This window comes from Lissotriton vulgaris, chromosome 3_1 (assembly GCF_964263255.1).
Source record: "Lissotriton vulgaris chromosome 3_1, aLisVul1.2, whole genome shotgun sequence".
Taxonomy (NCBI): Eukaryota; Metazoa; Chordata; class Amphibia; order Caudata; family Salamandridae; genus Lissotriton; species Lissotriton vulgaris.
Genome location: NC_141689.1, coordinates 48,715,201 through 48,787,289, shown reverse-complemented (window position 1 = coordinate 48,787,289; position 72,089 = coordinate 48,715,201).

Here is a 72,089-nt window from a genome sequence, read left to right as displayed (position 1 = left end):
TAGGGGATTTTAACGTCCACAGCGAAATTGCTACCTGCGTGGAGGCTCAGACTCTATTAACTGATCTGGGCACACTGGGGCTTAACAAGATAAATCAGGGGCCCACACACTTAGCAGGTCACACATTGGACCTAGTGTTGTGCAACTCAACTGCCATAAAATGTTTGCCCCCCATCCAAGTGGAATGGACTGACCATTCCATTATTGGATTTTACACTCGCACCAACTATAAACCAAAGGGTATTCAGAGAGTTATGGCAGACATTAGGAGGCCCTGGAATAAATTAACACCAGAGGGTTTTAGGGGCAAATACACTGAACCCAATTGGGACGAATGTGGGGACAATGTTGCCACTGCACTATGTAAACTCAATGAAGCAGTGACAGTGACTATAAACCACGTTGTACCTCTCAGAACATTCAAACCCCGGCCTGCTCCCAAACAAGAAGTTTGGTTCACTGACGACCTCAGACAACTAAAGCTAACTACGAGGAAGTTAGAAAAACAATGGAGGGTCACACACAAGGCTGAGGATAAGGAGAGCCACAGGATCTCTCTAAAAAGCTATCACAAAGCCATTCGGGCTGCTCAGAAACATCATATAGCAGCCCAATTATCAGCAGCCGGTAAAAACGTAAAAGTTCTATACCAAGTCTTACAAACCTTCATCAAGCCCATTGCTTGTGAGACTGGGGAGGTAGAATCCCAGGAACTTTGTGATAATATCTCCCAGTTCTTCATTAGAAAAATCGAGGGCATATATGATAAGATACTAGCCTCCAAGAACAACACTAACAACATGGTCACTGTTGACCGTATGGCTCAGTCACCCATTGGTGCAGTAGAGAACTGTGTTAGTAAGCTTGTAGAATTCCCTCCCATATCAATGGAGGAGACAACTGCCTTAATCACTCAAATAAAGAGCGGGTGCCCCTCAGATATTATCCCGGCACGTATCATGCCACTACTGACTAGTGATCTGGGTGCTGGAATTCGGCACATAGTTAATTTGTCCCTGAGTACAGGGGAAGTCCCCCCGGACTAGAAGCGTGCTCTGGTGAGACCACTGCGAAAAAACATTACCATCACTTGGACCGAATTGACAAACTTGAGACCTATCTCACTCCTCCCTCTCCTAGGGAAGCTTACTGAGAAGTTTGTCAACCGGCACCTGTCAAAATACATCGAAAGTGCTGGGGGGCTAGACCCCTCCCAGTCTGGGTTAAGGCCTAGGCATAGCACTGAGACCGCCTTGCTGTCCGTCGCTGACGATCTTCATATGCTACAGGATAAAGGTTACTCTGTTATCTTGGTGCTTTTAGATCTGTCAGCGGCGTTTGACACTGTGTCACATGACATCATGACCTCCAGACTAGTTGACATTGGTCTGGGAGGCAAGGCGCTGGCCTGGCTAAGGAGCTTTTTCACTAAACGTACCCAAAGGGTCATTCTGGGTCCATATCGGTCGGAGGAGGTGTAGATCTCTAAGGGGGTGCCACAGGGCTCCTGTCTGAGCCCCACGTTATTTAACATCTATGTGGCCCCCCTATCTAACATCATGAGATCCCACGGGTTCATCCCGGTATCGTACGCGGACGATACTCAACTCCTCTTTCCGTTTAAAACGATGACACCTGAGGTACGTAACTCCTTTGCCCGGGGGATGAAAGAAGTGGCCCACTGGATGGCAGCAAACTTCCTGCTGTGTAACGTCTCCAAGACTGAGGTGATGCTCTTCGGGGAAGCTAAACGCCTGTGGACTCCTGACTGGTGACTGGTGTCACATGAAGACAGCATATTTCAATAAAAGGTGAACACTATATGTATAGGAAAAAGCCGACACAGCACAGATCATTCATGCATGGTAGACAAATCCAAAGCAATTAGCAAAGGGTTACCATCAAATTGACTCAATGATAAGACATATCATTTGGCCAAACCCAGGTGCATATCAGGCTAGTCCCCTGATCATTGGGACATCAAACACCGCACCATTTGTTGCTGGTTAAGGATTTGGTCCACCAACATAAACGAACCGTCAGTGATGGCTGATCTTTGATGGTAAAGTAAACAACAGTGCAACAGAAAATATATAGTGACTTTAAAATAGGATGGAGTGTCCTCCTACTAATAACTTTATTCTGTGGACGAACCACACTTCCTAATTTAAAACCTAGAACAGTGCAAGAGAGACAGTCAACAAATATCTGTCTAGTAACGGGCCAACATGTTTCTGCCTATCGGGTATTTAATCCCATGGCATTCGTCAGGGCCTCTGTTCTTTCAATAGTTGCACTACTAGTAGCGAAACAGAAGAAACACCACCACCACCAAAGTGGAAAAAGTAAAATAGTAAAAATGGTTGAATACGGTACAACCTGTAACAACCGAAGACATTAACCCTCCATGTCAATTGGGGAATACGAATTCCATGGAGGAAAATGTATAATCGTTAATTGTGAATTTGCTGTGTCAGTTACCTATACAATGTGTTTTACCAAAAATAATTGAAAAAAATTAATATGTTCATGCTCACCCTTAATGGTAGGAAAATGGACCTCACCTCACCTGGACCTTGCTCAGGTTGTACGAGGCCCGCACTACATAAATATAAGAAGTAAAACAGAAATAGAGCACCATAAAGCGTAATTGTAAAGCCTTTTGAAATGCCCAACATCATTCCTGTAGAACAGATCCCCTTATATCTAAAGGTCAACATGTGAGGCGACTCTAGCCCTCAAACTATGTGTGCCCAGCCTCAAAGAATCCAAGATGTACCTTCTAACACAAATATGTACTCATACAGGTTAATTACCTATTCCTAGTGGGACTAGTAGTGAGCTACAAACTCTATCATCAACATTCATTATGGCTATGTTTACCATACTTAGATTCATGTGACTCTTAACCAGTATGATCAGCTATAGACTCACCTATCCGTCGGTACCTCAAGCTCCCGTTTGAGTCTTGGGGGAGGCACTGACTTGTGGATGGTCTCTTCTTTAGCAGTTTCTCAGGGGGTTGTCCGTGTGGTAACCCTCTGCCTCAGTGTTCAGAATTTCGACCTTCCAGCACAGTTTTATTAATCCCCAGGACTTATCTCTGCTTCTTTAGTGGCAAATAACCCAGGAGCAATGTTATTAACCCAGTTTTTAGTAAAGTCTAAAGCGCACTACTCAGCGCTCGAAATCGCGCGAGAACTCGCGCTCAGTACTACTGTGTGAGGTCATTTCCTCCATATTTGTAGTTCGTTTATTTGTAGTTGCCATGAGTGATAGAAGGCGCCTTAGGTATTGCGATCATTCGCCCGGCATTACTCTGTATTCCTAGTAATGCAAGCGATCTTATCTAGAAAACAAGAGTGGAGCGCTCGGCATTGTGTTTGATTTGAAATGTGAGATCACACGCGTTGGGGGCATCGGGTTCTAAAGTACAGAGCGCTCTGTATTGTACTAATAGTCTCTCGAGATCTTATACGCTCAGAACTACACAATGATATCATATCGCCCATTGCAGTAGTTCCCTTACTATAGCGATTACGGCAGCTAAAATATATGGCTCAGAGTTTGTCAAATAAAGTATCTGAATAGCCTATATTTATCTCGAGAGTAAAACGTATTTTTAGGTTTAGGTGTAATCGATGTTCTATGCCTATCAACAAAAAAGCTGTAGGTATTATTGGATAAAGTCATGTGTATCTACAATAATAGTTCTCGCTTACAGTGTATACCAAGTGCCACAGGCTAACAGTAAATGGAAGAACTACCTCTTACCCATATTAATGGTACAAAGACCACTACACCTGAGGTACACAAACACTAATTTTGATATAGAAGGTCATGTATATAAGGTGTGTATTAATCGTGATGGTGCATGCCACAGCAACGCTTTGCGATATTAAAACATGTGCCAACCTGCATATATAGTTATATTCGTTGAAGTATAACATCCATATTTGATGTTGGAATATATATCTAAGTTCATGTGAAGCGGGGGGCTTAACCTGAATTATTGCTGGAGTACGCTAAACCCAAAGAAGGATCCCTATAACAGCATCCAGGGAATATCATCATTCAATCCACAATTATCTGTCTGGAGCTTGTAAATCCATTTTTGTTCCTTTAAGAAAAGGTAATTCGACACATCACTTATATATCCAGGTATATAAGGCTTCTCAAGGACAGTCCATTGGAAGTCAGTTTCATGATCTTGTTTCTCCAAGAAATGTCTTGTGAGTTTCGTATGGGACTTCTTGCAGCGAAAAGAGCTCTTATGCTCTAACATTCTTGTGCGAACTTTACGAGTTGTCATGCCCACATATCGAATGAAGCAAATACATGTCAGCATGTAGATTACATTATTGCTATTTCAATTGCTGAAATTGCACTGCACCCAAGGTCTGTTTGTACCTATGTCTATCTCACTAGTGTGTTTTGTCTGTGGACAAACGAGCAGGTGCCACAAGGGTGGTGCCCCACCACAGGAGGGAGATTCCATAGGGTTTCACCAATTTTCTTAATGGTTTCTTTGGGGCGTGTATGTACAAGCCGGTCTCGAATGTTACTGGCCCGTTTGAACGCAAATAGGGGCTGCGCTATCTTATCCTTACTATGATTGAGAAGGCGCCAGTGTCTTTTCTGGATACTATTACTCCTGGTGTTGAAAGTACTCACAAATGTGAGTCTTTCTAGCGGTGGTTTGGGAGTGGGAGGTTCAAGGAGGGCTTCTCGGTTGTTATTCATTGCTCTTTTCCTTGACCTCTTGATTAACGAGTTTGGGTAGTGTCTCTCCTTCAGTTGCTTGCAAAGGTTTCTTGCATGTACATCAAAGTCCTCCTTACTTGAGCAGTTCCTCCGAACTCGTAGGCATAGGGACTTAGGGTGATAGCTCTCGTAAAGGAGCAGAGAGTTTCGTGCCATGGGTTTCCTATAAAGCTCACTCTGCAAGCCTGCAGGTGTAGCGTAGATAGACAAATCCAAGAAAGCAATCCTTTCTTTGTGCGCCTCCATCGTGACTTTAAGATACTGGTTTCTGCTGTTCAACCACAGATGGAATTCTTTGACCAAATCTAAAGTGCCTCTCCACACCACCAACACGTCGTCGATATAACGCTTCAACCACCTAATCGAGGTGTGGAAGGGGTTGGTGGGAGTCAGTATGTGTTGTTGCTCGAACTGATGTACGTATAGGTTCTCCAGGCTCGGCGCGAAAACGCTGCCCATACTTGTACCAGATATCTGGAGAAAGATTTTGTCCTCATATTTGAAATAGTTCATTTTCATGGCCTAGGTGGCTAAAGCCATTATGAACGGTACTGGTGTAATAGTCTCACAGATATTATCCCTCAGGATGGATGTTACAACTTCTAAAGTCTCATCCTGAGGGATAGAGGTGTACAAAGATTCTACATCGAAAGAGACCAAGAGGTCTCTTTCGGTATCAAAATCTATTTCAGGAAGGACATGTAGCACATCTTTGGTGTCCTGCAAGTAGGTAGGCATTTGTTGTACAATGGGCCACAGGAAGACATCTACAAAGGTGGAAAGCAGCTCCAGTGCAGACCCTATTCCTGAAATGATGGGCCTACCAGGCGGAGGCCTATGTGGTTTGTGCACCTTAGGTAAAAGGTAGAAATAAGGTGTTACAGGATGTTTAGCAACTAGAAAAGCAGCCTCATTCTGGGTGATCCAGCCCTCCGAGAGGGCCTCTTCAACAATGTCCCTTATCTGTTTGATAACTTCATCAGTGGGGTCTTTGGGCAGAGGAGAGTATGCCTGTCTATTATTCCGCTGTCTAAAACACTCTGCCTGATAATCAGTAGTGTTGAGAATAACTATAGAGTCGCCCTTATCCGCGGGCTTTATAGTTATTGACTGATCCTCAGAGAGTGATTTCAGTGTTGCCTGTTTCAGTTTGGTGAGATTGTTGAACGACCTCACTTTTATACTCCAAAGTGTAGCAACATCATCCGCAACAGCGTTCTCGAAAGCCAAAACCTGTGGCGGAACCGTGTGTGCAGATGGTTGGAATTTGGATTTGACTTTAAGACCCGTGTTAGTGTCTTTATTCTGAGATTCTTCATTGCTCTTATCCTTAAAGAGATAGTGAAGTCTAAGCTTTCTAAAGAATTGGCTTAGTTCACATTGAAAAGTGAATGGATCTCCATGGTTGGTCATAACAAATCCTAAACCCTTGTTCAATACTTGTTCTTAAAGGAGACTCAATATGATTAACTACGAGAGATGATTCCCCGACGAGCCTGCTTTCTGATTCTTGGCTGTTTGGCTCCGCCTGCCTGCTTGGGGACCTGTCTGATCTTCCCATTGGACCCCTGTGTGTTGTGCCGGTCGCCTTTTGCCTCTGGGACGGCGTGGGCCAAACCCTAAAAAATTTAGCGAATTGTAAGCATTAGGAAATCTCTTGGAAATTGGGGGGAGGTGATGGGGGGTATGCCTGATGTTGGTTGGGTGGAAATCCCCAAGGTGTAGGTGGCCACCACTGCTGGTATTGATTCATGTGTTGGTTGGCATATGAATGAGGTCTGTTGCCCCTACCACTCCCTCGTGGTGGAAAAGTAGGTGTGCCAGTATTGGTATTGTCTGAATCGCTACCATCAGAGCCCGAACTAGAATAGTTCGCCCCAAAGCGTCTACCATTATTCCTATACTCCGGTGGTGTGTAAGTGTCACTCGTGTAAGGGTACACCCGTTCGTGCCTCCATTTAGACAAATCTTTTTTAAATTTGTCTAATTTAGCTTGTAAGATGGTGTCCTTAAACTCACAGGAGTTTTTGTTAGATTCATCCTGCTGCTTCTTGAACGGAATTGGTGTTACAGTTGTTCTAATAGCTGCTTCCAGAACCTGTATCTCAACTAAGATGGTATCAGCTATTCTTTTGGCTGTGCTAATAATCAGTATTAGCCAGTCCCTAGTGCATCTCCATGCTATAAGGGACCAATCTTTCAAAAAGATCTTATCTTGCAAGAAAAGTCGAGGAGCATTGGAGACCACTAGCCCTGGCGGGGCACAACTAGCCCTGAGATATTCAGCCAATGGTTATGCCATGGACCAAATTCCGGGCATGCGATTTTTTTAGGACCAAAACGTTGGCCCACTCGTCTCCTGTGCTAGTGGTAGCTGTGGAAGGTGTATCCAATATGCTTGGCATACTGTCCAGTATGGATTTATATATAGAGTCATCATAAGCAATCCCACTAATTTCGGCCATGATAGTTATTAAATGTGTTATAATGATATCTGGGATACCAAGACCAAGTCACCACACCATTCGGGGCCAAAGTCTCACACTGTTGTGAAACAGTTCTAAGAGACGTAACTCTCCTACTATTCGAGAAACCTTAAAAGAAAACTTTGATATCCTTACTAAGAATGTATCTGCGTCTATTGATAGATGGCATCCCCTTTTTCTTTCCTGATGGGGTTGCATGGATTCTATTAAGATGATGCTTTCTCCACTAATTCTCTACCTTTTGTCTTTGATCAGAGTGCATATCCGGGGTTTTTACCTTCAAAAAATTTATTTTTTGTTAAATAAATTTCTTTGGAAAAATAAAATTCCTAGAATAGCTCTTAACGCTCTTAACCCCTTCCATGAGGCACAGTTGAGCTGTGCTGATGACGAGCTGAGCTCGTCATAAAAAAAGGAGAATAGCAATTTTCAGCACAGGGGAAAAATAACCACAGCAGCGATGTGGTTAAGTCTAATAAAAACTCCGGTGGTCTCAAAATTCCTGATTTTAAAACTTATCATTATGCCTTCTCTCAGACAATCCTCTCGTTGGCTTTTTTCTGACCAATGTGTTCATCCTCCTATTTGGTTAAATATTGGAAAATACTTTATAGCTGCTTTTCATTTTAATGAATCCCTTACTTTTACTAACACTATTTCTTCTTTTTCACTTTCAAGTTATCTCCCATACTCGCAAAATATTAATACCATTTCTTCTATCCTCATATCTTTCATAGTCCTCGTTAGACCAGCAACCTATTTGGCATAATCACCTATTACGTATCAAGGGTCGTATTATTTATTGGAAATCTTGGAGACTCAAATGTTTACTTTGGATTTCACAATTAGTATTCAATAATACTCCGCTACCCTTTCCAGATCTTCAACTCAAATACTCTTTACCCTCTTCATGGAGATCTCAATACTACTCACTCCTTCCACCTCTTTTACAGTATCTTCTTTCCTTACCACCTACTGCTAATATTCCAGCCAGATGAACTAAACTTTTTCCTTTACTGTCTATGAACCCCTCAGCCTCCTCTTTATATAGTAATGTGTTTTTCTCTTCTGATAGGACTAAAGGGAAGGCTAAGAATTTTGGTCTATCGCATTTTGGGATAAATTATGGTTAAAAATTCATAAAACCCTGAGAGCAGCAAACACTTCTCAGACTCTTTACTTTCTTTGCAAACACCTTTTTCTAACCCCCTCTAAGTTAGCCTCTTTTCCTGCAGATTATTCTTCATCCTGTAGGTCATGCAAAGTCACTTCAGCTGATTTAAAACATTTACTCTTTAAATGCCCTTCCCTATCCCATTTGTGGTTTCAAGTTGGGTCCCAAATTAATAAAATGTTCAATACTCAAATCTCTTTTTCATTATCTTCCATCTTTTTGGGCTCCTTATCACGCTCCTGGCCACAACCAATTCCTAATCCTTCATTAATTGACTTGTTATTAGCTATAGCCTTTCATTTAATAATTTTCAATTGGAAACAAGCCGACAAAGTTACCTTCAGAGCTTGGTGGAACGCTAGTTGTTTTCACCATAGACTGGACACAAGCAATGTTTCTCCTGTATCCTTATCCATTAAAAGAGATCTTTTATGGCTTCCTTTATCCACCTACCTAACTGATATAGCTACTTCCGACACTATAGTTAATACTCCAGATGAAGCCAGAAAACCTCCATAAAGCTTTTGTTGTCTTTTTTTAACTTTGTTCTAGATGTATATTTTGATATTGCTCCTTTTTTCCTTTCAGTATTGGATTTTATATATTTATGATTACAGCATATTTACTAGCGTTCCTATTTCATGAATTAGAGATTCAGGTTCTCCCAATACTTTTACTCTTACTGTTGTTTCAAATAATATTGTAATAGGTTTCTTGTTTTTCCTCCCCTCTCCCCCTTTCCTTCTCCTTCTTTTTATCTCTAAGTAGATTTTTGTTTGTTTGACTTTGCATTTATAGTACTCTTATATTGTGATTTCTCCTATATACCATTATTTCCTCTGTATGCATCCGTATTTTTTTCAATAAACTTTAAACTTTAAAAATGAAATATATTATCAAGAAAACAACAATGCTCATTGTTTTTATGAATCCAATACTAAGTTACTTTTTAAACACATTTTTGGACCCAAAGTAAAAAATCTATTTGAGCACTACAGATTTAAAGATTTTGGCCAAAGGGGAATTGAGTTTTGGGGAATTCAAATAAGCTACATGATTTTAGCAAGACACTACAAAAGAAAATACATACTGCTGTCGCTGTGTCTTAAGTGTTTGTTAATCTACCTGAACATATAAGTTAGGTAGACAAAAGTACCTTGTGCTAAACCTATCTGTGTGCACATGTATGTCAACATTCTTTACCATACATTCATAACCATTCAAGGAGGATTTTAGGGTTGAGGGGTGGGTAGAGGTAAAGAGAGGTACGAGTGATATTAAGATTTAGTTCTGGGTAGAGACTAAAGGAGAGTTAAAGGACGATTTAAGGGGTTGTGGTGGGTAGAGGAAAAGAGAGGTTAAGGTGATTCTATGGTTTTGGAGTGGTTAGAGGTAAAGTTGGAATTGGAATTGGAAGGCTCTTATATAGCGCATGGCTACTCGGAAGCATCCCAGCGCTTTAGGGAAAGGGAGGAATGAGTGATTTTAAGGTTTCGAGGATGAGTAGATATAAACTGAGGTAATGCTGATTTTCTGCTTCAGGGGTGGTGTACATGAAATGGGACGTATGGGTGATTTTTAGGGTTTAGGGTAAAATAAAAGCACAGGGAGTTAAGGATAATTATAAGGTCTGTGGTGGGCACATGTAAAGCAATCTGAGGGTGATTTGAGGGTATAGAGAGTAAGTAGAGGTGAAGAGAGATGAGTGTAAAACTATGGTTCAGTGAGGCTTTATGTAAAGGGTAGTAAGGGCGATTGTAAGGTTTAGGGGGAAAGATACTTGGAGGGGAACTCCTAACCTATGTATATGCTTGAAAGTAAACAACCCTCCAAGAATGAATCAACACACACAACACCAAACAACAGCACAGAACTCTTTGCCATCATCAAGCAGTTCATTTGGCCCAACAGCGAGACCACATACACCTGCCTCACGAGACCTCTGCAACAAAGTCAGCCCCTTATTCCACCACAAGATCAGGTAGATCTACCACAGCTTCACCACCCAAGATCCTCTCAAAACCCCTAACACCACTGCATGCAACAACGCCGTACCCAAACAGATCCTGTTCAACTGGACTCACCACAGACAACATGCTCAATACCATGAAAAGCATTCGTTCATTGTGGCGCCCCCGTGGACCCTTGCCCATATCACATCTCCCATCAATCAGCCCCCATCATCGCCCCCGAACTATGCCACACCATCAACTGCTCCATAAAGACATCCACCTATTCCAATGACTGGAAACAATCCAATATTAACCCCTTGCTGAAGACCAATTTGCCGACCGACAGACCTCAAGAAATTCAGACCCATCTCCCTGCTCTCCTTCCCAGCCAAGGTCATCGAGAAGGCCATCAACAGCCAACTCTCTGAGTTCATCAAAGGAAACCACGTCTAGGGCATCTCCCAATCCAGATTCCGAAGCAACCACAGCACTGAGACCGCACTCCTCACCGCCACCAATGACATCTGCTCCTTCCTCGACCAAGGTAAAACAATAGCCCTCATACTACTGGACCTCACCAAGGAACCCACAGCCACCATATTTAACATCCACAGCAGAATTAAGGTTATTGCCACCTGGATGAAAGATAGCTGCCTCAAATTCAACTCCAACAAGACCATTTTACTCATTCTGGGACTCACCCCCTCAGCTTGGGTTGACTCCTGGTGGCCCGCCACACTCAGAACCCACCCTACCCCACAGACTAGTCATGGAAAATCAGCATCATACTGGACTCCTTTCTCACAATGAGCCGTCTGATCAATGCCATATCCTCATCTTGCCTCCACACGTGGCTCCACCAGCAGACTCAACTACGGCAATGCATGCTATGCCGACGTCACCCAGAAACACAACAGGAAACTACAGAACGTTCAAAATACTGCAGCCAGACTCGTCCTCAACACACCCCGCTGCAGAAACACCACTGAACACCTTTGTGATCTCTACTGGCTTTCACTCAAAAACAAGATAAGATAACTTTTAAGCTCCTCATACATGCCTACAAAGCTCTCCATGATGCAGGACCTGCATATCTTAACCACCACCTCTTCTTCCACGTCCCCACCAGGCACCTTCGCTCCACCCAACTGGCCCTGGATACCATTCCACAGATCCACAAGACCAAATCTAAAAGAATATCCTTCTCCCATCTCACTGCCAAAACCTGGAGCACCCTGCTTCTCCACCTCAGGCAATCCCCGTCGCTGACTCAATTCAGGAAAGATCTCAAGAACTGGCTCTTTGACTGAACTCCCACGCCAGAGGAATCAGCAGCCACTCCCCACTCAGCGCCTTGGGGCCCTCACGGTTGAGTATTTACTTTATATAAGCCCCTTATTGATTGATTGATTGACAGAGAGTAACAAAACCACCGAAATACACTAGTTGCAGCTTTCTATACCTTACTCATGCCATGCACAATGTTGTTATCAATGATGTAATTTCAGATATCATTAGTGATGGTAAATACAGTAATTGAACATGCCACTGTGCCTTCCTAGGCCGGGCCGCCCCCACGCTCCTCCTACTGCTGCTGCCAGTTTATGCCTCCTGTTGTGAATTTCCGCCGCTGCTGGCGACCCAGCCGCCGCTGAGCCGCCCGCACTCGTGTTCCCGCTTTTCCCGCCGCTGCCTCCCTGCGGCCCTGCCCCTGCCAGCCGATTGGGCACCCCGCTCCCGCCACCCAGCGAACCCTCCCTCCCGGCTCCCTTCTTATGACGCCTCTCCGCACTTGCAGCGTTCACGCACAGCGGGTGCGCCGATTGTGCGCCAAAGGCAAGCCCGTCCGCGCCTGGAGCGCGCCCAGCGCCAGGACCCCTGGCCCCCGCAGAGGCCATCCCACCCGCCGGACCTACGACGCCGCAACACTCAACGCACTCAACGCCGGCCGAACCCCCGGATGCTACTGAGCTGACCCAAGACGCACCCACGGACCCTTCTGCTGCCGATCCTGCAACTTCTCCTGCATCCAAACCTGCACCGCACCCGCCAAGACGATCACCAGCAGTAACCTCCTGAAGTGCATCCTGCTCAACACCCGCTCCATCCACAGACACGCCGTGGAACTCTGGAACCACCTCGACACCGCATCCCCAGACGTCGCCTTCCTGACAGAAACCTGGATGAACGCCTCCTCAGCGCCCGACATCGCCATCGCCATTCCGGACGGATACAAGATCACTCGGAAGGACCGCGTTAACAAAACTGGAGGAGGCATCGCCATCGTCCACAAGAACACCATCCGCATCACGACCAACTCCGACGACACCCTCACGGCGGCCGAGCATCTTCACTTCCAGATCCACACAGACCCCAAGACCACCCTCAGAGGCACCCTCATCTACAGACCCCCAGGACCCCGCACACAATTCAGCGACTTCATCAGCCCGCACGCCCTCCCCTCCGCCAACTACATCCTCCTCGGGGACCTCAACTTCCACCTGGAGAACAACAACGACCGCAACACCACCACCCTGCTGGACAACCTCGCCAACCTCGGACTCAAGCAACTGGTCAACACCCCCACCCACTACGCCGGCCACACGCTTGATCCAGTCTTCTCATCCAGAAAGCACATCACCTTCAGCCACTTCACAGGACTTAACTGGACTGACCACAGCTGCGTACACTTCAGCTTCAAAAGAACCCCGACCCACCACCACCCGCAACAGGTATCCCACAGAAGCTGGAGCAAGATCACCGCCGAACAGCTCACCACCTCCCTCAGTCAGAACCCTCCCGCCAGCACAACGGACCCCACCGAAGCAGCACGCAACCTCACGAAGTGGCTGACCGACTGCGCCGATGACCTCGCGCCACTGAAGAACTCTACCAGCAGACCCAGAAGCAAAAAAGCCTCCTAGTTCACCGACGAACTCAAGGACTCCAAGAAAAACTGCTGCACCCTCGAGAAAGCCTGGCTCTTTGACCAGACCACAGACAACATGACCGCCCTCAAACACGCCACCCGCAAACACCACCAGCTTATCCGCACTACCAAGAAGAAATCCCTGAAGGAACGACTGGACAACAACGCCCACGACAGCAAGGAACTCTTCAGCATCATCAAGGAGTTCTCCAACCCCAGCACCAGCAACAACGACATCACTCCCTCACAAGACCTCTGCGACTCCCTCGCATCGTTCTTCCACCGCAAGATCGCCGACATCCACAACAGCTTTGGCGCACCTTCGACGCACCCAACCACCGAACCAACAACTCCCACCACCACCCTCCGCTCCTGGACCACGGTGACCACCGAAGACACAGCCCGCACGATGAACACCATCCACTCCGGATCTCCTACCGACCCCTGCCCCCACCACGTCTTCAACAAGGCCAAATCCATCATCGCACCCCAACTACGGCACATCATTAATGCCTCCTTCAACACCGCCACCTTCCCGGAGAGCTGGAAGCCCGCCGAGCTCAGCGCCCTACTGAAGAAACCAACAGCAGACCCCACCGACCTCAAGAACTTTCGCCCAATCTCGCTCCTTCCCTTTCCTGCCAAAGTCATCGAGAAGACCGTCAACAGACAGCTTGCAGCCTTCCTCAAGACGAACGGATCCCTCGACCCCTCGCAATCTGGTTTTCGAGCCAACCACAGCACCAAGACCGCCCTCATCGCAGCCACCGACGACATCAGAACCCTGCTCGACAACGGGGAAACAGCGGCCCTCATCCTCCTGGACTTCTCTGCAGCCTTCGACACCGTCTGTCACCGCACCCTAGCTCAACGCCTCAGCAACATCGGCATCCAGAGAAGGCACTGGAGTGGATCATCTCATTCCTCACTGGAAGAACACAGAGAGTCCGCCTCCCCCCGTTTCGATCCGAGGCCACCGAAGTCATCTGCGGCGTCCCGCAAGGATCATCACTCAGCCCCACCCTCTTCAACATCTACATGAGACCTCTTGCAGCCATCGCACGCCAGCACAACCTCAACATCATCTCCTACGCCAACGACACCCAACTGATCCTCTCCCTCACCAGAGACCCTGCCACCGCCAGAACTAACCTACACGAAGGGATGAAAGACGGCGCCGAATGGATGAAGAACAGCTGCCTGAAACTGAACTCAGACAAGACGGAAGTCCTCGTCCTGGGACCATCGCCCTCCACCTGGGATGACTCCTGGTGGCCCCCCCACCCTGGGCGCCACCCCCAAGCCAACAGACCACGCACGCAACCTGGGCTTCATCCTGGACTCCTCCCTCTCGATGACCAGACAAGTCAACGCCGTCTCCTCATCATGCTTCAACACCCTACGCATGCTCCGCAAGATCTTCTGATGGATCCCGACCGACACCAGGAAGACGGTCACCCAAGCACTCGTCACCAGCCGTCTGGATTACGGAAACGCCCTCTACGCCGGAACCACAGCCAAGCTACAGAAAAGACTCCAATGCATCCAGAACGCCTCCGCCCGACTCATCCTGAACATCCCCTGATGCAGCCACATCTCCGGCCACCTGATGGACCTGCACTGGCTCCCCGTCAGCAAGAGGATCACGTTCAGGCTCCTCACCCACGCACACAAATCTCCCCACGACCTGGGCCCCAAGTACCTCAACGACCGCCTGACCTTCTACATGCCCACCCGCCAGCTACGATCAACAAGCCTCGCCCTCGCTGCCGTACCTTGCATCCGAAGAGCCACCGCTGGTGGCTGATCCTTCTCCTACCTGGCGGCCAAGACATGGAACTCTCTCCCCACCCATCTTTGGCTGACCCAGGACCATCTCGCCTTCAGGAGACAACTCAAGACCTAGCTGTTCGAGCAATAGCAGTCCCCTTCCCCCAAGCACCTTGAGACCCTGCCGGGTGAGTAGCGCGCTATACAAGTTCTATGATTGATTGATTGATTGATGAATGATGTAATATGTGTGGGTAAAAGCAGTAGATGGTGAGGGGGCGAGTTATAGTTAATTTGGGGCACACAATACTGATACCACCAGATACTGTTCCGGTCTAAGATGTTGATTATGGCTCTGCATCATTAGTGTGTTTACAAAATACTCTCGTTAAAAAGCTCTTCATTGAAGACCTTCAGTGTTCATATCTTTTTGAAATACCTGAATGCAGAAGATAACCTACTAACACAGCTTCTGGGTCTCTTTATTGGTTATTCAAAATGAAACTAAAACTGAGACTGAGAAGCTTTTCTTCTTGGATGCCCTGAAGAAGATCGGATTGGGGTGAAATACGTTGGCTTTATTGGCAATTTATCAAACAACATGAAATAAAGGACCTAATTTATAAAAGATAACCTCTTGTCTCATTTGTGCCTGTCTGGCAATTGTGCCTTTACCCTATTATAAGCTGTTCTTGTTGCCTCTCAGATCTTTTTGTCTGGTGCTTAATTATTTGTGTTTCTAGCTGGTGGTGAACCATATCTTGAGGTGGGCAACTTTGAACTTGATACGAGTTTTGAATACTACAGCTACAAGTTATTGTGCGACAATTGGGTCCCTTAGCCACCTTTGTTTGTTTGATTTCTACAAGTTATAGTAACTTGCGATATCTATACCAGATACATTTCAGTGTTTTTTTTAGGTAACAATTTGATTTTGTAACACTTATTTTAGCCCAACTATTAAGATTCTTTGACATTTGTTACTTATGACTTTTAATTTAACTTCAAAAGTGCTCAAATACCCATGAGTGCTGAGAATCTAAAAAAAATACTGAAGACAAAATGATCGGCGGGTTGAGCAAGTTAAAAAGATAAAGAAAACAGCCTGGATTTCAGCTGTTTACAAAAGCTAAGCAGATTCAATTGTTTTTTTGGGTGTAGTGGCAATTTGTTCGACAGCTAACAGGTGATATAGACAAAACTGCAGCCACCCCAGGAGACTTTGTTTAATCCTAAGGACAGAAACTGAGGAAGATGCAGCTGATCTCAGATTAGAATTTGGTTGGTACTACTTGATCTTCCTTGCAAGATATTTGGGTTTAGTACAATACAAGGCCTTGAAGGCTAGACAGATGGCTTTGAAAGCCATCCTTTTCTTTACAGGAAGCCAGTAGAGTTCCATTAGAACACTTGACACTGACTTATGTGTAGAGAGTTTCTTTAAGACCCACATGGCTGCATTGTGCAGTGGCTGCAGCTTTTTGAATGTTAATTGCTGAATGCCCATATAGAGGGCAACATAGCAATCAATCCTTGATAAAAACAACTCCTGGTTTTTGGAGCTGAAATGGAATGAAAAGAAAAACCTTCCTTAGGAGCCTGAGCAGTAGAAAGCAAGATTATGTCAGTTTGTTAACCTGCTCTTTAAAGGCTAGATCGGCCTAAAAAATTACTCAAATTTTTCTTACTTTCGGGACAGGATTTGGAGGGGAGCCCAAGACTTCTGTACCACCATGAGTGAACACAGAATTTGGACTCCTTTCCAAAATTGAAAACCTCCATTTTTTCACAATTTAATTTCAAACAATCGGCAGCCATTCATTTGTTGAATCTGTCTGCGACTTCCTCCACCTTATTTGGGATTGATACCATGATTTGGGTATTATCAGCATAGGCCACTGTTGCAAAACCGTAATAATGGATCAGCTTTGCCAGTGGTGCTACATAAATGTTAAAAAGCATAGGGCTAAGCCATGACTCATGGGGAACCCCACAAGGGAGTGAGTAGGATTTAAAAAATTCCCCAGTTTTTGGGAATTTTAATGTGATTCTGGATACCTATCCATAACTTTCACACTAACTTTTGCTGTTCAGTGCATTTCTGAGTCAGTGTAAGTATATAAACGGCAGGCCTATTGGTTTGCTCAAATGGAGGCTATATCCTTACATAAGACAAACCCATTGGCTTTGTGAGGGAATTCTTGCAATGTCTGTCATTAAACATCTAAATAAAAGATTGTAGTCACATGACATTAAACGTCTGTTGGAGTTTTTCTTTCAGATCCTTCTCCAGCCTCTTTTTTTACTCCTCAGGCTAGAGCAGCTTTTCTCTGTGCTCCCACCTGGTAGAAGCAATCCTCTGTTCTCTGTTCACCACAGCACAAGGAAAGGGATGCAGTTCACATCCCACCCAGTGGAGGCCTTGCTCCTCCCACCAGGTGGAGGCAATCTTCCCTGCCATCGCTCTGCTGTTCCGATAACTACAGTGTATTATGAGAAGGGGTCCGGGACACTGTTATGATTTTGGTCACATGGGTTGGGGTACCATGCCCCCTCCCAATATAAAATACTGGCAAGCCCTAGGGGATTAGTTCCTCAGGCACAAAACAGCTCAAGGAGGGGGTCCAATGGGGCGTGGCTTAGCCAGCTGCAAGATGGCTGCACTCTGAGTGCTCTGCCGGCCTAGACCAATATCTGACAAAATCCTGCATGCATCGTTGCAGCTGCATGACTGCTCCATGCCATCCTGTCTCTCTTTGCTTGAGTGCATGGATTGATCCTACTCTGAGCCTTCGCAGGTGCTGCTTCATCGAGTTATGCAGCTGGGATCTGATGCCATGAGGGGGCCTATCCGTTGGCGAGTGACTGGCGCCCCGTGCTGAGGAGTTGCGGCGCCGCTGAGTTCCCAACTCACCGCCTGGGCTTCTCAGGGCCCTGATCGCCTCCTCAGAACCAGCCTGCTGACCCGCTGCTCTCACCCTGGTGAGTCTCTTGGCTGCGGGTATTTTTTGCAGCGGGAGTTGGTGGCTTCTCCTTGGTTGGGTGTGTGTTCTCACCGCTCGCACCCACCACCTTCCCTTCCCTCCACAGAAGACCCGCGACGCGGGCGGCTTGCCCTCCGCGATTCCACGCTGCTCCTGCCCCCGCGAATGTTCGCTACAGTCAGCACTCTTGGCCTCTTGTGTTGGGGCACTGAACTTATCCTGCCTGCATTTCTCCTCCCCAGGGCAGTGGCACACGCCTCAAGACCTCACCACCTCCTGCCACGCAGCAGGAGCTCAAGGGCCTCTTCCTCACGTGGCCCTTGCCTGAAGATCTCCTAGCTGACTGGGGCCCTGCGCTGCACCGGCTCTCACTGCAGCTGCTCGGTTACACCCTCTGGGACAGCCTCACGTCAATTGTTGCCCTGCTTGGCCCCTCATGCTGGGAGCTGCGCTGGTGACCTGCTGCGGCGGACGTTGTGTGCATTTCGCCCTCAGTCATGACACAGACTATCTATCTATCAAAAGTGCAATTATCTGAAAGTGAATTGACAGTGTTAAAGAAAGGTCTAAACTTTTGTCCTATGATGATGATTTACCTCTGTTCATATTGATTTGTACAAATTTGTAAGAAGACTTAAACTAAAAAAGTTTTTTGATTCAAATAAAAAACTAAAAGAAACAACTATATACAATGTCAATGAGAGTGGTAAAACTATAAAGGACATAATGAATGTTCACATGTTGCTTGGTATGGATGATGACATAGAACATTCACCAACTGTTAATGACATCATGTCAGATTTGTATATTGAGAGTAACATCTACACTGATAGTGGTCTGAGAGTAAAATCAACATTTCTGCCAGTTACAACGGCAGATACATTGATTGACTGCTTTTATAAAACAGTCACCCATGAACTCTACAAATTGGAGGATAAGGTCTTGGGGACACGACTAGGAAGGAGGGATAACCTGATTAAAACTGAGAGAGAGGCGTTAAAACAGCTAAAATCAAAAAGTGATGTTGGGATAAAGGAAGCTGATAAGGGCGGTAACATCGTCCTGCTAAACATTGCGGATTACATTGGAGAAATTGACCGTCAATTATCAGATCCAAAATCTTACACGAAGATAACTCATAATCCTATGGTAACAGTCAATTCCAATCTTGAGAGAATTCTTAAGTATTGGCATAGTGCAGGACTGCTATCTGATTTGGAACTCAAATACTTGTTTATTCCCAATCCTAGAGCAGCCTATATATATGTCCTGCCAAAGAATCCACAAATGCATTACAGCCCCTCCGGGTAGACCGATCATTTCGGGAATTGGAGGACCTACTGAAAGGGTGTCGGAATATATATACATCACACTGCAACCTATTGTACACAACATCCCCTCCTTCATAGAAGATACTAAAGATCTTCTATGTAAGCTTGACGACCTAATATGGTCATCAGAGTTCATGTTGGTAACACTTGACGTATGCTCTCTGTATACGAGTATACCGATTGAGAAAGGAATGGCTGCCCTCACCTATTATTTATTGAAGAGAGATGCTACTCTCTATGAACACACTGTGAATATTATTCAACTCACGGGATTTGCCCTAAACAACAACTTCTTTAAGCACCAAGAAAGTTGGTATCAGCAACACTCTGGTATAGCGATGGGTGCAACATTTTCCACGTCGTTTGCCAATATCTATAAGGGGTTTTTTGAAGACCAACTTATTTGGAAGAAGGGTCCATCAGAGCTGACTAATCAAATTATATACTGGTGTCGATTTATAGATGACATCTTTATGATTTGGGGTGGGGATGAGACACAACTAGTTACCTTTCTTATGTATTTAAACAGCAATGACTATAATCTCAGCTTCACCTCGGAATCAAGCAAGGATAGCATTGCCTTCCTAGATGTAACCTTATTTATTGCAAATGACAAATTGGAATCCAAACTCTTTAGGAAGTCCTTCATGCCACCAGTGCGCATCCAGCCTCCCAAATGGGGAAATGACAAGGCTGAGGCGCAACTGCAGCACTGAAGAACATTTTGCCCTGAAAATCAAGACCCTTAAGAAGAGGTTCCTGACTAGAGCCTATGATGAGACTCTCCTTGATGGAGCATATGACAAAATACGGAAAATATCGAGGGAAGATACACTGAAGCGCAGATGTAAGGGGCCTAAGAAACAAAAAACTGATAAGATTGCCTTTATAGCACAGTACAATGCCAATAGCTCACAAATATTTGGTACTCTGAAAAAACAATGGCATCTACTTAAAATGGATCAGGATCTGGAAAAATATCTCACACAACAGCCACGCATTGTCTACACAAAAGGTAAAACCCTGAGGAACATTTTAAGGCCATCTATGGTAAGGAATCCTACATCGCAAAGCATTAAGACATGGCTACCCAATAAGCCATGTGGCTTTTACAAATGTACACAGTGCAACATGTGTCAGTTTGCGGCAGACAAGAAAAAGTCTTTTTGTTATAACACCAAACAAACCTTTCAAATTAATGACTTTATCAACTGCAACTCCAAATTTGTTGTATACTGCATAATTTGCCAGTGTCAACTTATTTATGTCGGAAGCACCATTAGGCCCCTTAAAGAAAGGATACAGGAGTATGTTAGGGCGATCAGGAACAACAATGCTATTTACCCTCTTGCTATAAATTATAACAGGGAACATACTGAGACGGAAGTGCTCAAACTACAGTTCCATGTGATTGACATGATTAAATCAAATCCCAGAGGAGGTGACAATGTGGCTGCGTCACGAAAGCTAGAAGCTAGATGGCTCAATAAACTCAGGACGGTTGATCTAGGACTTAACACGGGTAGGGAGTTACACGTGTTTCTCAAAGATTAACTTATGGTACATTCAAGGATTGGATCGGATTGGGTATGCCCTAGTAAATGGCTCAATTGTATCCAAACAGAGTTGCTTCTAGCATATAAGAGCGCACCTGTTTAGGGTTTGGGTATGTTAAGTTATGTTAAAAATATTTATACCGCGCTCAGTGACCAAACGGTTTCATGGCGCTCACAGACAGCTGCGGGGGGACAGTGCAGCGAAGTTACTCATAGGCTGATTGGAAGAAATGAGTTTTGAGTAATTTACAAAAGCAAACATAGCTGGGGCAAAGTCTGAGGGAAATCGGGAGGGAATTCCACAGTGCGGGGGCCAGGAGAGAAAAACACAGGCCTCCATGATCCTGTAATGCGAATTCTTAGCATTACACCCACATTCAAATTTGGAGCGATTCACCATTTGAGTAGACTGTTTGTATTGTGTCGTGCAGCCAATATCTAGCACGTGAGAAGTGTATTTGTGATCGATTTTGGGCTCTTATTTTATTTAGGAATTGTACATTGGCGGATACAGGCTAGACGATATAATCAAAGATGGCCGCCATAAGTGGTTGACCTATCTGGAACAAGTGCCTTTAGCATGCTATATTATATACAGGCTTCTTCACGCTAAAGCACTGTAATACTCGGCTCAATTTATATAATATTGAGCACTAAGTGTGCTTGCGATATGGCACATATTTATGCATATGTTTTTTCGGACAAACTTTTTCATGGCGCATGTTAGTATGGGTACTTTCTTAGCACGCTGATGCATTCTGGGATAATGCGTATTGTCTTTATCCCACCAAATTTCACTTGCTTAAGGGCATTATGACTAATTTCTACTTTTTTACCATTATCGTGATCACAACCGTATGAATCATAACTCCATTACAAAATGGCCGCCACGTTTGTTAGGACGGTGTGATCTATCTAAGTCTGCAATGGCTATGCTAAGGAGGGGCGGTGCCATTCAAGCCCTTTAAATATGGGCGCGAGGGTCGTGGCCAAACGCTAGACGGCTCCTGTTGGTGTTTGGTGTTTGGTGGTCGGCACTTTTGTGTCAGATTTAAGGTGAGTGTTGAACAGAGAACAATGCATTTGATGCGATGTTATACCGAAGTATTGAACGCTCATACAATGGTATTGAAGACGATTATGGTGATTGTATTCCTTATCTTATAAGCGGACTATGAGGGTGCTTTGCGGTTAGGAGTCTAAAGCCTACTAAGCGATAGACAACGCGAGATTTGTTTGGGGGATAACGTTATAACAAATTCCTCAATGGTGTATGTAAGGATTGTTGTATAGGGAAGAGTTTTTACATATACTTAATTACATGCTGCTTTAGCCACTATTGTTCATTTCCCTTTATCTCTAGACTTATCAGGGTCTTCTGCGTTCAACATACAGGGGGATGCCCACTGGTTACAGCGTGTTTTATACACGGTAAGTCTGATCCCCATACTCCGTCTCCTCTTTCTTAATGACATTAGAGATGTTTAGTGCCATGACAATATGTTTTTTCTTTTTTTGCCCATATAGGCCAGATTATACTGCACCATTACTCTATTGAAGGGCATTCCTATATTAGTAAGATGCCGTGCTAAGCCGCGGTAAGTCTGGCTTTTTCAAGTGTGTGTTTTTATCTTCCATTTTTTGTGGATATGTTTATGACCTATTGGGTATGTTCGTCATATGTCCCCTGCATTTATAATTAGTATATGAAGGTATACATGGATATGGTAAACACACTGGAAATTCATTAAATCTGCAGTGTGTTTCCACTATCTATATATGCATTACTTGAGATTACATTACAGCACTTAGGTTTTTGGCTATGTGATTTTTGTTCTCATGTTAGCTTTTTATCTGCAGTGCTCTATACATAAAACTATTTGAAGATATTATTTCTTTCTGATGTACGCATTATCTTCAACTTACTCGCAGTGTGAGTGACTTATTTGAAGGCCCTGTACATGTGGAGTGGTGTGGCTCACTGGTTAGAGGTGGCAGACCCGGAAGCAGAGGACGGCCCGTGACCAGGGTTTAATTCCCGACGCGGTAGGGTCGTGAACCAGGGTCAGCGGACTCGATAATTCTCGCCTTGGTGACTTTTCTAACCAGGGATCACACTCGGCAACTCTGGGCATTAGCTTGCCTCATCTCCACAACGGCCCCCCACAAACACCGGGGATGCCTCGTTTCACCTTGGGGATACAAAGGAGGGAACATCTCACAGGGAAAGCCAGGACGGGTTCCCAGGCGGTCTATAGCGCCAGGACGCCTCCGGGTAGCAGTGCGCTTTACAAGACACACTCATTATATTACATTACATGTGCCTTTACTCTATTAATCAGACAACTGGTTTCTTTATATAACTATCTATACTTGTTTTCGTTCATTGTATGTTTTTTTGTTATTTTCTTTTGGAATGCTATATTGCTGAGTTTTGCACTATCACCTAAATCTTCTTACTACCCTTTGATACTTGACGCCGAAGTAGTAGGCCATTTTTATTCTACCACAGTAATTTCTGGTGAGTGGTGATTGACGGACCTACATTTTCTGGGTCTTGCCGATATGAAGTTTATGAGAATGTTTCATTTACTGTCTCTCCTTTAGATACCTCATTATTAAAGATCATTAGAAGTGGTATCCCTGTTGGATCACTCCTCTCTTATATCACTCTTCTTGAGAGGTGAGTAGGTGGATTTACCACGTGGTTTGGATTATATTTATTAGGACTAGGCCTGGTATTTAGATCAAGTAGTGACTTGTACTGGTGTATGCAATGTTTGCTGCTGATTAAACTGAGACCTTAATGTCGTTGCTTATAGACATCTTTGTAATCTAGGTCGGCCGTTGATAGTTGTTGTTCCCCCTTTCAGGAATGCTAGGTGTTAATCAAGCTATCACCATCAAGCTTTGAGGGGTGAAATTTACTTGGATACAGGACCATTCGGAGGGGCTGGCCTACTACATATTACCACAAGACGTGCCTATAATTTCTGGTAGGTCTTTTGTTATGTATTTGGGTTTTATCTTTAACAACCCAGTTTGTTGTTCAATCCATGACAACAATGTGTTATGGATCAAGAAGCAAGTTTTTTATAGGCTATTTTTACGGTGTATACCTACCTTGAAAGGGACACTAGTGACACCAATGTTGTCAATTATAAAAACCACATTTTAACAACTGCAACCAGTAGTTATCTCCTTTACACTACGGTTGCGATTTCGCTATGGTCCGTCCATGTCTCCCAGCATTCGACTGTATGTATTATCTTTGTAGGATGGCAAAATGGTTATTTATGATTACAGCGATGTTTACATTTCTGATTATTAATGAATCTATATAGGTATACTCAAATGATTGTTAAAACTTATCAACTGCTATCCAGTTTCAGCATAATTTTTATGCACAGTTGATACTTTTAAACCTGTATGCATTGTATTGTTTTTATGTAGCATTGTAGTGTTTTTCCTCTAGCTATGCTAATGAACTATGTACAAGATTTTTTATTTACATATGAAACTCTAATAAAGAATTTAAAGAATACGATTTGGTCTGGATCTCTGAATCATTGGGCGTATCCGACTGCAAGACGGTTATCATATGGCTGTTGGATTCGATCGTTTCTAAGGAAGGATCAGGGATTACCTAGAATTTACTATATCTCTAACTTCAGTTGGTGTGCTAACTTAGCCTGTTTCTAGTTTAGTATGATATGCACCTTGTGTGCTTAACACCCCTGGTGGTGAGTGTGTATCAGGCTACATAAGCACCCTTTATTTGTTGGTGAAAATCCAAGACAAGCTTATTGACTACACGTGTACTTTTGTAATTTTGAGACTTATTACTGTATGTGCGGACGTTTCTCCTTGTATGAGGGGAACCCTTCCACCGACCTCTTTTTAGAATGACACAGACTCCCACCATTATAAAATAGCCCCTGCCCACCCCTGGGGCCTTGGACTGTGCCTGATATCCTGCCGGCCCTGCGTTTGGCAGCCTGATTCTTCTTGACTGCCTCTCTCCTTTTCCAATTCTCCACCACAGGGACGCCCTTGGGCTCTAGTGTAGCAGCACTGGTCTCACCCTGTTGGCATTTCTCCTCCCCGAACCAGCGGCACACGCCTCAGGACCTTACCAACTCCGGCCGCACATTCAGCGCTCCCTGGCCTTTCACTCACATCGCCCTGGACTGAAGATCTCCTTGCCGCCCTGGGGACTTGAGTCGCAACTGCAGGAGACACAGTCAATGGAGGCCCTGTGGTGGAGGATTGGAAAAGGAGGGAGGCCAGTCGACAAGAATCAGGTCGCCAAAAGCTGCCAGTTATCCTGCTGGCCCTGCATTTGGCGACTTGCCTCCCTCCTTTTCCAATCCTACACCATGGGGCCTCAATTGACTGTGTCTCCTGCAGTTGCGATTGTTCTCTTCTCCGTTTGGACGGCCCCTGCCCATGTTTTTGTGTCAGAGCACGGGGAAAGCTGATCCCAAACAACCAAAACTTGCCTTTGACCAGCGCCGCCAAACACAGCAGGATTGGGCAGTCACTGAGGTGGGCGAGCCCACCACCCATGTGGACACCTACCCAGCCAGGGAAGACGACTTTGAGACCATCATGTTAAATGTTAAATCAGTGGTTACTGGTATTGCCACCCAACTGAATCAACTCTCGGCCAGGCTGGACACAGTAAAGGCCTGGGTCGACTCACATGATACGGCTCAGACTGAAGCGAGAATCTGACGCTGAGGACGTTGCGGCACGGTACCATCCTAAGCTCCTTCACACGGACAAGATTCTCGAGCTTATCAAACACAAAAACGAGGATTTGGAGGCACGCTCTCATCGGAGTAACCTCCACATCCACGGGGTGCCTGAATCAACAAACATCGCCAAAAACGAGGACTTAGTGGAACAACTCATCTGTGAGCCTTTTGGGGAGATCCTGTCCCCCTTCTTCGTCGTTGAAAGTACCCACCACTCGCTGGGCCCTCAAACAGCCCCTGGACTACCGGGCCAGCCCTTCATCGCCAAGCTGCTGAATTTTAGAGACTGTGACTCAATCCTTCACGTGGGCCAGGAGAAGGGGGAAACCCACCCCCAAGGGAGCTCTCTGACTTTTTTTTTCGACTTCATGATGGCGGTGCAGGACGCCCGCCGCGAATTCCTACCTGCCAAGCGAATTCTTCAGAAGCATGACATCTCCTACTCCCTGGCATACCCTGCTAAGCTGCGCGTTCAACAGGCTCCAAAATGCAAATCTTCACGGAACCGCAGGCTGCCCCCGCCTTTGCGAAGAAACTCAACGGGGCCCAGCGATCTTCCCCTCCCAGGGCCCAGTCTGGAAGTGCTGGTGACCTGAGTGTGAAAATTACTGACTTTTGCCTCCTGCTTTTGACTTACTGACTAATTTGCCTACGAATGTTGGGCGGCCCCCAGTGCCTGCCCTCTCATCTGTTTCATTTTCTGCATGTGCCTTTTCCCTCTATTGGTGTGCCTCTGCTCCCTGTTGACTGGGCTCAGGGGTCTGCTAGAAGACACGGGGTTCCCACGGCTCCCGGGGGTCAGTTGTTTCCTCCTCATGTCTTTATTTTTTGCAGGTTCCCCGCTATACCATTTTCTACTTGCCCATTGTACCCACACACCTTGGCTGTCCTGGATGCCCCCCTGATTTTGACCAATGTCCGCACCTTTTTAGCTCAGCCACCCTGTTTCCTTGGCAGGGGTGTACGCCGGGCGACACCATGCCTCCTTGGGATAATTCCCGTCCTAGTTTCTGATTTCCCCCTTCCCTGTTGTGGGTTCCTGAGGTGGGTGAGTTTGTTTTCATAGGCTGATTGGGGGTTGGTGTGAGTGGTGGGGGGTTTGGGTTATTGGGACTGATGCCTCCTAATGAGGCTTTTGTTTTAATCTTGCCTTTGGCTTCTTCCTACACTACAACTGTTGTTATACTGCGCTTCTTGTGTGCCTTATTGCACTGCTAAACCCAGCCGCACAAGGTTCTCCCTGAACTTTCCGCCTTCCTCGTCATTCACTTCTCTGGCAGGGCGCTATGACAGATACCGTGCTCTGGACCTGGAACGTCCGCGGTCTTAACAACCACCGTAAAGCTCACCTGGTCCATGTCCACCTCACCCGGCATATGGTAGACATTTGTTTCATACAGGAGACCCATCTGTTGCCTGCCACCTCTTCCAGACTTCTCACCAGGCACTGGGGCAAAATACACTCCTCCTTTTACTCTAACTATTCCAGTGGGGTGTCTATCCTGCTGCATAGAGGGCTTCCATGACAAACCTCCCAGGCAATCACTGACCCTGAAGGGCGCTTTGTCGTCCTGCACAGCACCCTACTGGCCCAACTATTGACTTTGGCTGCGCCATACGGTCCCAACAATGAGGACCTGTATTTCTTTGCACGGGTTTTGCACCACATCTCCTCACTGGGCCCCGCTGCGCTTCTTTTGGAGGGTGGCTTTAACGTTACACTGTAGACCACGCTAGATCAGTCCGGACCAAACTCTGCCCATCCTCTCGCAACTTCATTATTACGCTCTATTCCCGCCGATAACTAACTGTATGACATGTGGCAACACACTCGCCCTGAGGCACCTGAAGGCACTTGCATGACAGGCTCCCATGGCTGCTGGTCCTGCTTGGACCTCTGAATTACTACCCCGGATGCGTTTGTGCGGCTCACCTCTGTTCAGCATATGGTGCGCACCCTCTCAGATCACGCTCCTGGACGCCTTTGTCTGCACCTCCCTCACTCCCCACATCATGCATTCTCCTGGCGTCTTCCCCCTAATGCTCTGCGGGACTCAGTCTTTTGCGATGAGAAACAGACTGGAATTACAAATTATTTTGAACTTAACAAGGGTACTGTTGATTCCCCTTCCATGCTTTGGGAAGGATTCAAGGCCATGATTCATTTGGAATGCATTTCCATTTCCTTGATGAGTTCTTCTCCAAAGAAGAAATTCTTGCTGCTATTAACGGTCTGCCCAGTGATAAGGCCCCCGGCTCGGATGGCCTGCTAGCATCCTTTTATAAGGCCTTTGCGCCCCTACTGGTCGCGCACGTAGCTGCCATGTATAATGAATCCTTTGAGGCTGGTCAGTTTCACTCCTCGCTCCACGAGGCATTACTAGCACTACTTCTAAAACCAGACAAACCCCCGGAGCTCTGCGACTCATATCATCCCCTCTCTTTAATCTATACGGATAACAAGATCTTTGTCAAACTACTCGCCTCCCGCCTTCTTCCCCTCATGCCACTCATCGCTCGCCTGGACCAGTTCGGCTTCATTCCGGGTCGCACAGCAAACCCATAATTTCCAGACCATCTTCTCCATCCTTCATCAAATTAATCCTGCACTCTCTGCAGTGGCCGCCCTGCTGGATGCAACTATAGCCTTTGACACTCTCGAGTGGCCGTTTCTCTTTTATCTCCTCCCTCGCTTATGCTTTATCCTGGTCTTCTTGCGTAAAGTACAACTGCTTTACACCGTTCCCACTGCCCGTCTCTGGATCAATGGCCAAATTTCGGAGCCTATTTCCATTGCGCGAGGTACTAGCAAGGGCTGTCCACTGTCACCAGCATCACCATAGAGCCCCTCACCTCTAGGCTCTGACAGCATCAAACCCAGAGGGGTCTTGGGTTCGCGGGTCGTGCTTGTCGCTCAATGTATGCGTACAACGTTACACTCTATGTCCGCAACCCTCAGGAGAATCTCAGTCCTTTGGTCAGCGAGGTGATACGGTTCTGGGGCTACTCCGGAATCCAGGTCAACTGGAGTAAGTCTGTTCTTTTCACCCTCACTGATGCCACGGTCCCCTTTACTCAGGACTACACTTTTGTGTGGGCGTCGGGTTTGACTAGGTACTAAAGTATTTGGCTTAGTAGGGATGTAGACAAACTTTGGAGGGCCAACTTTGGCCGCGCTGTGGACTGGATTAAATCCAAAATTCCCCTCTGGCGAAGGTTACCCCTGTCACTGGAGGGTGGCATAGCCATCGCCAAGATAGTGGTGCTCCCAATTTTTTTAAATTTATTTGTCAATATTCCAAACCCTATCACTGCCCACTTTTTTCACAGATTAGGCTCACTGCTCATCACTCTGGTCTGGGCGGGTCTACAGCCCAGAATCACTTATAATATCCTCACCGTCCCGATATAACTGGGTGGTCTTGGTGCCCCTGATTTAAAATCTGTTGATTCCAGTCCAATGGACACTCTGCTCTACTATTAACTAAGGGATAATTTGCAGGGAGTTTCACCCCATGTGTCCCCAGCCTTCCCCGTCGATGGCCACTCTTAACTTCCTTTACACAACCCCCTCCCGTGAAATCTGGTCACCAAGATTTATGCCCTTGCGGCACCTCCCATCTTCACAGATCAGGCGCGGGTGGTGTGGGGTGAAGTCATGGGTATAGATCTCTTCCAGAGAGCACTGGCTTCACCGTTGCAATCAGACTAAACAATTATCCCCAAATTACCGCCTGTGCCTCATTCAATTTAAGTATTTGCCTAGGCTTTACCGAACCCCTGCTCAGCTGCACAAAATGGGCCTTATCCCCAGCAACAGATGTCTGTGATGTTCTGCTCCAGCGGCGGAATTCTCTCACCTTGCCTGGTTGTGCCCTCAGATCTCAGCATACTGGTGTGAGGTGTGTTCTGCAATCTCTGAGATCACCTTGTCGCCGGTCCAGCCTGAACCTCTGCTTTGCCTTCTAGGCTTCGGGAAATTCTGCCCTGATGCTACACGCCGCCTGACTGTAATGCTCTTGTTCTTGTGCGGCATAGGGTCTCCATGAGCTGGGGTCATAGGCCTGCACCCAAGGTTGACACTTGGTTTGAGGATGCTTCCCGTTGTCAGACTCTCTTGTCCAAATGCTGGGATCTAATGCCGGCCAAGTCGGGCCCAATTGACATATGGGGTTCACTTGTATCTTACCTCTCATTTCGGAACTCTCTGCATCCTGCGATCTCTCCCGCGCTCCCGGACGGTGATCCACTTGAGGCAGCTGCTGGTGATGGCCAGTGAGGTGCCTTCTCCCCATGTACTCATCCCTCTGATTCCCTAGCTCCTCTCCCACACTTGTTAGGCCTCTCCCCTAGTCTTTTATTCCCCCTGTGCCGCCTCCACATTTTCTTCTCCATATCAATAAAATGCTTTTTGTGCCGGAGGTAACCTCTGTTGCATAATGCTGAGTGGGGTCTCCCCCCCTGTTTGGAGTCCCTCTGCTGGTATTATGGGCCATATTATCAAGGGGGTTTATCTCCACTTTTTTGGCTTTAAAAGCCAAGAAAGCGGAGATAAAATTTTCTCCCTATTACCAAGCTGTCGCTAACACCAGTTAGCAACAGCTAGTAGGAGATAGCGACCATCTTGGGCCCCACTTTGCATGTCAGTGATATTTATCACTAATGAGATGCAAAGTGGGCGTGCCAAGATGTTAGAGACTGAAAACAGTCGCTAACATCGCTATCTCCTATTACCAACTTTTGGAGATATTCGCGCTAAGCGGGAATATCTCCAAAAGCTAACACCTGCCCTGAGCAGTTCTTAGCCATGTTATCCAATGGGAGGTGGATAACATGGCTAAGAGCATTTGCTCGATAATGCATGAATATCGCTGACTTTTCAGCGATATTCATGCATTTCGGCCGTTTTTTATCGCATTTGCGATAAACCTTGTTAATAGCAAGGTTTATCTGCGATAAAAATCGCCGATGTGCGGCGATAATTTTTGTCTCTAAACAAGTTAGAGACAAAAATTATCGCTAGTTGTTGGTAATATGCCCCATACTGTCTTGATAAAGTGCAATTTTGTAACCCTACTGGCCAAATTTGTTTAATAAAGGTTGTTGGAGAAAAAAAAGGAGCGGGTCCCATACCCCCTCCACAGCCAAAAAGAGGAGTGTCCTAGACCATAGCGTAACCACGGCCAAAATAGGCTCTAGGGGCCACATGCCCGCTCCCCTTTAATTGATGATGCCTCCCAGGGGATTGGGTCTCCGGGGCCATGCAATGCCCGGGAGGTGCATGCTTCCTTCCTCCAATAGAATAATGTACAGATCCCCTAGCCCTGGCCAAATGGGGAGGTGTGGGTTAAAAATTAAATATGCTTGTCCATTGTTTTTGTTTTTTTACTGGACTCCAGCTTTACTGTTCCATTAAACAAGGTCATTTTTTGTCCCAGGGCAGGTACTTAGTTTCAAAGTCCTAAAATGGCTGCTGCAACATATGTGCTGATCTGTGGCAGGCAATCAGATGGTAAAATATGCATAAAAGTTGAACTTTAAATCCTCTTAAACTATTGAACTGATTTAAACCAAAAAGCACATTTTCTGGATCGTGATCTAGCTTTCTGCCAAATGTATTGTAATTCCATTCAGCCATTTTTGCGGTGTCGCTGTTTTGTGAATCCCTCATCCCCATTTTCTTGGCACCTGCTTGACAAAACTTTCAAGGAAGAAGCTAAGGTGGATGAGCCATTTTGGGAACTTTTGTGAAAGATTAATCAAATGGCACCAACTTTATTAGCAAACCTAAAAAATCATATTGCATGGAAATACGGTGCTAACTATAACTATGCAGCATGTTTGTATATTTATGTGTTTGCATTTGCAAATCACACTATTATTGGTGAGGGATTCCAGGTGCTGAGCCTGGTCTATGGTAAGTTGAGCAATTAAAAATTCAGGTCTTCACTTTCCTGCAGGATTCATAAAGAGAGGAGGAGACTTTGATGAAGAGTAGGAGGCTGTCCCATGATTTTGGAATGATGTAAGAAAATATCCATCCTACTGATCTAGTTCTGGGTGCGAGTGGGATATGTGTGATTATGGGTCTCACAGAGAGGAAGACGGATGAATGTTTGTGGGTATGAGAAGTTGGAAATTGGAAAATGTGTGTATCAGGAGCAGTTGGAGCTCCCTGAGGTGTGCTGCACTGTGAGGTCTATGTGGGAGGTTGAGGATGAGTCTGGTTGCTGACTTCTGAAGGTTTGAACTCTTCCAGTGAGGTGCTTGGTGATCCTAGCATAGAGGGTATTCCGAAACTCCAATTTGCTAGTGATTATGGAATGGGTCTTCCCCAAGCAAGATAGCTTTGTTTTTCTATTGCTGCTCTGTGTGTAGTTTTTGAACTTGCACTTTGAGAAAAATGAGCTAAGTCTTTAATATTATGAACTTAATTTTAACTATGTACTGTTTGCTTCTGGGGGAACCTCTATCACAATGTGACTATGAGTATTTTTTATCTGTTTTTATCTTTCATAAATTGAATTTGCTTATAGTTGCATGTGCACTTTTATACTCTTTCCCACTTGGTTTGGGGATATGAGGTTTTCTGGTGCCATGGCTGCCCTTTTTTGATAGTCAGTGGTCCAGCTACTTTGTATCAGAGGCGGGGACCCGCAAATGAGCTGATGCTCAAAAGGAAACTTGTGGCATGGACGAGTGCAGTGGGTATGCTGCTAATGTTCCAACGGCAAGCCTGTCCACTTCCTCTCTGCTGCCATGCTGCTGGTTTTAATAAAAGACAGCTCGGCTCTCCCACTTATTGCGCAGCAGAATTTAAGACATCTGGTAAGAAGTGTGAGAGGAAGGGCCTATGTGCCAATATGGGCCTATCAAGTAACTTCCGGAATAATTTTAAGATTCAGGGGGTCTCATAAATTAAAGGTCTTTTAAGACTATTTTTTTTACTGAAACTTGTTTAAAAGAGTGTTCTAACCCAGACATAGAGATTATGATTCCATTGGGTTACGCTAAACCCCATGTGTATAGGGAGGGAGGGAGGTGTAGGGGCATATCTGGTGTTTTCCGCAATATCTTTAATTGCAGAGGTTCCATATTGATAAGCCAGAAAAAGCAGAAAGTCTGGATTTTTGCTTGAAGATCTACAGCAATAATATTTTTCTGGCATCCTACTGGATCGCCCTCCCGGACCTTGATCACAGTTTATGGCTACCATAGAGAGGGATAAATCCCTCATTGGCTTCAATACTCTAATTACACCAATTTAGGCCATATCAATTGCCACAATAATGATGTAAAGAATGGTGCTGGTAGGATACTTGTTGACTATTTAACTTCCCTTATTCTCACTCAATTGATGACCATCTTGATACATCGAGCCGTCCTTATGTTGAACTTAGTCTTCACCAACTAGCAGTCTCTTAGGGATGGTATCGCAGAAGCACAGCTATGGTTTGGTCACAAGTTTATTATGATAACTCTTGTATCAAAATCTCACAGAATTAGGAGTAGGGCTTCTGGAAGGACAAATCTCATGCACTGATGAATAAGCAAATTACAGGATGCTATTTTCACTCAGCAGCTCTTTTGTTCTTCCCCCCTTTTACCATATTGGATATCTTTAATCACTGGCTCACTGAGGCCATTAATGACCAGTTACCTTCGAGTGTCAACATTCGGAAGTGTCAAGAGGCTGGAAGGGCAACGTATTCTCAAGCAGACAGACACTTTTTCAAAATTGCCTTGAAAAATATCATTGATCCATTAAAATAGCCAAGAGACTGTACTTTGGTGCAAAGAAAAATTCTTGTGTTATTTTCTAAATTTTGGGAGATTTCCTTGAGCCCAAAGTTTGCTCTGATGATCTTGATTAATCGCACAAACTTTGTGATAAACTAACTGATTTTTTTTTAATCATGAGATTATGACCATTCTTGCTGGTCCCAGTCCCTCTTACATGCCGATAGTGATGTCTGGCAGAAGTTAATTTGACTTCCCCATGGAGTCCCCTATCATAGAAGTTATGTCAAATCACAGTGGAGCAGTTCATGCTGAGTATTACATCAGGATCGTTTTTAGACCCTTGTCCTTAGTTCTAAAAAAAGGTATTGAGATTATAATTTGATCCTGAACTCTATACATAATCCATCACTTCTCTTGCTTCATATACCAGATAAATGGGAGCTAGCTCTTGCAAGTCATTGCTAAAGAACTCCAATGTTGATACAAAGATTGTGTCTAATTACAGACCTATTTCTTTACCGGTCAATTTCCAACTTGTTGATTTTTGAGACACACAAAACATTCTTTGTCATTTTCAGACTGATTTTGGAACTAGCAGTTATGAGAATACTGTGTGTCCTGTTCATATGTAGATATCTAGGTCTGGCAGGAGGTCAGTGGAGCAAGAGCCCTCACACACTCCAAGAGGTGTCATGCTTCATCATCAGGTAGCTCCTCATTGAGCCGGTGCTGCAATGCCCAACCAGGACTTTGGGGGGTGCTTTACCGGAGATCTTTTCTTTGTTGCCAATGTGTGTTGTATAAATGAATGATAGAATGGGCTAAGGTGAAGTGTGTTAAAAATTGGCTAAAGGGATCCAAACAGAAAATATGTTTTAATAGTAGGATCCCTTTGTCAAGGATAAAGAAGTGGTTTGAGCATGGAATATATATAATAGTCTATTTAGATGTAATGAATCTGAGTAAACAAGTTCAACATGTTTCATGCCTGTTACAGTCCGTACCAAATCATGGCATTACTTCAGGACCAAGAAGGCCTTATTCCACTCTTCACGTGGATGGGTAAATAAAGAGTGTGTGCCCATGCCCTGTGTGTTTAAAATACATTCAACTTATGCCCAATACACTTTACATATACATTCAGAACATCTCCTGGAAGATAGACCCAGAAATTCAGGAAGCAACTGCACAATCGGACTAAACAAGGAGTATACTGGAGAGCAACATTGTATCTAGTTGCAGACCTATTTCTTTACTTTCAACATCAGCAAAAATATTGGATGGTTTTAGACCTAGGAAGTGTACAGAATCTGCACTTTAGAGGTTCTTGAATGCTTTTAATAGGTAGTTGAAAAAATGTAATGCTGTGCCGTTTGCTTAGCCGTCAGCTGCCTGACACTTGCCTGTTTTTGCCGTCTGCTGCCACCGGAGGTGCTCCGCTCCTGGAGCAATCGACGAGGGATTTCCGCCTGCGGGGACCGGGACGGGACTGCGAGACCCAGCATCCACAGCGCATTGAAGACCACAGCGCAGCTGGTGTCTCTTCCCGCCCCCAGCACTCCCGCAGGCATAAAGCGGCTCGCGGACCCTGCTCACCGGGTGCCGTTTGCTTAGCCGTCAGCTGCCTGACACTTGCCTGTTTTTGCCGTCTGCTGCCACCGGAGGTGCTCCGCTCCTGGAGCAATCGACGAGGGATTTCCGCCTGCGGGGACCGGGACGGGACTGCGAGACCCAGCATCCACAGCGCATTGAAGACCACAGCGCAGCTGGTGTCTCTTCCCGCCCCCAGCACTCCCGCAGGCATAAAGCGGCTCGCGGACCCTGCTCACCGGGTGCCGTTTGCTTAGCCGTCAGCTGCCTGACACTTGCCTGTTTTTGCCGTCTGCTGCCACCGGAGGTGCTCCGCTCCTGGAGCAATCGACGAGGGATTTCCGCCTGCGGGGACCGGGACGGGACTGCGAGACCCAGCATCCACAGCGCATTGAAGACCACAGCGCAGCTGGTGTCTCTTCCCGCCCCCAGCACTCCCGCAGGCATAAAGCGGCTCGCGGACCCTGCTCACCGGGTGCCGTTTGCTTAGCCGTCAGCTGCCTGACACTTGCCTGTTTTTGCCGTCTGCTGCCACCGGAGGTGCTCCACTCCTGGAGCAATCGACGAGGGATTTCCGCCTGCGGGGACCGGGACGGGACTGCGAGACCCAGCATCCACAGCCCATTGAAGACCACAGCGCAGCTGGTGTCTCTTCCCGCCCCCAGCACTCCCGCACGCATAAAGCGGCTCGTGGACCCTGCTCACCGGGTGCCGTTTGCTTAGCCGTCAGCTGCCTTACACTTGCCTGTTTTTGCCGTCTGCTGCCACCGGAGGTGCTCCGCTCCTGGAGCAATCGACGAGGGATTTCCGCCTGCGGGGACCGGGACGGGACTGCGAGACCCAGCATCCACAGCGCATTGAAGACCACAGCGCAGCTGGTGTCTCTTCGCGCCCCCAGCACTCCCGCAGGCATAAAGCGGCTCGCGGACCCTGCTCACCGGGTGCCGTTTGCTTAGCCGTCAGCTGCCTGACACTTGCCTGTTTTTGCCGTCTGCTGCCACCGGAGGTGCTCCGCTCCTGGAGCAATCGACGAGGGATTTCCGCCTGCGGGGACCGGGACGGGACTGCGAGACCCAGCATCCACAGCGCATTGAAGACCACAGCGCAGCTGGTGTCTCTTCCCGCCCCCAGCACTCCCGCAGGCATAAAGCGGCTCGCGGACCCTGCTCACCGGGTGCCGTTTGCTTAGCCGTCAGCTGTCTGACACTTGTCTGTTTTTGCCGTCTGCTGCCACCGGAGGTGCGTCGCTCCTGGAGCAATCGACGAGGGATTTCCGCCTGCGGGGACCGGGACGGGACTGCGAGACCTAGCATCCACAGCGCATTGAAGACCACAGCGCAGCTGGTGTCTCTTTCCGCCCCCAGCACTCCCGCAGGCATAAAGCGGCTCGCGGACCCTGCTCACCGGGTGCCGTTTGCTTAGCCGACAGCTGCCTGACACTTGCCTGTTTTTGCCATCTGCTGCCACCGGAGGTGCTCCGCTCCTGGAGCAATCGACGAGGGATTTCCGCCTGCGGGGACCGGGACGGGACTGCGAGACCCAGCATCCACAGCGCATTGAAGACCACAGCGCATCTGGTGTCTCTTCCCGCCCCCAGCACTCCCGCAGGCATAAAGCGGCTCGCGGACCCTGCTCACCAGGTGCCGTTTGCTTAGCCGTCAGCTGCCTGACACTTGCCTGTTTTTGCCGTCTGCTGCCACCGGAGGTGCTCCGCTCCTGGAGCAATCGACGAGGGATTTCCGCCTGCGGGGACCGGGACGGGACTGCGAGACCCAGCATCCAAAGCGCATTGAAGACCACAGCGCAGCTGGTGTCTCTTCCCGCCCCCAGCACTCCCGCAGGCATAAAGCGGCTCGCGGACCCTGCTCACCGGGTGCCGTTTGCTTAGCCGATAGCTGCCTGACACTTGCCTGTTTTTGCCGTCTGCTGCCACCGGAGGTGCTCCGCTCCTGGAGCAATCGACGAGGGATTTCCACCTGCGGGGACCGGACGGGACTGCGAGACCCAGCATCCACAGCGCATTGAAGACCACAGCGCAGCTGGTGTCTCTTCCCGCCCCCAGCACTCCCGCAGGCATAAAGCGGCTCGTGGACACTGCTCACCGGGTGCCGTTTGCTTAGCCGTCAGCTGCCTGACACTTGCCTGTTTTTGCCGTCTGCTGCCACCGGAGGTGCTCCGCTCCTGGAGCAATCGACGAGGGATTTCCGCCTGCGGGGACCGGGACGGGACTGCGAGACCCAGCATCCACAGCGCATTGAAGACCACAGCGCAGCTGGTGTCTCTTCCCGCCCCCAGCACTCCCGCAGGCATAAAGCGGCTCGCGGACCCTGCTCACCGGGTGCCGTTTGCTTAGCCGTCAGCTGCCTGACACTTGCCTGTTTTTGCCGTCTGCTGCCACCGGAGGTGCTCCGCTCCTGGAGCAATCGACGAGGGATTTCCGCCTGCGGGGACCGGGACGGGACTGCGAGACCCAGCATCCACAGCGCATTGAAGACCACAGCGCAGCTGGTGTCTCTTCCCGCCCCCAGCACTCCCGCAGGCATAAAGCGGCTCGCGGACCCTGCTCACCGGGTGCCGTTTGCTTAGCCGTCAGCTGTCTGACACTTGCCTGTTTTTGCCGTCTGCTGCCACCGGAGGTGCTCCGCTCCTGGAGCAATCGACGAGGGATTTCCGCCTGCGGGGACCGGGACGGGACTGCGAGACCCAGCATCCACAGCGCATTGAAGACCACAGCGCAGCTGGTGTCTCTTCCCGCCCCCAGCACTCCCGCAGGCATAAAGCGGCTCACGGACCCTGCTCACCGGGTGCCGTTTGCTTAGCCGTCAGCTGCCTGACACTTGCTTGTTTTTGCCGTCTGCTGCCACCGGAGGTGCTCCGCTCCTGGAGCAATCGACGAGGGATTTCCGCCTGCGGGGACCGGGACGGGACTGCGAGACCCAGCATCCACAGCGCATTGAAGACCACAGCGCAGCTGGTGTCTCTTCCCGCCCCCAGCACTCCCGCAGGCATAAAGCGGCTCGCGGACCCTGCTCACCGGGTGCCGTTTGCTTAGCCGTCAGCTGCCTGGCACTTGCCTGTTTTTGCCGTCTGCTGCCACCGGAGGTGCTCCGCTCCTGGAGCAATCGACGAGGGATTTCCGCCTGCGGGGACCGGGACGGGACTGCGAGACCCAGCATTCACAGCGCATTGAAGACCACAGCGCAGCTGGTGTCTCTTCCCGCCCCCAGCACTCCCGCAGGCATAAAGCGGCTCGCGGACCCTGCTCACCGGGTGCCGTTTGCTTAGCCGTCAGCTGCCTGACACTTGCCTGTTTTTGCCGTCTGCTGCCACCGGAGGTGCTCCGCTCCTGGAGCAATCGACGAGGGATTTCCGCCTGCGGGGACCGGACGGGACTGCGAGACCCAGCATCCACAGCGCATTGAAGACCACAGCGCAGCTGGTGTCTCTTCCCGCCCCCAGCACTCCGGCAGGCATAAAGCGGCTCGTGGACCCTGCTCACCGGGTGCCGTTTGCTTAGCCGTCAGCTGCCTGACACTTGCCTGTTTTTGCCGTCTGCTGCCACCGGAGGTGCTCCGCTCCTGGAGCAATCGACGAGGGATTTCCGCCTGCGGGGACCGGGACGGGACTGCGAGACTGAGCATCCACAGCGCATTGAAGACCACAGCGCAGCTGGTGTCTCTTCCCGCCCCCAGCTCTCCCGCAGGCATAAAGCGGCTCGCGGACCCTGCTCACCGGGTGCCGTTTGCTTAGCCGTCAGCTGCCTGACACTTGCCTGTTTTTGCCGTCTGCTGCCACCGGAGGTGCTCCGCTCCTGGAGCAATCGACGAGTGATTTCCGCCTGCGGGGACCGGGACGGGACTGCGAGACCCAGCATCCACAGCGCATTGAAGACCACAGCGCAGCTGGTGTCTCTTCCCGCCCCCAGCACTCCCGCAGGCATAAAGCGGCTCGCGGACCCTGCTCACCGGGTGCCGTTTGCTTAGCCGTCAGCTGTCTGACACTTGCCTGTTTTTGCCGTCTGCTGCCACCGGAGGTGCTCCGCTCCTGGAGCAATCGACAAGGGATTTCCGCCTGCGGGGACCGGGACGGGACTGTGAGACCCAGCATCCACAGCGCATTGAAGACCACAGCGCAGCTGGTGTCTCTTCCCGCCCCTAGCACTCCCGCAGGCATAAAGCGGCTCGCGGACCCTGCTCACCGGGTGCCGTTTGCTTAGCCGTCAGCTGCCTGACACTTGCCTGTTTTTGCCGTCTGCTGCCACCGGAGGTGCTCCGCTCCTGGAGCAATCGACGAGGGATTTCCGCCTGCGGGGACCGGGACGGGACTGCGAGACCCAGCATCCACAGCGCATTGAAGACCACAGCGCAGCTGGTGTCTCTTCCCGCCCCCAACACTCCCTACTTAACCCCGCCTTCCCCGCGGACCGCGGGACGCGCGCACGGGACGCAAACCGGGGCGAAGACCGGGCAAAGAGCGGGCCGTTTGAGGCCGTGGGGAGACCGGGCCGGGCTCTCCCTCTAAGCCCCAATTCCCTGAGTATTTCTACTTCCTCCTCCTGCATTCCAATCAGATCATCCCCTCCAAACTATTCCAAGAAAAATGAATACCAGGAGTAACAAACTAAAGAAATTAAAAAAGAGAGGCATCGGAGAACAGCTTCCAGGCCCAATGGATGACTTTTTGGCCAAGGCTAACACCTTTATCGACCAAAGCATCAGCCTGATAGAGGGAAGAGTATCTACAGATCTCGCGATCGCGAGGCAATCCTCTATGGGACCATTGGCCACAGCAAGAACTCCAGAGGTGGAAAACGCCCTAGCCGATCCACCACAAGGCAATAAGAGGCTTAGCCTGCCGAACAACGTAGATCTCTCAGCCTCTCAACTATCCCTCTCACTTACCAACTCAGACTTAGAAAAAACACCTGAATTTCTACACGAGCAAACGCCAGAAGAAGTAAGACAGGCAAGAGGGAGGAGGGAGGGGGCTGTAAAGAAAAGGAAGGATAAGGGGAAAGCAGATCTAGTTAACGGGATCGAAATAGCTGAGACAACTGATCTAATTACGCCCCCCAACTTGGCTTGCTCGTCACCTAGAGCGGCGGACCCTACTAATCATCAGGTTCTAGTACACCATTCTTCCCCTAATAACAATATAAATCCTACGGTCATAGGTTCACCCGTTATCATCTCCCACAGCAATGAATCAGATTCTCTTGATCTAGTAAACAAAATTACCTCAGTATTAAAAACTCTATTTCAACCTCTTGAAATGAGATTAATAAATATAGAAACCCAAATGCTAAAAATCACTAAATCCCTACAACATAACCTAACTTCTGAACCCCCAAAAAAGGGAACAAATAATCAATCTGCACCCCCCCTACAAAGTAAAAAAGTTACACAAACCCGTCCTGTAACAAAACCAAAACCTGCTGCAAAAGACTCTGTAGTAGGCAAACCACCCTCGGTAACAATAGTACCAACTACTAACGCTGACACACTTCCAAAAGCCACTGCTACTAACACAACAAAAGTAAACACGCCAGCCCCAAAAACACCAGCTGTTACCAACCCTCCCCAGAGCAAACCAAACCCCACAGTTAATAAAGGCACCACTAGAGGAGCTAACGATGGTAGAACTTACATGCATTTACCACCTGAAGCATCACCATACGTGGTCGTAATGACGGGTGTACCAGAATTAACAGGGGAGGCAACAGAGCCTAACTGGTCCCTAAAAAATAAGGTCCAATATTGGCTAAACACGAACCGCCCTTCTCCCCCTAACTGGACAACTAGGATAGCAACAGTCAGTAGGACCCCTTGGGTGGGACACACTAAAAAACTAATACAGGGTGACTGTATTGTCATCACTTACGAGGACCCCAAGGTTGTCGAGTACATATGCTCCTGGGAACAACATAATCCAAGTGGGGGAATAGACACAAAGAGTCTTTCCTTCTTTTATCCTAAAAAGCATTATAACAGCCACTTTAATGAACAAGACAATTTGTGGCGTAAAGCAGTTCCACAGCCCTGGGACTTTACTAATGCTAGACCCAAATCCCCCCACAGCAGAACGGACTAGACCCCTCATGGTGGTCGGCCGACCCAAATTACTATCAACAGGAAGCCCCATGGCAGGTAATGGGTCCTCGCAACAGAAGAAGAGAATGGGAACAATGGGGTGCCCCACCACAGCGGCCCTTTAGACCTAGATATGGAGAAACACTGTGCTGGGAAAACTGGTCAGGTATACCAACAATGAACCGATAAAGTAGCCTGGAGATGGTCGATTGACCACCACCAGATTCTACCAATGACAACCCAAATACTCTATCTAGTGTCCCGGAAAGGAAAATGATCATAAGACAAGATAATAGGCAACGATCTTTGTCTATCATTTACTGGAACATAGCGGGACTTCGCCCCAAAATAGATGATGGCTCAGCAGCTCAATTTCTCGAGGATGGAAATATAATATGCCTCCAGGAAACATGGGCAGTAAAAGAGCTACATATCGCCGGCTACAAAACCCTTTTTTCCCCAGCCATTCCCAGTACTGTGGGTAGGCCCAAGGGGGGTTTGATCACCTACATAGCTAACACAATTCCTAGCCTCAAACTCCTCAAAATTGAAAACTCTCCAAACTTCCAACTTATTCCCATCTCAGTTGGCAAAGATGCTATTGTCATCCTAGTAAATTTCTACAACAACCTAGAAGAAGAAAACTTCATCAAAACTCTTCAGACAATCCAGGAAAAAATCGCTAGATATACTAAAACATATAGTAGAAAGGCAACTGTTCACTTATTATGGGGAGGAGATTTTAATATCCATCCCTGCCCACATCTGAACAATCTTAACTGTGGGATAGTGGACGAGCATGACAACCCCCTTGCCCATTTTTCACACGATGGTAAAGGGGAAGCGATGAACAATCTCCTCCCAGACCTGTCACTAATAAACAAGCAAAATCCGGATGATAATACTCTCTACCCCACATATCTAGGGCAGGGACACGAGACCACTGTAGACTATGTCCTAACAACGGATGGGCTGAGACAGCTAACCACGGACTTTACCCTATTGGCAAACAACTTAAGTGATCATTCCGCGCTTAGAGTGGATCTGGATCTTCTAGATCACCCAACACGGACAACCCTAATTGCACACACTCTTTCTCAAAATCAGATAGAAGTGGGCAGACCAAATGGTTTCACAGTGAAATGGGGCAAGATGGATACAACCCAACTAACCAGTAGTATAATAAAGACTCTATATCCTAACATAATAAACTGCTTAGACCTGGAGTCTGACGACAACGCCATCCTTCAAAACTTCAAGATCATTTTGGATAAAACCAAACTAATGCTGACCAGGGAAAATAAATCAAATAACCTAAATAATGCAACAATCCCAGGCTGGTTCAATCACGAATGTACGAGCTCTCTAATCAAATTAAAAGAGGCTCTTAGGCAACCAAAAAGAGACATACAACTGATTAAACATCTAAGACACCACTACAAAATAGTCAGGAAACAAAGAAAACAGGAGCTAAAACAATCCTTATGGAATGATTTACATAAAAGCTCACTCACAAAAAACAGTGAGTCTTTCTGGCGGACAGTGAAAACCCCTTTTCTTTCTGACTCCAGTAGACCTCAAATTGACGTAGCGATAGAAGAGGAAACATGGGTACAACATTTCTCCCATATATTCACACTAACATCTTCCAAAGAAGAAACAACTCATTCTCATCCTCCTGCCGACTTTCCAATAAACATTCAGTTTGATATCCTTGAGGTAATGCAAGCACTAAATCTAAGCAAAGGGGGCAAAGCTCCAGGACCAGACGGGGTCCCTGTGGATCTCTTCAAACAACACCCCGGATCTGTGGGCCCCCATACTCACTAGAGTATGCTCTGCAACAGTGAGATTGGGTTTAATGGAGTCTTGGTCCAACTCCATTATGGTCCCCATCTTTAAAAAGGGGGACCGTCAAGACGTTAAATGTTACCGACCGATCTCTCTATTAGATTCCACAGGAAAAGTAGTCGGCAGAGTAATCCTGGAACAACTGCAACAATGGGCTGACGACAGTAAGATTTTATCGGACCTTCAATTTGGTTTCAGAGAAGGGTTCGGAACCGTCGAACAGGCCCTTAATCTAAGTCTAATTGTGTCCAAGTACATCCACGCAAAGCAGGGGACAATGTACATGGTGTACGTGGACTTGTCCTCTGCTTTTGACTGCGTATCACACTCAAAGCTATGGACTCTTTTGCGAAACATGGGGGTGGATCCCCCACTATTGGACTTTCTAAGGGAATTATATACGAATGCCACTGCGAGAGTGCGCTACGGGACAAAGGGTGAGCTCACTCCGTCATTCAAGGTAGAGCGAGGAGTCAGGCAGGGGTGCGTCCTAGCCCCTTTCCTCTTCTCCCTGTATACAAACGGGTTGGAAGAGAGGATGCTGAGAGGGGCGCAGGACCTCCCAAGAATAAATCAACGCATGATCCCGGCACTGCTCTACGCGGATGACGCGGTAATTCTGGCTCGCACCCCCATAGAACTTCAGAAATCCTTAAACAAATATGCTGATTTCATGGACGCACTGGACTTACATATAAACGTGAAAAAATTAGTTTTTCACAAAGACTCGGGAGGAGATCCCCAGTGGAGATGTTACAAATCTATTCCGCAAAATGCCTATCCACTGCCCTATACGGGGCTGGCGTTTGGGGACATGCCGATGCCGCATCTCTACAAACAGCAGAGAACTCATTCACCAGATTCCTCTTATCCGCCCCCAAGTGTTCATCCACATATGCATGTCACATGGAACTGGGAATCCCCTATATTGAGGACCTAATAAAAGTACAGCCATTGCTACTCTGGAGGCGCATATGACTCTCTGATAAGAACATGTTGACTAAAGCCATCATAGAGGATTCAATGGCCCTCGATAATGTGCACAGAATAGACTGGCTTACCTACGTCAAGCGATTTTTTACGGACATGGGTTTAGAAAGATTCTACTTCAGTCCACCATCTCTGACCGAGATAAGCAAGAAAGAGCTGAAATTGAGAGCAATGAGCCATCTTGAGTCACTCAGAATTACCCTGCTCTCAAACAAACAATCCGTACAACACGCAAACATGGTACAGTTATCGTTACAAATCCAGCCTTATCTTGCACTGGAAATTAACTCATATGAAAGGATGCTCTTAACTAGACTCAGACTCAACCTGTTTCACAGACTTGTCGCTTTCCCGCAAACGAACACTTGGGAACCAAAACTGTCTGCATGCCCCTGTGATGAGACTTCTGTTCAAACATGTATGCATACGATACTGTTTTGTAAATACTACCATCCCCACAGGAGAACCTGGCTATTCCCATTACTAAAAGACTGGGGCCTTAGACAATGCCGTCCGGCCATGATCCTTCTGCAGATGTTAGACTCTGAGCGCACCTGCTATCATGTATTGAACTTTTTAAAATGCATTATTAGACATCGAAGGAATCTTTAAAAGGAAATCTTTTTTGTATGAATTGTTTTAATGCTGTACATTTCATATTGCTGCTTTTATGGTTTTATAATTGACAAAAAACCGAATAAAGAAATTTATATATAATGCTGATATATTGTGAGCCTTTCACGTGATCATTCACAACATTCTTCTTCAATGGCTGACTGACTGAGGTATTTGTGACTGTGCCTTAGCCTTAGAATCAATATTTCTTGATTAACAAGAAGAAGGTCATCATGCTGAAGACCTTTAGAGGAGGAATCAAATACATAAGGGGACTCCATGTCTTGTCTCATAGCCCAACTCTTTTGTTGTTTTAATGTTTATAAAATCCCCCACTTACAACTCTTATGAAATCATAGAGTATCTTCACCATGTGTTAGGCTGACAATACTAAGTTGATTCTTACCCTTGGTAAGGAAATTTAAAACACTGCTACTCTGAACTAATCTAGTGGATGAATGGTCATTTTCAAAAGTTCAATGCTGAGAAAACAGAAATTCTCAACTTGGGTATAATAACCAGTCCTCAGATTGCTGCCAAATAATCTTGACAGGCCCGTTCTGCCCTCTTATACAGCAACGAAATTGGAAATTTAATTTGACAATGAATTGTCTTTTTTCCATCATGTTAACACTATCTCTAGGGTCTGTTTCTCTATTATCAAGTGTATGAAATTGTTGACTTTTCTTACCCTCTCAGCAAGAAAGGCATTTTGTCATGTTATGTTATGTTATGTTATGTTAATTGGGCTCTTCTATAGCGCAACGGCTACTCCAGTCGGAGTGTCCCGGCGCTTTGGCGAAGAAGTCCTTTAATGGAAAGGAAACATAACTGCAAAAAAAGGAACAGCAAAATTAACTAGTAAAAAGCCAGGTTTTTAAAGCCTTTCTAAAAGACAACAGACTGGGGGCCTGTCTAAGAACAATAGGAAGTTCATTCCGAGCGCGCGGAGCCAGGTAATGGAAGGAACGCCCACCTTGTCTGGTTCGCTTGATGGATGGAACGACCATTTTAGACAAGGAGGCAGATCGTAGAGCTCTGCTCGGCTTGTAAAAAGCAAGGCGCTTTCTAATATACCTAGGGCCTGAGTCATGAAGAGCCTTATAGGTTAGCGTCAGGCTTTTGAAGAGAACCCTCTTGGCTACAGGGAGCCAGTGCAGTTCCTTCAACAGGTTAGAGGCACTAGCTCGTCTGGGGAGTCCATAAATAGCCCTAGCGGCTGAATTTTGGACTACCTGCAGTCTCCTTATCAGATATTTTGGGAGTCCCAGATAAAGGGCATTTGCATAGTCCAAACGCGACCCGACAAGTGCCTGGACTATGACCCTTCGATGGTTCCCTGAAATCAAGGGGAAAAATTTCCTGAGCATCCGCAGGATTCCAAAGCATTTCCCCGAAAGACAAGCAATTTGAGGCCCAAAGGTTAACTCATTGTCAACAATGATACCCAGGTTTTTAGCCTTGGTACTAGCATTGGCAGGAGGAAACAGATCTTGTGGCCACCAACTTTTCCAGTTTGGTTCAGAGACACAGCCGAAAAAGAGCAGCTCCGATTTATCGGAGTTGCATTTCAAGCCGTGTCTTTTGAACCAATCAAAGACTGCCTCTAAGCAGCCTCTGATACGGATCCCATCGAACACCTCGTTCTTGTTATAAGTAAACAAGAGCTGGGTGTCGTCAGCGTAAGACACGTTCTGAGCGCCAAACGACTCCGCAACCTCTGCAAGGGGGGCCATAAAGATGTTAAAAAGCAAGGGGCTAAGAATAGACCCCTGAGGGACCCCCACTTCCAGGGTTGCCATAGCTGCGGAGTGAGGAGGCGCCCAGATCGTTTGTCGACGGCTGGCTAGAAATGATTTAAGCCAGTTCCACACCGTCCCCCTGAGGCCACAATTCCAGAGTCGAGTTAGGAGGGTATCATGGGGAACGGTGTCGAACGCCGCCGACAGGTCTAACATGACCAACATGACCTTTCCTCCAGTATCTAAAACCTCTCTAATGGCGGTGGTGACTTCAAGTAACGCGGTCTCTGTGCTGTAATTCGCATGAAACCCAGATTGAGTAGTGTGCAACAAGTTGTTATTCTCGATAAAGTCAGAGATAGATCTGTGCACGTGTCTTTCCGCCACCTTCGCCAGAGCGGGGAGGAGAGAGATAGGCCTATAGTTGGCGTGTATGATGGGATCCAGAGTTGGTTTTTTTATTAATGGAAGGATGAGAGCGCTCTTCCAGGCCTGAGGGACTATGCCAGAAGACAGTGAAGAGTTAAGAATGGAATTGATGGGGCCATTTAGCAAAGGGGCTATTTTGTTGAGGCAAGAGACCGGGCAGGGATCTAAAGGAGAGCCCGATTTCAAGCCTGTCAGATGGTCTAATGAGGCAACAAGGCTTACCTGTGGAAATTCCCAGAGGGTGGGTTGTAAGGAGGAGGGGGCATCAAGATCAGCCGCCTGAGGCTATTTGGAATAAGTAGCAAGAGAGGCTTGGATGGATGTTATTTTGTCTACAAAATAATGTGCGAGTTCGTTCAGCCAAAGTTCTGAGTGAGACTGAGCTGAGATGCCTAGGGATGGAGAAGTGAAGTCCTTAACAATTTTAAAAATTTCTTTACAGGAATTATCAGATTCGTCTATCCGACGTTCAAGATAGGATTTTTTTCCACTCCAAATCATCTTGTGGTAGGATTTGGTTAGGTTTTTAAACTTTTCTTTCTCAAGAGGATTGTAGTCTTTCCTCCAGGTTCTTTCTGCTCTCTTGCAGTTTTGCCGGGATTCTCTAAGCTGAGATGTGAACCAAGGAGCGGAAGGACGTTTGTTTCCGAGTTTGGCGGCCTTCTCGGGCACGAGATCCGCCAATATAGTTGAGAGCCATTCCGTGTAGCGAGCTAGATCGATTTCCACATTGCCTGACAAAGTGCAAGGTGAACGTGCCATGGCCTGTAGTAGCGTCTCATTAGATAACAGATGAAAAGGCCTGGAAAGACGTTTAGTAGGGGTAGTGGGGTTAGATCTAAGAGGAGGGGTGCTTGATAGGCTAAAAGTGATTAAGTAATGATCCGACCATAATACCGGTTGAGGAGCAAGTACGTTGATCGGAACGGTGGAAAAAACTTGGTCTAGAATATGGCCCTTATTGTGCGTAGAATCATGGATGAAAGGTGTGAGTCCTAATGTTGCTGTGATCTCCATGAGTTTCATTGTATCAGGATTTGTAGCCTCGTCCATGTGTATGTTTAAGTCGCCTAAGAGTAGACAATGTTCAGATTTAAGGCATGGGACTGAAAGTGCTACCTGTAGTTCATCCAGAAAAGAGCCTAATGGACCGGGAGTACGATATGCAAGAATACCGGTACATGCTTGATGGGGAGACAAGTGAAGAGTGAAACCGAGTGCCTCTGTGTCCTGAATGTTGTCTATCAGGAAGGTAGTGCAGTGCAGCTGGTTGTTGACTATAATAGCCACACCACCCCCGCGCCCAGATGTTCTATCCCTCCTAATGATGGAATAATTAGGAGGAATGGCGTTAACTAAGTCCGGGGCTGAGGTATCACTAAGCCATGTCTCAGTGAGAAAAAGGCAGGATATATCGGAATTATCGAGCAAATTCCATATATCTAGCTCATGACAGCCTAAAGAGCGTGTATTAAGGAGTAGGCAAGTGGTGATGATCAGAGGATGAGTCAGTTTTGGTTTGTTATATATAGGAATGCACCAACCACAGACATTGCATCCTTTTCTGAGGATGCGACGGCCCGGAAAGACAGAGTGGCAGCGACCTACCGGAGGACGGAGATTGGAGAGGGTCTCTGACGAATATGAGATACACATAGCTAACACTGACAGCAGTAAGGTGCCAGCCAGCCGTCCTGCCCCGTCTGCTGCCGGAACGCTGACGGGCGCAGACGGGCAGGACTCTGGCGAGACTCCGGCGCTAAGGACGGCGCTATCGCAAACGCGCCCGCTAGCGCGGTAGAGCGTCCGTTTCCTTTTATGGGGTCCACTAGAGCGCTCTCACCGCTCTGGGCCACACTCAAGATGGCCGCCGTGTAAAGATTTTACTATCCCCAAAGAAAGCCCAATAAAGCACAAAAACGGCCGCTAGAGCCGTGAAATGCTGGCGAAAATGCGTGCAGGAGGCCTAGGGGTGTGCTGTCTGCATTACAGGATGAAAATAACAATTTTTTAAAAATGACGATTGTGAGACTTGGCCCTTTCCCCAGAAATTTTTCGCTTTTTATCCCCTGTTAATTTAGAATGCCCCTATTGAAACAACACTGTATAGGCCTTGGGTGGTGGAGAATGCCCTGTGTAGTTTAAAACTAGTATTAAAATACAGGTACTTCCTACCCCTAATATGGCTGCCACAGACCACTGCTGTAGCAGCGTGGTTTAGTGGGCGCATTCTAGTAGCCAGGGGCTGGCTGGAACCCTCAGGCAATGTATCCATCTTAGCCTGCCAGCCTGCCCACAGGTAGAATGGTGGAACCTACTAGAACCACCTGGAACCTTCTGGAAGAGGTGAGGTGACACCAACTGCCATTACCAACTGTCAACTGGCACTATAAAAGGAAAGGGAGGGAACTTTCCTGAGGAGAGAAGCTGAGGGGAAGACCTGGGGAAGTACCTACGCAGGAGGATAGGCAGTGGGGGTCAGGGCAGGGTCTTATGATGCTGGAATGACAGGGCCTAGTGTGCTGCTTTACAAGTGTTGAGGTATCCTGTTCCCCCCCCACTGACCTAGCCCCGCGGCAGGGAACCCCCAGGGACCACTTGAGGGGATTGGCTGAGAAGAACTTGGAACACCAGCCACCAATTTATCCCCCCTTCAAGGAACCGGAAAACCAAGTAACTAAACTAAGGGCGCAAGAAACAGCTGCGCCAAGAAGAAATCAAGGAACCAGTAACCAAGAAACTTACAAAGGCGCAGGGAACATAAAGCGCCAAGAAGAGACTGAATCACCACAGGTATTGGCGCTGTGTTGCTCCCTGTGCCCCCTGACGCCATCTGGGATCCCTCTTTCTGATTTGCCACTGACGTGTGGTCTGTCCTGCGGGTTCTATTGAACTATATGTTCTGCCTGAGCTGTGTTTAGCTATCCCTGACTAAACTACCTGTACTGCCAGGCTCTGAACTGAATTATTATTGGGACTGCTGTCCTGCTGCATTCCTAGCCAGAACCCTTATGAAGCGCTAAAGACTGCCTGTGCCTATAGAGCACTGTGACCTGTGCCTAGACGACTGTGATCAGCCTCCTTGAGAAGCGCTGTGGTGAATGCCTGCTGTGAACAGTGCTGGGAAAGCGCTTCGAAGTAAACTGGGAAAGCGCTAAAATCACTGAGTGCTGCTCTGCTTTGTACCCTGGCGTGGAGGACTGGAAGCGCTATTAAAGAAGTTGCCTTACAAGCGCTATAACTGCCCAGGCACTGGTGCCACGAGCTGCTGTGTCCTGTACTGTTTGGCGCCCTCCCCCACCCCTGAAGCGCTGTGGTGCCCGAGACTGTGGAGCTTCGTGAAGCGCTGTGTCAGCAAGCGCGCAATTTCCTCTCCAGCGCTCACCTGTGGTGTTGTGTGAAAAGCGCTGGTAATTGCTCCCCTGCTGGGCCCCCTTTGGAGCGCTGTGAGGGGCTGACGAGCACGCCCTGTTGACTGGCCTGTGGAGCGGATCCGATCGCGTGCAGTGGCTGCAGCGGCCCCCGGAGTCTTGGGGAGGCCGCTCCGATTGCCTGGGGGCCTCCTGCCCTGTTTTGTGTCCTGTTGCGGCGGCCCCCGGTGTGAGAAGAGGGCCGCCGGAATTTCTCTCAGGCCGCGCTAGGCCTGACAGGCCCCGAAGCCCTTGCCTGCATCACGTGACAGGGGCGCCGCGTCTCTAGCCGCGCCCCCGTCTTCCTAATTTCCGGATTTGTCCGCCGAGCCTCCCAGTTCCTGGCCCGAGTCCCGGGGAAAGCCCGCCCGGGCCCAGCACTCGTCGCGGAGGGGGTCGTGAAGCCTGAGAGCCCCCTCCGATTTGCCCTGCAACGCTCGGAACTGCCTCGCGACCGGCGCTGGAGCTCTGTAGCTGCTCCCTGCACCGCGCCCGGTCGTGTGAGGCTTCAGAACCTATGCAAGGGCCCGGGAAGGGCCGAAGAAGGCAGGTAAACCCCCGGGGAGGAGGGCGGAAGGTCGCATGAGACCTCGAGTTCGCCCCTCCCCTGGGGAAGATTGTTGTTGGGCCCCGTTGGCCCAGATTAACGGAGAGTCCCCTGACCTGGGCCAGGACCCCTAAACACCGTGAGGGTATCACTTGGTGGAGGGGAGGGGAAAGAAAGTGCTTACAGGCCTACTGGGCCTTTGAACTGTGCCAGGAATCTATTTTTAGCCCTGCTGAATTGCCTATGGAGACCCTTTATATTAGAAAGGCCATGGGGGAGATATCATATACTCAGTAGCCCCAGGAGATGTGTGAAGTGCACAGGCCAAGTGCATACATTTAATGTAATGCAGATTTTCTACAAATGTATGGGTCCCCTTGCCTGTTGAGTAACTGGTTATTGTTATCTAAAGGAAATGGGGGGCCATACTTAGTGAATTGGGGTCCAGGTTCTAATGGGATGTTTACCCAGTGAAGTGTTTACCTAAAAGGATGCCCGTACTTGCTATATAAAATGCCTATGCTTGATTTCTAGGGTAATGTTGATTCCTGATTAGGGAAGGGTTGTTCCTATTTCCCTGAAGTGTTTACTCCTGATTAAGGAGAGGTTTACCTTGGTTAACTAACTGTTCTACATAAGGAAATGTTTAGCCTTGCATATTAGGATGGAAAGCCCTATAGGAATATTTGGCACTGGGTAGTTAAATGTCTAACTCTGCCTAATGCGATGCCTTTCAGTTATCTAAGAAAACGTTATTCCTACAGGAGTGTGTTTTACAAGTAAAAGTTGATTACTTACCTCCAAAGGGGTAAACCAGAAGACCATACCTGATTCCTTATTGAGCAGCTGGTTGTCACTCATGTAAGGTGGAAGGGCCTAACTTCTAACAAAGAGTGTCACATAGAGAAATGCTCTGCCTTTAAGGGAACGTGTTATGTATACTATGTTGAAATGCCTAAATGAAATGCTGGGTTTCCCCAGTGAGGTGTTTTATTCCTAAATAAGGAGATGGTTTAACCTACACAAGAGGTCATTTATTTATAATGAAATGTTTTGCCTCTTGAGTGTTATATTTGTTGAAGCCTAAAGTTAGTTATGATACATCCTTTATGCATTCATAAGTGTTACCCCTGATAGGGGAGGAGGAGCCTAAGGCTGAGGCTAATAGGATGTTACACCTTTAGTGAAATGTTTCCTCATTACTTAACGCAGTGTTGTATTCATGACCTTATAATGTATTTCTTACAGGTGCTGATGAGAAACCAGGCCAAGGTCAGGCCTGTGGTTATTTAATATTTAATATTTATTATTTATTCATCCAGTATTTATTGCCAAGTGTTCTCACACATGTATTTTAGTGGAAAGTTAATAAGCTAATTTTATGATGAATTCCTAATACCCTGACCCAGCTCTATCTTAATAAAGTTAACTTGAGTTTTTTACACAAACTCACTGGAGTGGTGTCACTAATTGCGTGCCCAGGTTTCTGACTCAGTGGTTGCGTGTGCTGCATGGTTGCTTAACACATATGCTCTTGGATGCCTACCCGCTCGTGCCATGCTACCCTAGGGGACTGGTGACCCCAGTTCCAACATATTGGTGTCGAGCGGTGGGATCCAGGACTTGTGACCATGCAGCACCCTCCATTGGGACAGGGTGCACAGCAATTGGGCTGCACAATTATTGTGTGTAAGCCAAAGTAATTGACCCCTCCATTGTCTAGCCTGTAGAGTGTATCAAGATCTGTTAGACCTAATCCTGTCACCCACGTCCTGGTATCTTTTCCCAGATTTATCTGAGTCCCCACCTGGCATAATTGAGTTTTGTCAGGGGATGGGGGTGCCTGTTGGGCGGAGAACCAGAAAGAAGGAACTCCGTACCGCTTTGAGGGCATGGGTAGGAGCCCACCCAGAGGGGAGAGGGGATGGGGAACAGGAGGGGCAGGTCACACCCAGGGAGGCGGGCACACCAGAAGACCCAGGCCTATTCAAAATTGTTGTGTCTGACAAGGTGCTACCGGGAGGATGTTCTGGGGCAGGGAGTAGAGTAACTGGGGGTGTGCGTCGTCTAAGATGATAGAGCATGAGAGGGAGAGTGAGAGCCTTGCAATGGATGAGAGGAAGCTGGTGCACAGGCTTCAGCTAGAAGAGTTAGAGCTGAAGGCCGTGGAGTTATGTGTACCAGGTGCTTCCAATGGTGGCAGCGTACCCGAGGTTCGGAGTTTAGACCAGTCACAGAGTGTAGGACCTGGACTGGGGTTTCAGGATCAGGAATTGCCTGACCTGGAGGGTGGGGTACCGGTAACTAAGGACCCTACCGGTGTGACTCCCAGGGGTACCTCTCCGGGTAGGAGGGTGTACGGAACTCTGGGAGGGGGTGCAGAGGGAGGAAGGACTCTCCTCTGGCACCGGTCCAGCTACGGGGTTAAGATCCTGGGTTGGGTGGCCAGGTTCAGGGGTTGCCTGACCTGGCAGGAGGAATCTCTGTATTCAGAGTTCCTCCGGTTGTGACTTCCAGGGGTACCTATCCGGGGAGGAGGGTGCGGAACCCTGGAAGGGGGGTGCAGAGGGAGGGAGGACTCTCCTCTGGCACCGGTCCAGCCACGGGGTTAAGATCCTGGGTTGGGTGGCCGGGCTCAGGGGTTGCCTGACCTGGCAGGAGGAATCTCTGTATTCAGAGTTCCTCCGGTTGTGACTCCCAGGGGTGTCCCGAGGTGCCCCAGCTGTGGTCACTGGGCCTGGAGTGTTCTTTAAGAGAACCCCAGGTTGGGAGACTAGGCTGTCCCGATGTGTCATCCAGGAGGGAGGGTGCGGAACCCTGGGAGGGGGTGCAGGGAGAGGTAAGTCTCGCCCCTGTCACCAATTCAACTTAAGGGTTTAGACCCTAGGTTGAGGAGGAGAGTGGAAAAAGGTACCACGGGCCTGGGGCGACTGCCCCCCACTCTGAGAGAGAGTAAGGGCCAGAGACATCCGGATTGGAGGTTTGTCCTGGCCGCATCCCACTAGGAACACCAGTGGGGTGGTTGGATTAGCGAGGATGTCATGGTGGTATTGGGCCTGCGTCCACCTTTTTCCGCCCCAAGCAGGGAAGCCCGTCAAGGGAATGATCAGTCTACCCTGGCTTTTGGCTGGGGGGGAGATGTGTGAGACTTGGCCCTTTCCCCAGAAATGTTTCGCTTTTTATCCCCTGTTAATTTAGAATGCCCCTATTGAAACAACACTGTATAGGCCTTGGGTGGTGGAGAATGCCCTGTGTAGTTTAAAACTAGTATTAAAATACAGGTACTTCCTACCCCTAATATGGCTGCCACAGACCACTGCTGTAGCAGCGTGGTTTAGTGGGCGCATTCTAGTAGCCAGGGGCTGGCTGGAACCCTCAGGCAATGTATCCATCTTAGCCTGCCAGCCTGCCCACAGGTAGAATGGTGGAACCTACTAGAACCACCTGGAACCTTCTGGAAGAGGTGAGGTGACACCAACTGCCATTACAAACTGTCAACTGGCACTATAAAAGGAAAGGGAGGGAACTTTCCTGAGGAGAGAAGCTGAGGGGAAGACCTGGGGAAGTACCTACGCAGGAGGATAGGCAGTGGGGGTCAGGGCAGGGTCTTATGATGCTGGAATGACAGGGCCTAGTGTGCTGCTTTACAAGTGTTGAGGTATCCTGTTCCCCCCCCACTGACCTAGCCCCGTGGCAGGGAACCCCCAGGGACCACTTGAGGGGATTGGCTGAGAAGAACGTGGAACACCAGCCACCAATTTATCCCCCCTTCAAGGAACCGGAAAACCAAGTAACTAAACTAAGGGCGCAAGAAACAGCTGCGCCAAGAAGAAATCAAGGAACCAGTAACCAAGAAACTTACAAAGGCGCAGGGAACATAAAGCGCCAAGAAGAGACTGAATCACCACAGGTATTGGCGCTGTGTTGCTCCCTGTGCCCCCTGACGCCATCTGGGATCCCTCTTTCTGATTTGCCACGGACGTATGGTCTGTCCTGCGGGTTCTATTGAACTATATGTTCTGCCTGACCTGTGTTTAGCTATCCCTGACTAAACTACCTGTACTGCCAGGCTCTGAACTGAATTATTATTGGGACTGCTGTTCTGCTGCATTCCTAGCCAGAACCCTTATGAAGCGCTAAAGACTGCCTGTGCCTATAGAGCACTGTGACCTGTGCCTGGACGACTGTGATCAGCCTCCTTGAGAAGCGCTGTGGTGAATGCCTGCTGTGAACAGTGCTGGGAAAGCGCTTCGAAGTAAACTGGGAAAGGGCTAAAATCACTGAGTGCTGCTCTGCTTTGTACCCTTTATCAAAACAACAAGGGTCCTGAGCAAACAAGAATAAGGAAAAATTCATATATATAGATCACAATGGAATTCTATATAGTCTTAAAATTCCATGACCAGCCGGCCAAGGAATATTTATTGATTCAATTGTTTATAATGTCAAAGTTACAGCAATTAACCCAAGCAGTAAGGGTTAAATTGGGGCACAGTCCTGTGCCATCCAAGAAAGGGGAGGGCAAGAGGGTAAAGGTAAGTGGGGAAAGTTATCAGGCAAACAAAGTGAGCTGACAGGTCACTGGCATTTAGTATACATTTAGCAGTGTATCCTGAAGTCATTCATACACACAATAGTATTATATAGGTACATGTATGAATTACTTTAAGGTCGACGTTTCGATCCCTAGCTCAGATATAACGGGATCATCATCAGGACAAGAAATTAATATTGCCTGAACATAATTATTAATAACACCTGTTTTGAAAGGAAAAATTGAAAAGGAAGAAAAACAAAGATATACATAGTCATAGTTTGTACGGTCAGCGCTCACTTTGTAACAGTAGACATTTCATTCGGAAACGCAGTGGTCAGTGTTGCCATGAGGCGTGTCTTTTCTGTGCTGAATCTCAGGAATTCATGCAATTTCTGAGATCTGTCATCCGTGATGGAGTGAAGTGTTTGTGATGGGACACACTGGAGTTGTGAGTCAAGGTGATGAGGGAATTTAAGTGAGCCGTGAGTGGGTGAGGCTTGTGTTGGTAGAAAAATGGGCCTTGAGGGCGGACTATCAGGGCTCATGATGATTGTGGGCCTGTGGCACCTACCGAGTTGGTGACCCGGGAGGGTATTTGGCTTCAGTTCAGAAGGCCCTCTTGGCGGGGGTGCGCGAGCCAACGTGAATCTGCAGAGAATAATTGGTATTACTACCAGACTGTGAACTTAGAGGCAAAAGGGAACTTGATATTAAATGAGCCCGGGTACCTTAGTGGGTTCACTGTACTTCAAACTGAGGTTGGGTTGAAGTTCTGAGCTCAAACTAATTTTTTATCAAGAGGCCAACCCAACACCCCCCAAAGAGGCAGGGTCAAGAAACCACAACGATGGGTCAACCCCCCAGGAGAACGCAAGACCATGAACAATTTCTATCAGTGGTAAGACAAATTGCTACCACGAGTTCCTCACCCACCAGTACAAACACATCAGAACTAATACCAATTTTCAATCTATCCAGTCATCAATTGAATGACACAGAGAAAGCTTTACTAAAGAAAGGTCTCTCCTTTGTACCCACCATTCGCCCTGACTTCATGGAGCTGCAAACTGAGCTGCTCAGGTTTTTCAGACTAATTCGCTTGAAAGCCTTTTTTCAACTGCATCCTCCGCCAACCACCACCGCCAACACCCCTTTCCGACCACCCTCTACATTCCTCCCATCAGCGAGCATGATCCCTGCAGAGGTCAGAACCTTTGAAAAACTGGTACATAAGGATCTCTGTACCATTGAAAATAAAAAAGTTGTATGTACCTTATAACATATCAGTGGCAGAGAAAGACGCCATCAAAACACTAAAGACCAATCCCCTTCTTGTGATCAAAGGCGCCGACAAGGGCGGAGGAATTGTCCTCCAAGATGTCGATGCCTATAAATTGGAGATCTTACGACAGCTAGGGAATACAGAGCACTACACAAGGTTACCAGGTAATCCCACCAAAAGTATACAGGAAACGATACTAAAGATCACCACAGATGCAGTTTCCCAAGGGTTCCTGAGTAAAAAAGAACATCTATTTCTCAACGTAAAAAGCCCGCGGCAGCCAGTCATCTACACCCTACCTAAAGTTCACAAAAGCATAAACTGTCCTCCGGGTAGACCCATAGTGTCTGCCTGTGGATCAATTTTAGAGCCCTTGGGCTCTTATGTTGATTTCTTTATAAAAGAATTTGTACCGGCCACTACATGCTACGTAAGGGACAGTATGCAAATGATCAATTTAGTGGAACATCACCCTTTTGACCCAACAACACATACCCTATGCACCATGGACGTGGAGTCGCTGTATACAAATATACCACAAACAGCGGCTCTACTAGTCATCCAAAGAACCTTAGATTCCCGTCCTCGTCCTCACAGGGTTCCCTCGATCTTCATCCTACAGCTCCTTGAACTTTGCCTCACCAGAAACTATTTTATGTTTGACAATACCTACTACCAGCAAGTGAAAGGCACATCCATGGGGGCTATTTTTGCCCCCAACCTGGCAATTCTGTTCATGGATGCCTTGGAGACTAGTAACATCTTAACAGAAAGCAATCCCTTCTATACTGGGATTTGCTTATGGCGTCGGTACATAGACGATATCTTCCTTATATAGAATCAGGACATACCATCACTACAGTCTTTTAATCACTGGCTTAACAACAACTGTGATGGCTTAAATTTCACTTTGACTCATGATAAGAACCAGATAGCCTTCTTAGGCCTGACCATCTTTCATCATGACAATGAGCTACTAACACGCCTTTTCCGCAAACCTACGGAACGCAACACACTGTTGAGCTACCAATGCAACCATCCCAGGGCATTAAAAGATTCCCTACCCTACTCCCAGTTTCTACGAATCAGAAGAAATTGCTCAGTTAAAGAAGACTACTTCAGGGAGGCAGACGTGCTTTCAAGCAAATTGAGGGCACGTGGCTACCCGAAGCGATTGATCAAAGCAGCCACTAAAAGGGCTTGGTACTGCCCCCGTGAAGCCCTTCTGACACCAAAAATAAGGGATAAAACCGAACGGATAGCGTGCGTAACCACCTTTTCTCCTGTCTCCAACAAAATCCGGCAATCTATTCTAAAGCACTGGCCCACCTTGAATGCAGGACCTATTAATTTAGAGAGGCCTGTATTTGCTTTTAAGAAAAGCAAAAATCTGAGAGACCATCTGATAAGAGCAGCGTTACCAGCCTCTACCCCATCCACCACAATTGAAACCAACTGGGGCCTCCCTCCTATCCTAGGGCACGTTAAGTGTGGCAGCTGCACGATGTGTGAATTTACTATTGAGACACGCAATTTTAGCCATAACAATGTGACAATGACCATGAAAAGCTTCACGAATTGCAATAGCAATAATGTCATTTATGCCATCCTTTGCCCTTGTCCGAAAATGTACGTTGGCCAGACTACTCAGAAAATAAAAACTCGCATTGGCCAGCACAGAAGCCGGATACGCTGTGGGACCCCAAACGCACCGCTCGTTGAGCACTACACAGAATTGAAACACACCGTGGATGATATCAAGTGGACAGTGCTGAAGACAGTGAAACTCCCACTAAGAGGGGGTAACTTGGCTCAACTCCTCAATCGAGAGGAACTTAAGACAATCATACAATTCGACACTATCCACACAGGGTTAAACAGAAGTGAGGACTGGACAACCTTGCTTTAAGCCAGTTAACCACCTTGAACCACTTGACTCTGGCCCAGAACTGCTGATACTCTGAAAAGACAATTTACTGCGTACATTAGTTAAAGTATAACTTTATTCATGAACTGTTTACACTGGATGTAATTTAAAGACTGTTGTAACCAATGTTTGCAAAAATGATATGCATGTTGCAAGCACCTTTCCGGCACCTTTCATATCTATCCACCACTGCTTCCCGGACCTTTTCACTCTTAGTAACTGCCCAAAACTTATGCACTTAATGTCAATCAACAGGCATTATCTTTCCAACAATAACAATGTCACCCAGTCCAATATGTCCGCCCCTTTTTGCATTGAAGCCACCATGACCGGCAGCTACCCCCGTCACGTGCCCTTTTACTAGCCAATCACAGTTCACCCTCCCTTACCACGTGATCGTATTCCCAGCCAATAAGCAGGGCGCTTCACAAGCAGACGGAAGGGTTCCTTCGTGAGCAGCCTCATTGACCGGCACTCCAGGAGAACGTCTGTCTCCCATAGGTAAGCGCGCCGTTTTTTCACTCGACCAGAACAGGCACGTTCTGAAAAAAGCCCGAACCTAACTTCCATTTCAATTTCACCCTCAGCGGACCAGCTAATTGCCTGGCCACACTCCCTCGCCTGGTTCTGATTGAAGACACGTGAGGACAGCGCATCCGCGTTGTAGGCATCCGGTAATATAACGCGATCCACCGGCACCTTCTACCACCCCTACTTCACTCCCGATGTAACTGTTTTTTTCCCCCATATAGATTGGCCATATTGTTAGGCTCGATTGAGATGCATCAGACAGCAACTTCATTCACCGCCTAGAACCCATGCCACATCTAGGTTTTGGCACTCGAAACCATGGTAACTGCACCGTACTTTATATTCCTTGAAGTCATTAGTAAAAATTAATTAATTTAATCCCCGCTCTCTCTGATCTGCTTAACAGCAAACAATTGAAGAGGCACAGACGCTCATAAATTGAGTATTCCCAAGACTTGGAACCTCATTAACAAACCCTGAAGGTAACCCTTTCAACAACCCCTCACTCTGACCAACACCCCAAATGTGCGTGTTCCAAGGAAAATGACGCAACTCTTTATTTCAGATTGGGGCTTGCCATTAAACTTTAACCAGCGCTTCGACAGAACTTCAACCCAACCTCAGTTTGAAGTACAGTGAACCCACTAAGGTACCCGGGCTCATTTAATATCAAGTTCCCTTTTGCCTCTAAGTTCACAGTCTGGTAGTAATACCAATTATTCTCTGCAGAATCACGTTGGCTCGCGCACCCCCGCCAAGAGGGCCTTCTGAACTGAAGCCAAATACCCTCCCGGGTCACCAACTCGGTAGGTGCCACAGGCCCACAATCATCATGAGCCCTGATAGTCCGCCCTCAAAGCCCATTTTTCTACCAACACAAGCCTCACCCACTCACGGCTCACTTAAATTCCCTCATCACCTTGACTCACAACTCCAGTGTGTCCCATCACAAACACTTCTCTCCATCACGGATGACAGATCTCAGAAATTGCATGAATTCCTGAGATTCAGCACAGAAAAGACACGCCTCATGGCAACACTGACCACTGCGTCTCCGAACGAAATGTCTACTGTTACAAAGTGAGCGCTGACCGTACAAACTATGACTATGTATATCTTTGTTTTTCTTCCTTTTCAATTTTTCCTTTCAAAACAGGTGTTATTAATAATTATGTTCAGGCAATATTAATTTCTTGTCCTGATGATGATTCGGTTATATCTGAGCTAGGGATCGAAACGTCGACCTTAAAGTAATTCATACATGTACCTATATAATACTATTGTGTGTATGAATGACTTCAGGATACACTGCTAAATGTATACTAAATGCCAGTGACCTGTCAGCTCACTTTGTTTGCCTGATAACTTTCCCCACTTACCTTTACCCTCTTGCCCTCCCCTTTCTTGGATGGCACAGGACTGTGCCCCAATTTAACCCTTACTGCTTGGGTTAATTGCTGTAACTTTGACATTATAAACAATTGAATCAATAAATATTCCTTGGCAGGCTGGTCATGGAATTTTAAGACTATATAGAATTCCATTGTGATCTATATATATCAATTTTTCCTTATTCTTGTTTGCTCAGGACCCTTGTTGTTTTGATAAATACTTGCTACCCATGGTCCCGAGTGATTAAATGGGTTCCCCCTTGTCCTCTTTACTGCTTTGTACCCTGGCGTGGAGGACTGGAAGCGCTATTAAAGAAGTTGCCTTACAAGCGCTATAACTGCCCAGGCACTGGTGCCACGAGCTGCTGTGTCCTGTACTGTTTGGCGCCCTCCCCCACCCCTGAAGCGCTGTGGTGCCCGAGACTGTGGAGCTTCGTGAAGCGCTGTGTCAGCAAGCGCGCAATTTCCTCTCCAGCGCTCACCTGTGGTGTTGTGTGAAAAGCGCTGGTAATTGCTCCCCTGCTGGGCCCCCTTTGGAGCGCTGTGAGGGGCTGACGAGCACGCCCTGTTGACTGGCCTGTGGAGCGGATCCGATCGCGTGCAGTGGCTGCAGCGGCCCCCGGAGTCTTGGGGAGGCCGCTCCGATTGCCTGGGGGCCTCCTGCCCTGTTTTGTGTCCTGTTGCGGCGGCCCCCGGTGTGAGAAGAGGGCCGCCGGAATTTCTCTCAGGCCGCGCTAGGCCTGACAGGCCCCGAAGCCCTTGCCTGCATCACGTGACAGGGGTGCCGCGTCTCTAGCCGCGACCCCGTCTTCCTAATTTCCGGATTTGTCCGCCGAGCCTCCCAGTTCCCGGCCCGAGTCCCGGGTAAAGCCCGCCCGGGCCCAGCACTCGTCGCGGAGGGGGTCGTGAAGCCTGAGAGCCCCCTCCGATTTGCCCTGCAACGCTCGGAACTGCCTCGCGACCGGCGCTGGAGCTCTGTAGCTGCTCCCTGCACCGCGCCCGGTCGTGTGAGGCTTCAGAACCTATGCAAGGGCCCGGGAAGGGCCGAAGAAGGCAGGTAAACCCCCGGGGAGGAGGGCGGAAGGTCGCATGAGACCTTGAGTTCGCCCCTCCCCTGGGGAAGATTGTTGTTGGGCCCCGTTGGCCCAGATTAACGGAGAGTCCCCTGACCTGGGCCAGGACCCCTAAACACCGTGAGGGTATCACTTGGTGGAGGGGAGGGGAAAGAAAGTGCTTACAGGCCTACTGGGCCTTTGAACTGTGCCAGGAATCTATTTTTAGCCCTGCTGAATTGCCTATGGAGACCCTTTATATTAGAAAGGCCATGGGGGGAGATATCATATACTCAGTAGCCCCAGGAGATGTGTGAAGTGCACAGGCCAAGTGCATACATTTAATGTAATGCAGATTTTCTACAAATGTAAGTGTCCCCTTGCCTGTTGAGTAACTGGTTATTGTTATCTAAAGGAAATGGGGGGCCATACCTAGTGAATTGGGGTCCAGGTTCTAATGGGATGTTTACCCAGTGAAGTGTTTACCTAAAAGGATGCCTGTACTTGCTATATAAAATGCCTATGCTTGATTTCTAGGGTAATGTTGATTCCTGATTAGGGAAGGGTTGTTCCTATTTCCCTGAAGTGTTTACTCCTGATTAAGGAGAGGTTTACCTTGGTTAACTAACTGTTCTACATAAGGAAATGTTTAGCCTTGCATATTAGGATGGAAAGCCCTATAGGAATATTTGGCACTGGGTAGTTAAATGTCTAACTCTGCCTAATGCGATGCCTTTCAGTTATCTAAGAAAAAGTTATTCCTACAGGAGTGTGTTTTACAAGTAAAAGTTGATTACTTACCTCCAAGGGGGTAAACCAGAAGACCATACCTGATTCCTTATTGAGCAGCTGGTTGTCACTCATGTAAGGTGGAAGGGCCTAACTTCTAACAAAGAGTGTCACATAGAGAAATGCTCTGCCTTTAAGGGAACGTGTTATGTATACTATGTTGAAATGCCTAAATGAAATGCTGGGTTTCCCCAGTGAGGTGTTTTATTCCTAAATAAGGAGATGGTTTAACCTACACAAGAGGTCATTTATTTATAATGAAATGTTTTGCCTCTTGAGTGTTATATTTGTTGAAGCCTAAAGTTAGTTATGATACATCCTTTATGCATTCATAAGTTTTACCCCTGATAGGGGAGGAGGAGCCTAAGGCTGAGGCTAATAGGATGTTACACCTTTAGTGAAATGTTTCCTCATTACTTAACGCAGTGTTGTATTCATGACCTTATAATGTATTTCTTACAGGTGATGATGAGAAACCAGGCCAAGGTCAGGCCTGTGGTTATTTAATATTTAATATTTATTATTTATTCATCCAGTATTTATTGCCAAGTGTTCTCACACATGTATTTTAGTGGAAAGTTAATAAGCTAATTTTATGATGAATTCCTAATACCCTGACCCAGCTCTATCTTAATAAAGTTAACTTGAGTTTTTTACACAAACTCACTGGAGTGGTGTCACTAATTGCGTGCCCAGGTTTCTGACTCAGTGGTTGCGTGTGCTGCATGGTTGCCTAACACATATGCTCTCGGATGCCTACCCGCTCGTGCCATGCTGCCCTAGGGGACTGGTGACCCCAGTTCCAACAACGATTTTTCAATTAAAAAGCTTCAAGCAGCTGACAATAACACCAGTTTTGATGTCCCTTAGCAGGTAGCGCTGCTAGACCGCCCTGATCACTTCAGGATTTGACTTTTGTAATACCCTTCTCTTGGGTTTGCCTAATTATTTGAATCTCAAACTTCCTCACAAAAGTTCCACAGTGGAGGGCTTATGGTGACTGCATGGGCTCCCTGTTGAAAAATTGATTATTTCTTAAAACCAATCGTTGTGTACAGGGCATTTCATCAATTTGTCCAAATTTTGCTTTAATCGTTTTGTTGCCATTTTTCCTCAGAAAATGCTAAGATCTGCCAATAACAACGTTCTAGTGATCCTGAAGTTTAGGCTACAAACCTAGCGTGGCAGATCCAAATGTGTCTTTAGAGCAAAGGCAGGAACAACCTCTCGCTCGCTCTAAAACAAGCCACTAAATTTGAAACATTTAGAAATCTTCTCAAAACCTAGTTTTTCGTTAAGCTGTAGTTTTTATTTTCCCACATATTTTTTCAAATAGGCAGGGCTCTTTGTTCATTGATTTTAGCACCAATATACCCTTCGGGTGATTTTTGCACTTCATTAATGGAAATTTCATGAATTCAGTCATTTATTCCTGAGTGTGAGAGTGAGTGAGAGAGTGAGTGAGTGATAGTTTTTCTAATGTTACTGGGGATTCATTTAAAGATGTTCCTCAGCCTCTTTCGGGTGATGAAGCAGGAAGCTAATATGGCTTTGACTTATGCAATGATTATTTACAGGTTCTGGTGTAGGTGTTCATCTGAGTTTAGCCAGCCTCCAGTTGGAGTCCCATGTTGGGTTGTTCTTGCCAAAGATCATTGCTTCTTTCTTGTTGTATTGAGCATGAGATAGTTGGATTTCATCCAGTTAGAGGCTTCTATCATGCAGGCAGTGAACTTGTTTCTTGTTTTACAGGGTCTTGTAATACCTCCAAAACATTGGGGGTCAGACAAGTAACCCAAACATGTATTAAGGGGAACCCAAGTTTGTATATGATTAATTTGTATAACAATGATTTTGTAAACCTACCAAATGCAAAGTTACCCATTCTGTTTGAGTTCATTGGTTCATTCATATCAAAGACCACTGTCATGGGATGTGACTTAGCAGATATTTTAATGCCTGGTTGGGCCAGTACCCTATGTCACATGATGTAGAGTATACTAGGGTGGCATGGATCATAGAGCCAAGGAATTAGAGGCCTTCGTAGCATTCTATGATCTTAGTAACATTATGGATCTAGGAGGCACTAGTGGAACGGGATTGCCTAATTATAGGGATATAGGTTGTACCTCAATACTCAATTCTATTTTCATTTCTATTTGCTTAACCTAATAATGTATGGAATAATTATACCCTCAAATGTTGGCAACCATAATCCTTAGAAGCAGGAGTCTCTATCATTGGGGAAGGCATCCAATGCAGTTGAGGGGATTAGTTAACCTCAACTATCTTCTGACGGCCTTAGGTAGGTATGGGAACTTAATGATCCGGTCCAATTCCTTGAAGCGTAAATAAGAGATAACGGGGAGACAACTATGTGATGTTTGGAGGATGAAAATGATATGGACTTAGTAGTTTGCTCTTTTTTGTCCATTATACTTGCATTAAAACATCTCTTGTCAAACCAATCAGACCTAACATGCTGTACCACAGTGGTTTAATAATTATTGATTGAAAGCCAGTTGTCAGCTGTGTAAACAGCTGTCACTGCTAATGCTAGGGGCCCAGTCACGAAAGCCACTTGACATAAGCACTATAAAGCTGTCATTACAAAGAGGTGGAATGGGGGTCACGACCCAGCAATGGGACAGTTTGGTTCAAGCAGCGTCTGTGAAGGACTTTAAGTCTCTCTGGTCTGCACTGACTGCTATGCAAACTCTAAATCGAACAGTGACCACGATCAGTCGCCACATTTCCAGTGAACCCTGGGTGTCCCACTTTTCTTAAATATTCTCTGTCACAGCACCTACCAAACAGTTCAGTACGATTGGCAGCAGACATCATAAATAAGCTAAGCCCCTATTTAACTATTACTTCTGATGTTGCCATGGTTAAGGGTTAATTCCACCCCATGTGCTATACATGGATGACGTAGTGCTGATGATGGCCTGCACACCAAAAGCTTTGCATCTGACAGTGACTTCTTTACTCAATTTATAGCCTATCTTGATCTTCTTACAAACTTTGCAAAATCGTGTATTATGGCCTGTGGCCTTAAATTACTTGGATAGAAATAGTACTTTTTCTTAACTTGTGGTCATTTTTGATTCATCAGGCTCTTGGCTGATGCACATGGAGAAGGAGAGTCCGAGCCATCCGCGTTCCCTAGCACCTCTGTAGCTGACCGAGAAATTTGATTGCCTTAAGGTTTGGATGGGTACTAGTTTAAGAGTAGCTGTCCTGGGGAGGGGGAGTTGGGGATGTTTTTTAGTCTGGGGATTTAATAGGGCCAGGTATGTCACTAGAGCAGTTCTCAGAGTTGAATTCCCGACACAGCTGGAATGGGGTCCACCAATAACCTGAAGTGTTTATCCTGGAATGCGCAGGGCATGTGGCGCTGACAGAAACTACATGAATATCTAGTGTGGAGGGGAGTTCATATTGCATTGTTACAGGAAACTCACTTACAGGCCCAGGAAGGGGCAGCGTTGCAGCTGCGCTGGTGTGGTTAGTTGTTCTACACAACCTATTCCGCTTTTGCTCGTGGAGTGTTGATTTGGGTGCTGGTGGGGGTACCTTTCCAGTGCAGGGAAAAGCTTATAGATCCGGAGGGTTGGTATGTAGTGGTGCTTGGGAAACTTGACGGACATGATATTGCAACACAGAGCAATCTGCCTTTTTCTCACAGTTGTCCGGGAAGTTGGCACCCTGTTTTACTGGCTCAGTATTGCTTGGAGGGGATTTTAACTGTATATCAAATGTAGTTTTGGATCGCTCGCACCCCCGCTCCCTAATGCCCCCACTCATAAGATTGCAGAGGCCAGGCATAATTGGCAGATCCAATTGGGCTTGCTCGATGCTTGGAGGGTCCAACATCAAGGTGGACGTGATTGCTCCTATTTCTCGGCATTACACGACCTTTACGTACACCTGGATGCATTGTTATGCACTCCGGACATACATGCAGGAGTGCAGGGTAGTGAGTATCTCACTAGGACGCTGTAAGATCATAACCCTGTTTTGCTTTGGATGAAATTGTTGCCAATCCGGGCCCAGATACTGACTTAGTGGCTTAGCCCGTAGGCGTTGGTGGACCAAGTGTTTCCCGACGGTGTGGGTACGTCCATCACTCAATACTTTGGCGATAACGTGGGGATCGCCTCCGCACCATTCGTTGAATGGGACGCCTTTAAAATCGTTATTCAGAGATGTAGCATAGCTGAGATGGTGGGAGTGCGCAAGGTGCTATGAAGTAGAAGTAGGAGATGTGGAACAAAGCCTGCGGTATATAGAGAAAGATCGTCCTGAGAGGCCCGATAAGCAGAGGGTATTGGAGAAGGCAAGAAGGCAGTGGCAGGGCAAGTGGAGGATTTGCACTGTTTTGATCACAAGGCTTATATCACACGCACCCATGTCAAAGGAGACAAGCTGGGTGCTTTGCTGGCCTGACTGGCCATTCCGTTGCATAGAGGTTCACCGATATTGGAGATCCGGTACATCCGGGGGGACACTTGTTTCACTCAAGAGTGTATAAATGAGCTGTTCTATGACTGCTACAAGGAGGTATACAATAGCGGTCCGAACGGGGGATGACCTACATGGGTTTACACGTGAGCTCCAGTTTACACAACTAGATTATGATCAGGCTCGAGGTGTTAGGCGGAGATATTGAGTTAGGAGAGTGCGGGCGCCTCTTAAACATATTGCACTAAATAAAATGCCGGGGACAGACGGCCTTCCTAACAAATTTTACTTAACCTGTTCTGAGCAGCTGGCACCGCGCCTGGTGGCATTATATAATGAGGCGAGACGCATGGGTCACCTCCCCGTCTCCACAAGAGAGGCGGTTATCATCCCCCTCCTTAAGCCTGATAAACCGGCATGGGACAGGTTGGTGTACCGTCTGCTCTCCATGCTTAACACAGACTATAAGATACTAAGTTGCATCTTGGCCACTAAGCTATTGCCCCACATGCCGACCGTAATCCATCGGGATCAAGCTGACTTTATTCCCGCTCGGAATACGGCCCTTAACATTCAGTGATGGCTACAGGTACTCAAAGCAGACTCTTACCAAAAAGACACTACTGCAGTAGTTGCCATCAATATAGAAAAGGCATTTTACTGTTCGGAATGGCCTTAACTGTTTCATGTGATGGCTGGATTTGGGCTGGGGTACAAATTTATAGCATAGATGGCTTTACTTTATAAGTACTCCACGGCATGGGTTAGGATGGGTGGGGTGATATCTGAAGCTTGCGAGGCAAGCCGGGGCATGAGGCAGGGATGCCCATTATCCCTGCTTCTATTTGCACTGGCCATGGAACTACTGGTACCGAAGGCTAGGACCGGGAGTTACTAACAGGGTCTACAAGTGCAAGGTCAGGCTCAAAATATAGCCTTGTACGCAGATGACCAGCTCATGTTCTTAGACGACATGGGGCAAGCATTACTGGGGGCGGAGGCGCTACTACATGAACTAGGAGAGGTGTCTGGCCTTAGAGTTAATTGGGCTAAATCATTCCTGTTCCCAACAGATGGAGCAGCACTTACTGAGGCTATCCATGTGCACTGGAAGGAGGGCCTGACCGAACCTAGGACTTCTTTGGGGTGCAAATATATTGTGACTGCTGCGTGGAAGTACAAGGTGGTCACTAAATATGGGCAAAATGCGCGAATTCGTGGCACGTGAATTTGTGCAAAAGCGAATTCGCAGTCCGCATAATCCGCAAATTTGTGCGAATTTGCTGATTTTTTTTGCGTGCTCGCAGAGGGCTTTGCGTGTTCGCGGGCCTCTTGCAGCGCACCGACCGCGAAGTTACCCATGTGGTCATAAATGGGCATGGCCATCTTATTCGCGTTGCGTCTTTCCGTTTCCGGGCGCTAGTCGCATGCTCGCGTTGTGCGCGGGCGCGATTACGCGGTCGCGTGCGTTTTTGCGTGCTCGCGGGGGAAATATTGCGCGAACTTACCCACGCGGTCTTCAGTGGGCGTGGCCATCTTGTTTTTTATTCATTGCTATGGTTCTGGACATGCTTTTTCAATCCTCTCCTGATCTTTGCAATCCTTTGTTCTTTGAACTTTTTTTGGATCTTTTTTACTCATTATCTATCCCTCTCTTTTTTTCCTATTTTTTATTTAACTTTCCTGTCCAGGACCATGGCAAAGGGAGACGGGAAGAGCAAGGGGAAGGGTCCCGCACCCCATAGCCGGATCCCTTGTGGGCGATTAAGGGGGGAGGATGTAGTGGCCAGGGAGATTTTCAGCGCTGTGGAGGTGGCTGCACTTACATTTTATGTTCAGCGCCACCTCCTGATGACCGTGGCAGCAGGGGGCAGGCCCGGTCAAGGGTATGGCCTCCGGGAGCGTCGCCAGCTGTGGGATAAGGTGTGCCGGGCCATGCGTAGGGAGTCGGGGGTCCGGCGCACCTATGACCAAGCGACGCAGCGGTGGGCAGACATCCTTGACCGGGAGCAGGACCTGCTCCACCTGCTAGGCGTGGAGATCCCTGGCCTTGGTGAGTAGCTATTTAAAACCTACTTTGTTTTCTTCTGCAATGTGTTATATTGCTAATATATGTTTTTCCCGAAGAGCAAGAATGCTGCTGATTCGATTACATTGCAGGTAAATTAATGTTTAAATAGCTTCTGTGATTGCAGGTGCTCGCCTGCTCAGTGGTGTTGCTATTATGCTTACTTGTTTGCAACTTTGTGCTCATTTGGCCTGAATATGTATGAGTGTAGTAGTATTTTACAGAACTGCGTAATGCTAGAGAGACTAGAGACTCACGTCTAGTCCTTCCTTTGTACTCCTGCTGCCAGTAAGAAGAAGAGATAGTGGTGGATTGATAGGTTGAGTATAATATGACTTGTTATTAGTAGTAGGACATTTTTTAGTGGTCTGCAATCATGATGACGGACTGTGTCTGTGACGTTGCGTGCTGCTGAGCACTGGCAGTAGTAGTAGAACCTTTTTGTTGTTGGTTTAGTTAGGGATTTACATAATTTTCCAAGTAGACGGTCTGCAAATCCAGCAATATTGTGCTAGTATCCTCCTAGTTGACCAGATCAGATAGGTCAATACATGTAGTGCAATTGTTGGTAATTTCTTTCCTCAAGATAATTTTAGATTGTGGTCAACAAAATCAAATATTTAAAAGAAACAATCATCCATGTTTGTATTTATTTCATGATCATCAGCACCTTCCAGGGGCAAGAAGACTACACCCCAGACTCCGGAGGAACAGAGTGGGCAGGCTCTTCTGCTGGCCCCAGTAAGTTGTTCTGTTGTTAATATAATTATACTTCCCTAACTTCTACAGCTCCTAGTCATTCCAAACTCCTAATTCTATTTTTTACAAAATAGTCTTTGATCTTCTTGTAGACTGTTTCTACATTCTTATCCTGCCTCTCTACCATCACTCTCTGTGCTACTATTACTATTATTATGAGGCGGTCTGTGTAGGTAGCTAAGCTTGCCGAGTTGGCAAACGGTGTTAAACAAAACTCTGATCCAGCAATAGCTCTAGAGGCACTGAGTGCAGTCCTCTGGGTTGCCCTTGCTGTCTATTCCAGTCTTCTTAATGTTAGTGCTTTGACAATTTCCAACAACAAAATGTCAATGTCCACCAAGAATAAGCTAGTAGTTGGCTTTTTGATTTGATAGTAGCACATACCGCTAGTGTTTCAGGGACTATTCTGCACATACAGAAGAATGGACAAGAGAAATAGGACATTGTTGATGATAGGTGCAGTTCGACTTTCCACGTGCCTCAGTCAAAAGTAACTGTGTGGGACTCGGGAACCCTCACCTTGTGGGAACTTCAAGTCCTCCTGGTGGTGATGAGGTGGTTCTGTCTGTAATTAGAAAAATTTTACACGTTAAAAAAGCAAGCATTCATCAGTTGTGCCAAAAAGTGTTTAATGTTATGGCTAAGCATATGAGTTAACACCCTCCCCAAAACTGTGACTTTTCTTCAGTCCCAATAATTAAAAATGGTTTATGTATTAACATTTTTTCTTCCATTACGAGGCGAAATAGGGGGTGGTGTATGGCATCTAAAAATATGACATGTTTTTTCCAGGCTACACAACATCGGATGCAGCACTTCACACCACCAGTGCCGGGGCCAGCAGCCCGGAGGGGTCCACTCAAGGGGCGGATGCGGCAGCGCCACAAGTGCCTCCATGAGGAGCTGAGGGGGATGGCTCAGCAGCGGCAGACGGTGGTAAGTTATTCTACTCCTTACTTATTGACATTTTAGAGTAGGCTCGCAAAGGAGTGTATGATGTACTGTACAGTAGACAGTACACTAGTACAAGTACACTGTACTGTTAAGAGCAGTTACTTCTTTAGAACTACATTTTTGCCAATCACGGAGAAGACAGTCACCCTTGACTTAGCAATAGCATTAGCGGCGGTAGTTCTTAAGTAAGCAATGGCCCCCTCTATTTGACTTCAACTCAGCTGGGAAACTTTTATCTTGAAGCCAAGTCATATCAGATGAACTTGAGGGATGTGATGAATGAAAAGGGAAAGAACTTAGGGTGAATGGAAGGATGAGCGAGTCGTAACATTTATGACTGTAAAGAATGATACATGTTTTTAAATGCAGGCAGAGGTGGCTGATAGGAAGGAATCAGATGCATGGCTGCTTGAAGCAAGGATGGTTGGAGGAGAAAGAAAAGATGACTGCCTTGTGGGTGAATCAGAAAATTCATGTGTGGTGTGCATTGCAATATATCATTTGGGTGAAACTCAAATGCAAGTCAAGACGGTGGTTTACCAAATAAAATGAAAAGGGTGTTAGTTGGTTGTTGAGAAAAAGTAAAGTTGGTACAGTTGAAACATTAAGAAGAATTATAGACGATTAATTTGGAAGCCTGGATGGTATCTTCTTCCTCATAGATAGCAGAGGTGTATGTAGAGCAGACGCTCAGTGCATGAAGAGAGATACTTTGTTTGAACAGCATGTCCGTGCCAGAGTAGCAAAGCAGAGGAAATCCAAATACTAGAAGTTGTGATTGTTCAGAAACTCTCTCTTGCTTAAAGTAACAGTACAGTAGTGTACTTTGCAAGCCCAGCATATATTGTGTATGTATTATATAGTTGACAATTATATCAAGTCAAGTCCCTTCCTCCGGCAATTATGGTTACCACACTTACTCCCTATGTTAATAATTTCTTTCTGTTTTGTCAATCATGGGCGGACTATTGCTGTTGTTCACTCAATCTATCACAACAAAGCACCTAAAGTCATCCATCATATAAGCAAAGATCATGTGATCGGCTGGATACATGATCCAAAATGAATAATCTTCATTTCCCTTTTGTTGTACTGAAGGCCCGGGGGAGGCAGTGCGAAATATAAATTAAATTACATAGAGCAGTAGCCCTTGACGTAACCAAGTATGGCCAGTGCCAGATGTAGGAGAGTAGGGTCTGCAATCCTATGATCACCCGGACTTTTTGCTTTTTGTTTCACTGGTTTACGACTTTCTCAGGCTGTGGGCCTGCCAATCAGACCGACAGCCTAGCTGTTCTCTCGCTAAATTGCTGTATGTACCTTAGGTGCATTACCCAATTGGAACTGGGCCACGCTGTCAGACCCTGTAACTCAGGTCATCGGTGTACCCAGGGCCTACCAGGGGCTGAAGCATGTATTATGCCACCCCTGGATGGCCATCTAAATCTGACACAACTGGCTGCACGACAGCTGGGGCAACGTGGCGTCCTCGCCCGTTGCTGTAGGTATAGTATCCCTATACCTAACCTTAAAATGGACACCCGAGTTCCTATCAGTCACTCCTATGGCAGGCCTTGACAATCCTGAAGGCAGAGTGCATGGAACCGTGTGAATTGGGCTCTG